Source organism: Haemaphysalis longicornis, unplaced genomic scaffold (assembly GCF_048455015.1).
Source record: "Haemaphysalis longicornis isolate Haplotype H1 unplaced genomic scaffold, Haemaphysalis longicornis Haplotype H1 scaffold_52, whole genome shotgun sequence".
In the NCBI taxonomy this organism is placed as follows: domain Eukaryota; kingdom Metazoa; phylum Arthropoda; class Arachnida; order Ixodida; family Ixodidae; genus Haemaphysalis; species Haemaphysalis longicornis.
In genome coordinates this window covers 1,052,051-1,124,139 of record NW_027526388.1, presented here as the reverse complement: position 1 = coordinate 1,124,139, position 72,089 = coordinate 1,052,051, and the positions used below count along the sequence as shown (strand labels likewise).

General features: G+C 46.0%; 2 protein-coding genes across 2 annotated transcripts; one reads left to right on the top strand and one right to left on the bottom strand.

Moving 5' to 3' along the window:
* The first annotated feature begins 31,145 nt into the window (after nucleotides 1-31,145).
* On the top strand, nucleotides 31,146-40,285 carry LOC144140854 (uncharacterized). The gene is made up of 3 exons (XM_077672363.1): nucleotides 31,146-31,449; nucleotides 35,261-35,452; nucleotides 40,220-40,285. Exons 1-3 carry the CDS (start codon nucleotides 31,338-31,340, stop codon nucleotides 40,228-40,230), a joined length of 315 nt encoding a protein of 104 aa, XP_077528489.1. The 5' UTR covers nucleotides 31,146-31,337; the 3' UTR covers nucleotides 40,231-40,285.
* Nucleotides 40,286-44,570: 4,285 nt separating this feature from the next.
* LOC144140848 (uncharacterized) lies at nucleotides 44,571-53,389 on the bottom strand. Its single transcript, XM_077672357.1, has 3 exons — nucleotides 50,738-53,389; nucleotides 49,589-50,488; nucleotides 44,571-44,693 (listed from the first exon to the last, which is right to left on the bottom strand). Exons 1-3 carry the CDS (start codon nucleotides 53,387-53,389, stop codon nucleotides 44,571-44,573), a joined length of 3,675 nt encoding a protein of 1,224 aa, XP_077528483.1.
* Nucleotides 53,390-72,089: the final 18,700 nt, after the last annotated feature.

Here is a 72,089-nt window from a genome sequence, read left to right as displayed (position 1 = left end):
CCCTGTTGCGAATTATACCTGGCCTCTTCCTGAAGGGATTTTTAGAAAAAGATTAGCGCGTTTATTGTCCCCCGCCGCTTTGGTTGCCTCGCGCTCAGCACGTCTTTCCTCTCTTATCCGATCCGGTTCAGAACTCATAAATTCCAGTAATTCGGCATCCAATTATGAGCTGGCTAACTTCCGACAGTCATTAGCTTATCTATCTCCAGGTATCAAACCTGCTGCGCTTATACCGAACCCTACCTTTTTTCTCTCTTCTAGATCTATAGAGAAGCGGCACATCGTTGAGGCCAGTTGGGATAGTATTTGTGGCTAGTCGAAGAAATTCGGCTTTCAAAAATGAGGCAGGCGCTTCAGTAGTACGTAGGAAACGAAGACGGCCGTTTATCGGGGTGGGAACAGTTAATGAGACAGCCGTTGTGGTGACAAAAATAAAACGATAATAATCTGTATCATGCAAGTACTATATCCTATAGACACCCAAATTCGGCGAGGTTGCAAGAACTTTCAAGTGCAGTTTATAAACATCCTGTTGCGAGGAAAAAAACGTTGCACCTGGTTCAACGCACTCGACGAAACTGCGTTGGAGAGTAGTGGCTGTCGGAGCGCTGTCGGTAGCTCGCTTCGGGTGACCCCAGGTCAAGGAGTCGAAGACGAAAATTCAAGGCGCGGCGTACCAGCAGCTGGCAGACATGAGTAGCACTGCAGCCTGGCGGTGTTTTCTGGGGTCCTCACAACGGCCTCAGGAGGCTACGGCTACCGCATAGAAACAGTCTTGCAGAAAGCATTCAGAACTCTCTCTAATTGAATTCGACCCTGCTTCATAACCAACACTCTTCCTTTTTCGCCCTCTTCTTCCGTCTCTTCGATGCTTCGGGCTATATTACTGGTTCACTTGTGGTGGGGTCTTGAATTGCACGAACCGAACATGGGCACCTAAGTATGCCTGGTATGCTGTGGTTAGGTTTACCTAACAAAATACCAGATCCCAGTTAGTGGTTTCACACTTATGGTTAATGGTCTCGCAGTGCTGACATATTGGCCTAGACATTCTGCGTAATTTCAAAGTTCAAAATAAAATATAAATATCACGCAAATTTTACATACTGCAAGGTGACAAATACAACGCCCAAAGAGTGTTTGTTTTTAAACACCGCTTGAGAGCCCCCACGACGAAAACAAATATGTTTCCTGACACACTACAACTGATTCTTAAAGTATCAGCATGTTGGGGCTGACAGCAGTGCAGAGAATATATTTTTTATTCGGTGAAGCCCTTGAAAGTCATAAATGGCTCCGTTAATCGAAACAACGCCATCGTGCGCCATACACTGAGTTTGCTAACATAATCTGAGTTTTACAGATGTTTGGCGCATTTACTGAGAAGGCAATTAGCAACCAGCTGCAAGAAAAACTGTGCTCCACAACTAACAAAAGCAAGCCGCGTGATGTGCCAATGGGTACACGAAAGCACAAGAGCTTTAATCTTCTATTAACTGTCCATAAAAGTCTCGTATTACATGGGCACAACACATGATAGATCTTGTAACGAGCGTGCTGCTGTTGTAACCGCCCGGAAGATGTGATAGAGCTATGATTCGCTGCTTCTGAATCGGCTCCACACTCTTGTAAACGTTGAACTACTGTTCGGAGAATGCCATTCAAAACTTACACTGACCGTTAATTATACTTACCCAGCATCATGCTTAACCAATACAAAAAGAACGCCCCGATAAGCAGCTTCGGTCAAAAATCAGGGCGAATTCGAAGCTGATTATCTGTAGCACCTGTATGCATTCCTGGCATGCTATTGCAGAGAGGGCGGTACCTGGGGCCGAAATGTTGCCAACCCAAATCGCAGAAGAGAGATGGTGTGTAGCCAGAAGGCTTATTTGCCTGAGACGTTCCTTATTACGAAGATTTGGAAAGAGCGATCTTATTCTCAGAAGTAGCAATACGTGAACTTCGATGTCTGTACAACGTAGACAAAGGGATTGAAAGAAGGCAACCGAACAAGCGAAGGAGCAGCAAACTTAATCATCGTCAGAAACTCTCTCATCGCCAGGGGCCAGTAACTTTCAACGGCACAACGGGTATGACACAAAGCGAAACAATGAAAAAGCGGTTAGGTAGACAGCAAAGGAACGCTGTGAAGTGGCGATATCACAAAACCCTTTAATAACGTAATGCGGATGGAAGGTGTCTCAGATGATCAACGGGACAGTTATGCTTTCTCGTTACACAGCCGTAATGGGCGCTTAGGTGTTTTGCGAATTTTTATTTCGGGAACACGTGCAATCCAAAGATATATCATAGAGATAGCATATAAATAGCAGATAGCGATATCATATAGCATAGCGCTAGCATAGAAATAGTTTGTCCTTAAGTTTCATAACAAGTCAAGCGATCCTTGCGTATTTGACGGTGTGTTATAACTGCGTTGACGTCTAGTTGTTTGTTTTTGTATTTCCTACAGACACAACATCTTATTTGCTGTTCTGTGCATTTCAACAAAAAGTCGTGCTTTAAAATGAGTCCCTTCTCCCTACCGAAGATCGAAAAATAATTTTCATAAAGTTTAAAAACAATGTACTAACACAATTAATTTTTTTGAGAAAGTTGAACACACCGATAACATTTTAAAAATAACATGAAGCAATGCAAGCGCATACGCAACCCTTAATAACTTTTGCACCTTAGATGTACCTAGGCTATGGGCTCCTAAAGTGTTTCTCGCCACTTCAGTCCTAACTTTGAGTTTTGGAGTTTGCCCATCACCGTAAAATTGGCTTGTGCACAAAATAAATATTACCTATAAATATTACAAACGATCACTTACCAGAGTTATTTACAATACATCGGCATCTCGCTCATCAGCATTCATTGAACGGGTATGGCCGGGGTACGAAACTGACCCAAGCTCTGCCTGCTCCGCTACGCTTAGGGCATTCCGTCATACGTATTTTTTGCCTGAAATGGTGAACCACCTCAATCTGACAAGGACATATGAGTAAGATAAAGTTTTGAAGTTACTTCTAATACTCACAGGTCTTTTGTTGTGATGATATTGAAAGGTTGACTTCGAGGTGCTTTCTTCCAGTCTAACGCAACAAAAAGAAATTCCTCGACAATGTGGCTAAGTGTTCGAGAAGTTGTCGGGTGGAAATCTAAAATTAGTGTACGCGACGTTTCCCAGTCCACACTTTAGGTGGCAACAACCCTAATGTTCTGACTATTGAAATTACCTGCCTATTGTATTGCCTAGGACTGCATTTGACATCTCCATAGACAATAAAACTTTTATGACAATGCTAAAGACTCCCATTGGAGTGGTCATTGCTATTCGGGGTCAACGAAATTTCACTATAGATTCAAGTATGAATACAGGCAGCGATTTATTTTTGGCCGCTGTAAGGAGATTATCCCATTAAGTACCTTGCTGCAGGAACTCAAGCTATCTAAGGTTAAAAATAGAACGCTTTAGAAAAAAGTCTACAGATCAGTGTAGGTTGGTTGTGCATTTTACGCATACAGAGAATACGTTGGGGTCTCAATTGTGTTCTAGTTTTTTTAGGAACAAAAAATTAGGTTATTGCGTAAGCAGTAAAAGTTTACAAGAAATGGCCGAAAAAATCTAAACTCCACAATTTTGGTGGTTTCCGCTTCTCAAGCCTCCATTCTACTATCATATTTTGGTTGTAGAAATAAAGAGTGTGTCATGGTGGTAAATAAATGGGAAAGACCCGTATTTCAAATCAAGTACCACCAAAAAATACAAATAATGAACACCGAGAACTTAAGTGTACAGACGACTGTTTTTTTGTCAAAGGGTTAATGGTAGTGTTGCAACAGTTCCGTGTTTGTAATTTTATACTCGGCAAGAAAACTTGTTCCTAAAGGCTACGTCACATTTAAGGCCTCACAGGAGATTTTTTAGCTTTGCAAATCGAAAATATTGCGTCAATACACCAATTTGCTGTGTTGTGAATGACCCCATAGCAAAAAATAACAAATTTTATGCGGTAAATAATAATGACTTGTATATAGAATTCGGAACACAGACAGCTCGGCCTAAGATGGGGTGAAATGTTAGACGGTATTTTTTTGGAGGCTGCGCAAAATGTTACCTGAGAAATAAAAGTTTTTTCTGAGTAGATATTCATGCCACCTCAACAAATGCAAAGTATCCTCACACATGCAAAACTTCTTGTTTCTACACAAAATAAATGGCCCAGTCATTGATATGATTCCGAATAAACTTCGAAACAGTTTGGGTGTCATTTGGTTGCTCACATTCACAAAACGTCTAGTCCAAAGGCGCCCACCCATTACTTATGAGTTTTTATTTGTGAACGTTGAACGTCTGAGATGGGTTGTTTGCGGGGCGCGCTGTAGATTGTTGGTGTGACCAGTCAGTTGGTATCATTTGCTTTGCATTCCGCCTGCAAATATTGAAGGGGCTTCGGTAGGTCTTTTGTGCGTTACGTCCTGCTTGTTACTATCAGCGTGTAATGGAAGAGCCGACGACGGGAGTGAAGTTAACTTGTGGCCTCTCACTGTTTTGGTTGCATTCTTCGACTTCCGCCATGTGCATTGAACATGCGTCGACATCCTCCTCCCACTACTGCTCAGTTCAAGTTCACACTAGGGCACTCCTCTTGCTGTAGAGGGCCTCGTGTTATGAAGGCTCCTTTCCCTGGCCTTTTTCTCCGCCACTATTTCTTTTCTGGGGCAATTGCGGTTTCGGGGAAGGCATTTCCGGCATGCTTACAGCGGTGAGTTTTAAAGAGCTTGCCTATGAAATTTAGGGCAGCAATATTTACCTAGGAAGAATTCCTTAAAATACGGACTGTTAAAGTTGCTGTTATAAGGCCGAATATCGAGCATTACAATCCCTTCTACACAGGCGTGGCCAAAATAGCTGTATGAATATTCAACAAATAGTTAAAATACACAGAAAAGCAAAATTTCACAAATGCCCTACTGTGTATTTTTAAATTTCGTAATTTTCACTCGTAATAATGGAGCAATGAGCTGGCCTGCTGTTATACTAAAAGGTGGCAACTTAAAAATTTCGTTTTGTTGTTTTCGAAACATAAAATACTTTGTAAAACAATATGTCTTACGTTTGTGCTCGCTGTGTTGCACAATTATGATTTTTCAAATTCTAAAAAGGAAGACCGTCACCAATGAGTACTCATGAAGTTTTACTGCCCTAGTTGGGATATAGTTAAATATTGTGTTGCATGTGAACATCCTAGCGTTTTGTTAGGTTTCGTCATCGGCAATATAATTGCAGTACCTCAGTATTTTTCGCAAGGATTAGCAATGTGTGCACCTAAACGCCTCCAAAACAAACAAGCGTTTGATGGCCTCAATATATACAAAAGCTTTTGTTTCAGCTTGTATTAATAGGGATTGTGTCATATTTACAGCTCCAGGATAGAAATCGTCTGGTACAATTGCTTATGTTTTCGGCAGCGGGGAAAATAAGGGTGTTGAAAACGTGATCTCTTCTAAGTCGTGCTACATGCTTCGCCTTACCTCTTCGGCAAGTTGAGTATTTTTTAGTTAAATTTCCTGTCATGAAAAATACTGAAGAGGCAACAGATAATGATAGCCCTGTAGGCTGCGTAGAGAAGCAAATATTGCTGCTACAATATTGATTCCGCGGTGAAATTTTCCGGCGAGGGGCTTGTCGCTTGGATGTATTATAATACAGTCTGTTCTCATGAAACACACTGGTAAGAATCCCGCAAATTGTTCTTGTTTATATTAGAGGAGGAGGGCTATAGGAATCGCAATTATAAAATAAAGCCACCGTAAGCGCCTCATCTAAAGGCATATTCTATGAAAGATCGAACATGCATGAACACGGACATTTCTTTTCTTAGTATTTTCGTCCGTTATAAGCAAGCGTGGTAGTAGCCCGAAAGGGAAACTCACATTTTCCTGATATGTGTACTTTGCCAGAAAAAATAGTATAGGCTCCCCGGATGACGTGCTGCTTCAGCTGGCAGCCGTTTTTCCCCCAAGATTGTGTGCGCCCGCACCGCTGTAATCGTTCTGTCTAAACTTGCGCAAAACAGCAAAACCTAAAACTAATAACAAGAACAAGCATTGTCCAGTGATCCAGACATATAGAGGGAAAGTCACAAAATACGCCCATTGCAAGCTTGTAGCCTGTTTTGCCGCCTCCCACCTTTGTATCTCTAGTAGGGTCCAAGTTGAAGTGGCAGGGAATTTCCGTACGGTACACGTAAATACATCGGTATCAGATGATTTGAGTAGATAAAATAAAAATATAGGAAACAAAATTACAAATTGTGCGTTTTCCACCATTTCGATTATTTAAAAATAAAGCGAAGGAAGGCCGGCCTCAAGTTTCTGGAAAAGTTTAGAAATGAGACTCCTAAAGCAGTACAATCACACTGCAGAAAAACGAGCTGCGTTATGTTTTTATATTTTAACTTTTAAAGTGCCGTGCCATGTGGCACATACTGCCGTTGCTTCTAGGACCCTGTTTTCTACAGAACAGGGTCCAAAACAGGGCGCATTTTCCTACCACATCAGACAAGGTTGAACTTTTTCAATTTTTTTGTACATTTGAGGTGTTCGACGGGAGATGCGAAATCTGGCTACGATCATGACTAAGCGAGAGCGAAAAACACGTATTTTCAGGAATCACTTTTTTTATGCAGAACAAGGAGCAGGTTGAGAAAACATTTGTGGGGGCATGTCGAATACCATGCGGATGTGTCCCGTTCCACATCCAGAGCTATATTGAAACTAAAGCACCACCAAATGAAAACTGCAGACCAGCACAAACCTTCTCACACCCTTTCCCACCCCACGTTCCCCGCGCAATTCACGGCTACATTTAAACACTGCCCAAAATTAGGCCCACTGTTTCACGCGTACGTGCACCAACGCGCCACTTACCCCCTATCATTGCAACACAGCAGTGAGCGAAGCTGCTGAAGAGCTCGGCCCTAGCCATCCAGAGCACGCTGGTGAAGAGGGCCCATTTCGTTAGAACGTACCAGGGTGCCATGGACTGAGGGCTGGGCCCATCCGAAGAGCGCGTGAAGGAGGCACTTTTTCTGGCATAAAGTTTAATCCGTCACTCACTCGGTGTGTCGGTTGAGGGATGGACTCCGTGGCGGGTGGGTACCAGAGAGCACATGAAAACGCCTTCAAATATCTACCACAGATGACTAACAGCGACGAACCGGAACTGGGTATTTTAAGGAATTCGGACCTAGCGGCAATCCACCAGCGTGGTATTATTTTGGATCGATTTGTATTGACGAATATGCCAAGGCAAATGTTAATGGCCCCAAAAGTTGGAAGACGCAAGAGAACAAAACACATTTCAGTTATTTTAAATATTGTAGTTGTTTAAAACCAAATTCTAGAAAAATGCACTGCTTTTATGTGCCGAAAGAACAGCCACTTCTATCACGACAGCCCAGCACGCGGAAGCCTCTTCGGAAATTTTTTATCCTGTCCTGATCGGAGCATGAGTGAGTAGCTAAAGTTTTCGTAACGTTTTGTGAAGAGCATTTATTTTTGTGAAGCGCATTTAGAGGGTGTCTTGTTGTTTACTAGATTAGGTTGATGACAACTGTTGCAGAACAAAATCGCTTCAATCATGTTTGAGTGCCTTTGAGGGTAGTACGTATACATAAAACTGAATTGAAGTTCTTGTAGCATTCGCTATAGGACCGCACTTGGAAGTTGACACCGTCCAACAGAGCACAACAAACTTGGCAGGCGCGAATGATCGTTAACCTTTCTCCTGGTACGTAAATCTGAAGGATACACAAAACTGAAGATAGAACACCAAAAGTGGAGAACATTACACAGCGTAAACAGCCAAGTGTCATAAGGCACCGGATTCTTCTTCTAACAAGATATGCTCACGAGCTGGAGGCATCTTACATGATGTGCCCGTCGCTGTCGCCGGTGATTTTTGTGTTGCGTTGTGCAAGCACGCTGCCTTATTGGATATGACTATGGTTCAGAAATTACGTACTCTCAGCGAAGACACAGGACAACGCGTCGGTGAATAGGTCGTAGTGTGCACTTCAAAAGAAAATGCGGCCGTCTGGCAGGAGAAGTAGCTTTTTAACGAACGCATTCTTTCCGTTGTACAATCTGGACACATTTTTTAGCCGACAAAAGTTTTGTTGAACTGCCTCTGTTTTTGCTTAAGGAAAAGAGCGCACATACAAAAATTTAAAGCAGTTTTAGGTAATGCGAAACCTGCAAAAAGCGGGGGAGTGATTCATCAAACTGGTGTGGCGCCCCTTTTGTCTAGTTTCCGTATTATTCTGGCATTGATACTGAAAGAAGTCAAGAGAAGGTACCGAACCCCAAGAAGAGAGCCACAAAGATACGCCGGATTTAGTTTTCATTACGTTGAGAATATAATGCATGAATTCCTAAATTTTCTTTATTTTTTGTTATTGTGCACCTTTTTGCTGCATAGAACGGCAGCCTTAGTGGCAACTTTTAATCCCAAAAATCATCCACAACACTTAGTTAATGAGTAACGGGCGCGTGTGTAACGCAGTGGGACTGACATCGGCTTCGAAGCCTCTGTTTGGGTGCGTGACACTTCGTGGTGGCGGTGACTAGATACCGTGACGCCGGACAGGCTACGACGGCAAGCCGAACCCTTAAACTGCTTCGCACCTTAAAAAATGTTAGAAGTCAATCCTTTGTCTTCTTAACGCCAAAATAGCTAAACCTTTCTTGGTGTAGCCATAAAATTCGTACCGATTCTCCATCATAAACTCGCCAAATAACAGAAGCGGCAGTTACACAAAACATAAATGGAGACGCGTCTGGAATGCAAAAGTTGAGCCGTTTAGACTTACACTCTTAAAACATATTGCGACATGTAATTAGATGTTATGTTGTCGTGGTGGTGTAGTCTCGTTTTCCCAATTTTTAAGAAACTTGAAAAGGGATTTTTTACTTTTATTTTCATTTCGGGCTGGTTGCATAAAAAAGGGGTAAGTATTTCTTCCTTTTTTGTTTTGTTTCTAAATTCACCTTTCCACGTGTGTTTATGATGATGATGGTTAGAGTTTTTTGGCGCAAGGCCAGCTGGGGCAAAGAGCGCCAAACAAAAGTATCTAAAATAAAATAGTGGCTACTAAAGCCAAAACAACAATAAAATCAATTAACGGCAATGGTGATGGCTGGTGTATAGGGCCAGATTTGATTATGCATGATAGGAAATGAGGTTTAAAAAATTCACATCTGACAAGTACTCACACACACGTTTAACGGAAAACATGGCATCGTCACCCAGAAACTGAGATGGATGTAGGGGAATATGTTGTCTGTAGAGTTCTCTGAAGTGTTTGTGTCGTGTTGTGTGAAGTGCCTTGCATGTTATTAGTATGTGCACTACGGATAGGGCCTCTCCGCACCTGCCGCACTTGGGTCTAGGAGATCCCGTCAGCAGATACGAGTGCGTCGCATGGGTGTGCCCTATCCGTAGCCTACCCAAGGCGACTTCTGTGTGTCTGTTGTGTGAGTCAGTTGTGTACCGTCCAAAGTGTGGCTTTATTACGTGTAGTTTGTTGTCTGTCTGTTCGTCCCAGTGTGTTTGCCATGTTCTGCGCAGGTGTTGTCTTATGTGTGGCTTGAGGTCTGTGTAGGGTACCGTTGTAATGTCCACAGTGTTCCTGAGTGCAGCAGCACCGGCCCTCTCGTCTGCCAACTCGTTCCCAGCGATCCCTGCGTGTCCTGGGACCCAGCAGAGGACCAGCTCATGCTTTTGTGCATACACGGACATGATAGTGCTGAATACAAGATTAACTATGTGGTTTTTGGGGGGCTTGTGCGATGACAGTGCGCGAACAACACTCAAAGAATCTGTATAGATGATGGAATTGGGAATTTGAGTTTCAAGAATGTGTCGTACAATCAGTAAAATCCCATACGCTTCTGCTGAAAAAATTGATGTGTGCACGCTCATGGTTCTGGCTGCATTGAAATTAGGACCATGAGCAGCGCACGACACCATACTGGAGGATTTAGAAGCGTCACTATAAAATTCTGCAAGTGGGTATTTAAACTGCAGAGACAGAAAGTGCTGCAGTATTGCAGCTCGCGGTACCCGATTTTTGTCAAGTTTCATAAAAGAAAGGTCGCACGACACCGGGCGAACTTGCCAAGGCGGTAAACTGTTAGAAAAGGATGACCTGTACACATCTAAAAACGAAGCACTTAGATCCGAGGCTCGCTCTCTCACTCTAAGTGAAAAGGGCAGAGGAACGGATGGGCGATTTGCAAAGAGCAGAGGTGTTGATGTATCGTTAAAGACAGGATAAAAAGGATGATTATTCAGTGATGAAATTTTAAAAGCATATAGCAAGTCCATGTACGTTCGTTGGTTCTCAAGGCTCCACTTATCACACTCGACATACAGACTCTCGACAGGGCTACTGCGAAAAGCACCCGAGGCGAGACGAAGCCCCAAGTGTAGCACTGGGTCAAGCATTCGCAACGCTGTTTTAGTAGCCGACCCATATACCACACTGCCATAGTCTAAACGAGACCCAACCAATGCAGTATACAAGCGAAGCAGGAGTTCTTTGTCGGAACCGTAGGATTGGTGGGAGAGAACCTTAAGTATATTCATTGTTTTGAGACATTTATTTTTAAGTTCCTTGATGTGGGGAATGAATGTGAGTTTGTGATCAAACACAACACCTAAGAACTTGTGCTCCTTGTTCACAGGAAGCGACACGCCATTAAGATGAATGTCTGGGTCCGGATGGACACCGCGCTTCCTGGAGAACACAACGCAGGAGCTTTTTACCGGATTCAATTTAAAACCATTCTTGTCTGCCCAGCCGGCAAGTTTCTTTACACCAAGCTGGACTTGACGTTCGCAGATTGACATATTGCATGATTTATAGGATATCTGGACGTCATCTACATACATGGAATAAGAGATTGTAGGTGGCAGTGCCTTACCAAGAGAGTTCATTTTTACTATGAAGAGAGTGCAGCTCAACACGCCACCCTGTGGCACGCCATTTTCTTGCACGTGAACCTTTGAGAGTGCACCACCAACTCTTACTCGGAACGTCCTGTCCGACAAGTAACTGACAAGAGCGTTCAACATGTTTCCCGAAACACCGAATGATTTGAGGTCCCTAAGGATCCCATAACGCCAAGCGGTGTCGTATGCCTTCTCAAGGTCGAAAAACACAGTTAAACAATACTGCTTGTGCGCGAAGGCATCCTTGATGTACGAGTCAAGAGCTAACAGTTGATCGTTCGTCGATCGCCCCACCCTGAAGCCTGCCTGGCAGCTCTCAAGAAGACCGTTGTACTCAAGGAAGTACACGAGCCTGCGATTTATCATCTTCTCGAAGAGCTTGCACAGGCAGCTCGTCAGGGCAATAGGACGGTAACTTGAGGGGGATGACGGGTCCTTTCCCTCCTTCAGGAAAGCTACAACTATAGCCTCCTTCCAAGAGTTTGGAATGTGCCCCGAAAGCCATATCTTGTTATATAGGTGTAAGAGTGTTAGAAGCGTGTCTGCGTGCAGGTGTTGTATCATTGTATATGTAATGTTGTCTGGGCCTGGAGCTGAGGGTTTACACGTGCTCAGGGCAGCCCTCAGCTCATGTAGTGAAAACAGGGAGTTGTAAGAAGTCTGTGATTTGTTGTTGTCGTGTAGTGACTTCTTTTCACTAGAGTCTTTATACCTCAGGAAAGTGTTCGTGTAGTGTGCTGAACTGGACACGTGTTGGAAGTGTTGTGCGAGTGTGTCAGCCTGGTCTTCGAGTGTGTCCCCTGTAGTGCTGACCAGAGGCAGGCTGTGAGTTTGTTGTCCTTTGAGTTTGCGTATTCTCGTCCATACTTTCCGTGTGTCTGTGTAGGAGTTTATGGATGTTATGAAGGAACGCCAACTCTCTCGTTTTGACTCACGGCGCACACGTTTTCCTAACGCCTTGGCCCGTTTGAACAAAATGAGGTTACCCGACGTGGGGTACCGACGAAGGACACCCCACGCCTTGTTCTGGGCCTCTCGCGCCCGCCTGCAGTCCTCATTCCACCACGGCCTCCGCTGGTTGCGCGGGGCACCAGAGGCGTGGGGAATGGACTTTTCGGCGGCGTCGAGGATGTGCGCCGTGAGCAGTTGGGTAGCTTCTTCAACGTGTAGGTGTCCTATGGATGTGTGGTGTAGTTGGGATGTGTCTGTAAATGTATTCCAGTTAGCTCTTGCTTCATTAAACCTTTTATGGGAAGATGGACTGCTCGGGCCTGTACCTATGTACGTTAATGAAGTGGGGAAATGGTCACTACCATATGGGTCCGTGCCCACACCCAACTCAAGACATGGAAAGAGAACTGCGGATCCAATAGCCAAGTCAAGATGCGAGTATGTGTTGTGACCTGTGTTATGGTATGTAGGCTGTTTATTGTTGAAAAGGCATGCTCCTGAAGATGTAAGGAATTTTTCTATCAGGCGACCTCGGGCATCCGTGCGAGAAGAGCCCCAAAGAGAATTGTGTGCATTGAAGTCGCCTGTTAAGATGTACGGTTCAGGAAGCTGGTCGACCAGCGCCTCAAAGTCAGAGCTCAGAAGTGCAAGATCAGGAGGAATGTAAATGGAGCATACCGTTATCAACCTATTAAAAATTATTGTGCGGACGGCTACAGCCTCAAGGACGGTGTTCAAGGTGACAGGGTGGCATGCTAAGGATTTGCGGGCGATTATGGCCACACCGCCAGAAGAGTGTGTGCAGCCATCCCTGTCTTTCCTGTATACCATGTAACTATTCAAGAAATTTGTGTGTTTGGCATTCAGATGTGTTTCCTGGACGCACATTAAACTTGGCTGGTTGGCATGCAGAATCTCATGCACGTCATCAAGATTATTCAGAAGGCCTCTGCAGTTCCATTGAACTATGTTTTCTCTTCCCATTAGGATGTGTTAAAGCTACTGGAGTGTGATTATTTATGTAGGGTCTTTCGGGGCTTGGACTCTTGGGAGGGGCTTTCTGGCCTTCTCTACTGACCTGGACGTCGCAGCCCGTTCCTTCCGTTGCGATGAAAGCCGGAAGGGCTCGACGTCCATGTCGTCATCTGATGGCAAGGGGGTGCCCAGCGGACTGGGCCCCCTTGACGTGGTACCCTTTCGGGTGTTCTTTGCCTGCGGTGCCAGTGCCGAAGGCGTGGAGAGCACCACAGGTGGCACAGGCAGTGAGGCGGAGGAGGTCGCTGCGACTGCCTCCGTCTCCATCTCGTCCGGGCCCTCGCGTGTGCTTCGGGCCGGTGGAGAGGGGGAAACGGTGGGTGCAGCAGCATCCCCACCGGACGTGGATGCCACCACAGCCGCTGCTGGCTCAGCGAGCGGTGCGGAGGCGGGTTGGGCTGCAAGAAGCAACCCAGGGGGGGGCGGGGGCGGGACCAAGTCCGACTCTCGGTACTGGGTCCCCGCCGAAACAAGACGCCGCTCCGCCCCCCGGCGAGCTGCGTCGGCGTACCTGCCCAGGGGGAAAGAGGCGAACCTCTTCCGAGCCTCTGGGAAGGTGATGTTTTCAGTGATTTTGAGATTTATTATTTTCTTTTCCATCTGGAACCTTTCACACGTGCGGGAGTACGCAGCATGAGGTCCACGACAGTTGCTGCACATTAATTGTTGAGCCTGGCAGTTATCTGTATCATGATCTTGGGATGAACATTTTGCACACGTTGTTTTGCCGCGACAGGAGGTGGTGCCATGCCCGAACCGTTGGCACTTGAAACAGCGCCGCGGGTTCGGGATGTAAGGCCGGACAGAACAATGAATGAAACCTGCTTTGATGGATTCGGGGAGTGTGGAACGGTCAAATGTCAAGATTATATGTTTTGTCATGATTTGCTTATCATCTCGCCGGATGGTGATGCGCCTCACTGCCGTCACGCCCTCGCCTTTCAGACCTTCGAGCAGATCGGCTTCCGTTTCATTTATCAGATCTGGCTCAGAAATCACACCCTGAGAGCTATTGAGGCTACGGTGGGGTGTGACTCTGATGTCCAGATCTGCCATGCGATTCTGGGTAAGGAGGCTTGTGGCTTGCTGGTGAGTGTTCACCTCGACCAGAACTTCGCCGGTTCTCAGTTTCTTGGCTTGGAAAGTCTTGCCAAGGATGCCTTCAAGGAATTTGGTGATAAGGAACACTGACTGGGAGGAGATGGGATTTGACTTGTCAAGAGATTCAACAATCAAGAAGCGCGGATAGTTATCTGGCTTTTGGGATGCAATTGTTGGTAAGGGTGGGAATGAAGCTTCGGTGCGGCCCCTTTTCGGGGGCCGATCACGTTTGGGGGGGGGGTTTGGAAAATGCCATATGATACATTGGAAAGCAGGGAGACGGGGGTACTTTCTTCTTTGACCTTACCCTGGTAGCCAAAGAGGTCCCGGAGCTCCCTGCCTGGTGAACAGATAGGGAGCCCATCCGCCGGAGCTTGACATGGGCTCCGACGGCCACCGTTCGTGGTTTCTAACCCTCCACCTATAAACACATCGCCACGGTTGGATCCAGCTTATGTTTGGGGGCTCGGGGTCCGCGGTATCGCCAGTACCGTCACCGAGATTGCTCAAGGTGCCCCGTGCGGGGTCCACGTGTGTTTATAGGTGCCTGGCGGGCATTACTTACCTTTTACAGGTTTGTCACTCCTGCAGATGCAGATACCGCAGGCGTCGAAGTCAGCAACAATGTAACGTGTAATCGGGATTCACAAATTTTCGAAATTTTTGTGTACTGCACAAGCCAAAGATTGCGTGGTATGTTGTGTCATGCCGGTCTAGTACTTTGTTTCGAATAACGTATAAACTCAGCTCTTTCACCATTCCATGCCCGAAAGCACGGATTTGAAAAGAAATACTGCAGCCGCAGTAAACAGCGGAATTACCAAGATTTCATTGATAAGTGGACACCTTAAAAAAAAATGCACTTCACTTTCCAGGTAACACTTTGCTGGTGCATATCTCCTAAAAATCCCGTGAAAAAGGTTGCCAAGATTCACTGACTTGAACTCTCGACAGCTGATATTGAGAGAGAAGATTTCTGGCATTCCCTAATGACGATATTAAGCCTCATAGAACTTCTCACAGCCAGCACAAACATTTGCACAAGATAACATTGCCTGAGCGGCTATTTATCGGTGCCAAGCGTCCGCCGTATTCCGGCGTATGGATTTACCGGACAACCTCCTGTCTATTCGCGTTTAAAATGTCCTTTCCGCTCATGACGGGCGGCTTGTCCTTTCGGAGGGCGCACGACTTAACCGTTTTCAGAGCATTCCAGAAAGGACGCCGAATACATAGGGTGCAATTGTGCCATGGCTAGAGAGGGTGATTGGGCGTTTTCTGCGACGAGGAACGTTGGACGCAAGGCTGCTCAGAGCAACAAACTTCGAAATACCACTATCTCGATTATCATAACTAGAATTTTGCAAGAGTTATCTGGGCAAAGTTCAGTGTCTCTGACAAGAGGGTCCCAGACATGGTGACTTGCGTTCAAGCAGAATGGTCCAAGACGAGCCCATTTTAAATTTGAGCGCAAAACACGGATGTTTTGGCCACTCTTGCCTGTTCTTCCAGGCTCCTAGGCTCTATTTCTCTGCGCGCGTATCTAATCCGACACGCGAGGCGGTTTGATAGCATTTGTCCATTTTTGCTGGGGACACTTGCGTAGCTTCGACTGTGCTGCGGAGCATGGCGCTTGCTCCCAACCTTTCTCTGCCATGCCCTCGCCACATCATTGCGCCCGCCTCACCACGCCTAGTCCTAGGAAATCTCGATTAAGAAAAGGTTTGTTGTTAAACGAAGATGCAGGTGTACACGCATATTTGGATCTCCCGCTTAAAATGCGACATATTTGCTCACTTCGCGGTAAATGCATTCGAAAGATACCCTTCTTTCGTCTCTGCCATTTAAATACATCTCTCCTCTCACCTGCCTACCCATTACGCTCTTCCTCCCCCGTCTCGTCCTCCCTCTCGTGATAAACACTTTGGAGGTTCCCTAAAGTCGGTTCCCATTTCCCGCGTTGCCCTGCTCACAGCATCTATTCCAAAAATGTGTTACTTGGAATGCAGCTACGAGGACTATGCACTGGGGCGAGCACTTTTTATATTTCTGGCTCGAAATAGTGTATTTCAGGCATTTTTTAAACTTACAATGCCAAAAGAAAAAAACCACAGGTGCATTTTCAATAAAAGAAAACTACTTGTAATAGTTATGTTTTTATGTTTCGCCTCAAATGGGGATTATATTTTTTTTTGCTCGAAATTATGGACGAGTATTGATCATGGTTGCAGATTTAATAGACTGTAATGGTATTGCCTTTACGAACTTGTCCTCTAAAAAGTTGAGCCCTACTTCACACCTACTTTTACCAGTAAATCGCTTTCTCATTATAAAAACATGCTACCGTCGAGGTCTAATGCTGCATGTCATGAAACAAAAACAACTATTTTACCTGAGAGCGCTTTGACCAATTTTCGCTGTCGCAAGTCTCGGAAGTTTAGGACCACTGAGAATGTGTAAGCTAGGGTACAAAACAGGTAATAACGGACACCATATTCCCTTTCAGAAAAATTATGTCAGGATATGATAGAAGCCTTGCCATGTTTTATTCAGGGTTCTAAAAAACACGCCGTGAAGGGTATAGATACTGCTCATTGGTTGCAGTGTTTTTTTAAAATATATCAGTATGCAGGAAACCAGGTATCACGGAGTAGCGTATCAATAAACCGAACGTGAAACCGAAACCCTAAATAAAATTTGATACTCGCCCATATAAAACGCTTCACTTTGACTTTCCTAATGGCGGGTTACAGGCGGCGAGAAAGCTGCACAGCATAATCGCTATTTCTGCAACTACATTTCATGACAAAGTGCCATAAACTCATGTTTTCTGGAAGTACGCACAAATACGAACCTCACCTAGAAAACCAGCGACGATAGAGGGTGGACAAGTCTGCCGTCACAAAATCGGTAACAACTGTGGATATTTAACAGTCATTGTCTGGCTTTTCTTTTTTGAAAAGAAGAATAATATAACTTTATTATTAATTTTTTTTGCAAACAAGCATTGATAAGGGCATCTTAAAATGTATAATGGAACACATGAGCACAGAAAATGTCCGTTTGAAGCATGCGAGCAAAGTGGAATTGTATTCTGATGGCTCAGCACCTGCCTTTCAACAACCGAGTTACCTTGGTTACAAAGACTGCGGAAAAAGCAGCCTCGGAGGTCTTTCAACACACAGCTGCAGTACCGCACTCTTCTTTATTTTAATTGAATCAATAAATGTCCAAAAAACAAAATGGCGGCACCTTTTGTTTTCAATTTTTGATAGAGCTGTCTTATGATACTTTGCTATTGTGGGAAATACAATATAAGTCCACGCGGAGGCAAACTCCAAGGTCATTTCCCTTAAGGGAAACGACCTTGCAGGTGACCACTACGTTATGCTGAGCAGGTGTGTGTTAAAAATAAAACAACCCAGAGAATAAGCATAGACTGAAACGAGTTGAGCCGCCGTATAGTCGAGTATAGCGTCATCCAGCTGCAGGTGCGACGTGTTTCCGGTGTTGCACATGGAATTAACACATTTGCCGCCCCTTATGGTAAAGAAGAAGAACTCCAGTTAACCAGAGTTAGGCTTAGCCTTAAAAGAGCGATCATTTCCGATTCGGTAGCGTACAGAGTCATTCGTGTAATAGCGATTCCACGCCGGGTGATTTTGAAGGACTTCGGTTCATCAAAGGCACATTTACGCAGGCTACTCTAAACATCTCTACCGTTGAGCAGATTTTGACAACCATGGGCTCTCGTCTGGTGGCAATCATGCTCTTCTGTGTGCAAGCAGTACAAGGTCAAAATGCAACTGGTAAGTAAAAAACTGTTGCTACTTTTTCATCAATGATCTACACTGCGATTCCTTTCTTTTTATGCATACCGACTAGAGCAGATTGAGAAATCTTGTTTTGAATGTGTTTCGACCGCACATACCCTATAATCAAAATATATGCTGTGATCAACCGCGAAGATAGGTCCTAGCGGAGGATTGCAAACCACGACTGGTGGGCGTCAGAGCACTGGTAAATCCCTACCATATGGGCGTCTTGTTCTCAACCCGGCCGGAAGATCCTGTACATGTTTTGTATAGGGGTAATCTTGGTGGACAAATATTTTATATCCGGCTTTTATTATGCCTGAAGGTATATTCCAAAGCACATACCGAATAATCGGGCCGTTGAAGTGGCCGCGGCGACGCAGTTTTGGAGCCCTTTTCAATTAATTAATTAATTTTAATTTAACCTCAATTTAAAGACCAATCATACCTGTTCATGCTGCCTAATCATGCAATGTTCGTAATAAAAGTCATCCGTCTCCGAAAAATGAGTATTCATTATTTCGATTAAGAGTGTGGATGGTAAAAACACAAAAGTAAATAAATACGTAACAGCAAGTCACTATAGAACCACATTACGTAACTGATTAAGCAAAGTTAATTATGTATAAAGCTTATACACCTCTGAACCAACCTAGCAGAATCAGTCTCCCCGGGCTTCCGCCGCTGTTTGACGCGAGGTTAGGTTACAAAGGCCGTGATTCAATTGTGTGTGGTGTGAGGGTCGGCGCCAGTGCTCGTCGAAGATAAAAAAACGTGGGAAATGCAGTGAACTAGATTATCTAAACTTAAGCTGCAGCCGTTACCAGTTCCCAAGTCCTTGCTGCCATGACATGAACCACACGCAGCGTACGCACAATCAGGCAATAAATACCAAGAGAAAAAAGAAGTCAGTTGTAGAGAACGCGGAGACGTCACCTTTCCGGCCCCGAAAAAAAGGTCCGCCCTCTGCTCTACGTGACGTTTTATTGAGGCAGCTTCCCGTAGGAAAGATCGACGTCAGTAGCCCAGCGCAGCAAGAGTGACTTGGTCCTTTGATTTTCTTCGGTAGCCCAATATGTCACCGCGTGGCATGCGGTACCTGGCGGGGTTTGCGTGGGAAGAAAACTGTTATGACCAGCGCTGTTCCATTTTGTTCAGCTCCACCGACCCGGGCACACAGGAGGGCACGAAGGACATGGACGCGGTAACATTCACAGCAGGTTGCATCCTCACTGCACCTCCTGCAAATAGTGATGTGTCATGTTGCGAAACCGGGTAGCGGGGTCGAAGTGCACCCTGGTTGGTGTCGTGCCGGGGCAGTCACGATGACGAAGTTGAAGAAGAAAACTATGTAAAAGTATTTACACCTTGGTATCAGAGAACGGGCAGTGCGCTCCTGCGCACGAGAGATAGAAATAGGCGCATTGGGTCCGTTCCCCTTCACCCTATTCTCGGCTGACGTCAAAACGCGCCAACGACAAAATTCATGGCACTGATAGTAGCGCCCCCACGCACAAACACGCACGCACACACGAGAGACCCGCTCCTCTCCTGCGCAGGTGAGCGTTAGGTTGCCCCCGCCGTAGGAAACTGCCTGGGGTCGGAGCCTTCTTTGTCCTGGTGATGTTGCACCACCATGAAGATGTCTTGCATCCCTCTGTCATAATATTCGTCGGGTGGCTTGCTGAACACATCTCTAGCGTCGTCAAACCCGCTACAAAAAGGGCATGACAATGAAGCACGGGCAAGCCGCTGAAGCTTGCAGTGCGGGGTGCAAAGCAATGCTGTTGTTAGCAACGCTGCTGGTCGGTTGGCGATTGAGGGGCCACGAGGTCGATAAAGGCTATTGTCCAGTAGCCACATAGTTCGCTACTGTCAACACGCCGGGTAGTGGAAAGTCGATGAGGAACGACAGGCAGCAGGTTTTTGGGTGGTTAACCCGAGCGCTGAAGCTGGGTTGCGTAACAGCATCGCCACAGCCAAGCTTCATGCGTCATAGAAAATATTTTTTTACTGGCCTGCTACGAAAAAAGTTCTCACATGCTCACAACGCTGTTGCTTTTGTTAGAGGCACACTGAAGGGATTTTTAAGCATTATGAGATTACTTAGGCAAATTCTAGACTCAGTTCATAGGCCATGTTTCGACCACTCTCGGTGCGTTTACACCATTTCAAGTAGTACAAACATCAATTTCGGGGTGCTGCCCTCCCTTCTGCGTGATACTTGCGAAATATGACGTTTCGTGTGACGCTTACGCGAGCACGATTGGCTACACTGGGCTACTGCGCGGCTCACCGAACCTGCGACAGATTGAGTCGGGAGGTCGCCGGCGCGTCGTCGCTCTTTGTTCAGTCAGCTTAAAGTAAGAGCAAATTTCAGGTCTTCTCCGTACCCAGGAATGCACCACGGTGTCTCGTGTCGCCGTGAGGGACGAGGCAGACTCGGATGTCCAAGCTATGTACAATTTATGCACAGGAATTATTTACAAGGCATATACAAGGGGAGCAGAACTAGCCCGCAGTGGGGCTTAGAAGCTTGCCGGTGTCTAGCCGGCACAGGCGGGACTGTCCCCGTGACCTGCGGCAAGTTCAGAGCAAAAAAGAACAAGAAACGGCAAGGCCGGGCACAATACTCACAGACCGAGCAAGGTGCGTTGCGAGAACCTCCACGCATAGTCGTCGCCACCCAACTTGTCGAAGGGAGCGGCGCCTTTTTGTCCCGGGCCGGACACGACCCTGCTCGTTTCCGTAGGCGCCGTGCGTCGAGACGGCCTAATTGTCAGCGGCCCTCCGAAGGGTGACGGCCGTCTCCGCGTCTCCGTCGCTGGGGGCGCCCGCAGTGCGATGACCTCCATAGTCAAACCTTGCAGTAAGCCACGACACGATTGTTTCTGAAAGAATATGGCATTATTTTTGTTAGTTTGCAAGGTGTACCAAGCGTAGTAAAGTCTATAAATTTTTAGTAGCTCCACACAAGCCCAGATTTGCCCTGCCCCCCTAATGCAAGCGGCGCCATTTTCCTTGTTATGCTTTGGGATTAACACAGCGGTCATCTGCACAACCACACATTTGCGATTGCTTTTCCTACCTCAGACCCGCCGCGGTGGCTCAGTGGCTAAGGCGTTGCGCTGCTGAGCACGAGGTCGCGGATTTGATTCCCGGCCGCGGCGGTCGCTTTTCTGATGGAGGCGAAAAGCAAAAACGCCCGTGTGTACGAGATTTCGGCGCACGTTAAAGATCCCCAGGTGGTCAAAATTAATCCGGAGCCCTCCACTACGGCGCGCCTCATCGCCTGCGTTGCGTCGGCGCGTTAAACCCTACAATCGATCGATCGATTTTCCTACCTCAGGATTGCAGTTGGTATATATAAGGTATCTGTGCAAATGTAGGAACGCTCACTGCACAAGCTTTAATCAACGAATAGTTTTTTGAGCTAAGTGGAATGTCGGAACTAAAAACTTTACCAGGATATATGGTAAATGAGTTATATTTCGATCCGGGACCACCCTAGGGCTATGTCCGAGTGGTTGGAAGCGCAGGGTGCAGTGTGCTGCTGTTAGTTGAAATGCTCTATAGGACTTGTTTTGTTTTGAATCGAAGATTTAGTGTTGCCAATTCGGCGTCTGCAACACGAATGCGCCGAAGTGTAAGAAAAAACGCTTCCCCTGGCCAGAATCAAACCAGAGTACCTCGCGTTACCAAGTCGGCGTCTATCCGATTGCTCCATTTCGAAATGGTCGAAGCGGTTGGGAAATCTTAGACGGAAACTAAATAATTCGTCCCATAGAACTTTGCGTTTAACCACTGTGGTCGTTTAACAGAGCGGTGCATGGTTTTAGTTTATTCTTTGTAGTGAATGTAATGTTTTGTATACTGAACTCACAATTTTGCCCTGCAACCGTCCTTTCTCCACTATAGAGTTGACAGACTGCGTTCATACTGACACAGACGCGCTGGCAAGTTCTCGTTGGCGTGGTGTTGACATACGCACCGGCTGCTTGCGGGCGCTGTGCCGAATCAGCTGACTCATGGACTGGTGCTAACACGCCTTTTACTACACAGAGACAAGTCAAGCAAGCTCCACAGTTGGGGCTGAAACGCCTCACAGCGGAGTGTTTCTGATGACGAGGAGGTCGCTAAGTAAATTCGCGCGCGTCAGCTAGTAAACGTTGGGATTATATTAGGTTCTGGTATGCCTATATATGACGCATTATACACGCAACAAAACATTGCAGAATACCGATATGCTGAGTCCCAAAGTTTTGAGAATGCCAAACCAACAATAACTTCGGATGCCAATCATGTTGTTGCACAAAACGGAAACCAAAGCTGGTTTGAATTACAACCTCGGACATCCTCCGATCACATCGCAAATCAAATACGCTTCGCTGAAGTTGTTGCCGCCGCTGAAAATGTCTCATGGTATTTTTTTCTTCTTTCCAGCTTTATACATGGAATGCTGCTCTATCGACTCGATAAGCGATGAAACGTGTGTCACTTTGAGCGAGTTTATGCAGTGCAAACAAAACCATAATTTTGACAAGTGCACTTCAGTGTCATAAGTCGGTTCCCTAAGTTCGTTTCCTGTGTGCAAGATTTTATGTCATTCGCAATTATACTGTTGAGGGGACACGGTATATTTAGAGTAAAGCACAGTATTAACAGTCGTTGATCAAGCTCAGCAGCAGACCAGTACCAGATCTTCAAAGACCAAACTATTTCTCGTCATTTCTTCGGCTACCCACCAACCATCCCCATATTGCAACGAATCGTCTTTGCTTTTAAGTGCGAATGCACTTTATAAGCGACCCCAAACCTTCCACCGCCGGCGGCGGCGGCGGCGGCGGCGTCCGCAGTCCTCCTCTCCCTAGCAACGGCGTGGAGCGGAGAGGAGCGTCGGTAGCAACGGCGCGGTGACGTCACTTCACCACGTGACCGCGCTCGCTCCGCCTCCTCGCCGTGGCTGCGCAGGTGCGCGCCGCTCCCCGCACCGCTCCTCGCGCCGTGACGTCATGGTATGACGTCACAGCGCGCCTCCTCTCCCCAGCAGCTGCCGCGCGCCTCTCTCTCCACCGTGACGTCACACTCTCTCCTCTCCCCCTCGCTCGGCTGCAGCTGCCGTGCGCCGCTGTCCCTCTCCCCTTGCGCTCGCCTCCTCTCTCAGCCACCCGGCTCGGCGCGCTCGGCGCGGCGTACCCCCCTATATATGCAGCGATAAACTGCCAGACCTCCGTGGGTCGGCTCGCGCGCGCTCACGGGCGAATGCCAACGGATTTTAACTTTACTCCCCCTCATAGCATCACCCCGTGCATTCGCACTTAACCATGTTCACCCTCGGGGAAATGCTTGGGAGTTTTTTTTTTTAGAAGTGCCGGTCACCCCTAACAATTTAAATTTGGACCTTGAGTGAGTGCGCTTTCCCTATATCATTGTAGCCCATACATATTCTCTAAAAGGGTGTTTACGAGTGTTCACGTGTAAGAACTTCCGGATACATTTGCGTGAATGTGTATTGGTATCAGGTAATATACACGTCAGGTAAACCAAATGTGTACACATTAGAAGACAAGATTGGGAGTGACCTTTTGTTCGGACACTCGGGCCATTAAACAACGCCAGAGAATTGTGTTTATTATGGGTAAGCGATCATGGTGGTGATGGAGATAATTGTGAGTACCACTGATAAATTCGGCGAGCACTAATGATAGTGTACCTGCTGATGCTACCGCCGATGACAGTATACAGATGAAGCACGGGTAGCAACACCAAGAGTGCTGGCTCCGTAAAAAAAAAGAGCTCCCATAATATGTATACATCTGCTAGCGTATAGGATATGTATATAGACGCGGCGATTAATTTTTCATCTTGTCAAATTGATGATCAGTTTGTGGTCCGCCAGGGGAGGTTTCAATGGTTTCCCATAGCTTCTTCGCTTGCAGCCTCACCGACGAATGATAATTGTTACAGAGCTGTATCTATATCATTCTTAAACTACAAGTTAGAAGATTTCTAGAAAGACACTGCATTCAGCATACCTAAACCTTGCGTTATTACCACAAACATACGGCACATAATTTTACGCCACAGAATTTTGCAAGGGTAATAGAATAATAAGCACGTATGAAAATTGCCAATATTCGTTGCGAAGGATTGTCTATAGCACTTATACGAGAACACTTTTTTCAAACCTCGTTAAACAGAACCAAGAAATTCCACCTGCCAACTGACCCCTACAGTAGAGGACTGCACTATTATAAGGATGAAATGGAGCTTCAAAGCAGACAGTGGTGCGTGTGAGAGAAACTACGTTTGCAACGACCACACCAACAGCTTTGAATCAAAAGAAGAGTGTGATGACGTTTGCCGCGAACCATACATTGGGTTTGCTTATTTGTGTTTTGCTTTTACCGCCCGGCTGCGCCGGTCTGCGTTATCTCTGCGCCAAGGGAAGCGCGTGTTCCATTCTTTCTTTCTGTGCCGCATGCGTTATCTGTTGTGATGGGGAGAGCGTTCCGATCTAACGTGAACGGCCCAGAATGATCTTCCTGGATCTACTATGTTCTCGATGCGAATCGACGTTTCGAGAACCACGCGCGCCGAAAGATAAAAGGCCTGCAGTGCGGACGCCGGGGCATTCGATTCGACGACACTCGCCGACGCAAGTCACTTTGTTGACCGCTGCTTCGCCGCCTCTGTATTCTTTTGAGTTGTTAGGGGAGCACAAGTTCGCTCCAATAAACGTGTTTCTCATTCAAGACAACTGCATCGTCCTTGTCTTCGCGACAACTGGTGAAGGTGCTGGGTACTAAGCCTTTATGCCCTCTACGACATCTCGAAGCCGCCAAGCCAGTCCAACCAGAGAAAGCCCCCGACTGCAAGGATTGCTACCCGAGTTTGGTCTTCTGCCAGAAGGGCCCAAGAGAAGGAACGCTGCAACCAACACCATGGTGCAAGAAACAACGTCGCCAATCATCCTGCAGCAGCCCCGAGAACCGCCATCGTTCCGGGGAGCCCCCGCTGAAGACCCCGAAGAATGGTTGGAGAAGTTGGAGCGCGTCCGCATCTTCAACAGGTGGGACGACGAAGAAACTTTCCGGCATGTCTTTTTTTACTTAGAAGATGCTGCTCGAACTTGGTTCGAGAACCATGAGAGCTCTTTGACCGACTGGACTCAATTCAAGAGGGAGTTCCTTAAGACCTTCACTACCGTGGTGAGAAAAGAGCTAGCTGCGCTTTTGCTTGAAACTCGAACGCAGCACCCCAACGAAGGAGTCGTGATTTTCGTTGAGGAGATGAAGCGACTTTTTCGTCGTGCAGACCCTGAAATGACCAAGGAAAAGAAGCTCAGGTTTCTAATGCGAGGAGGGAAGCAAGAGCTTTTTGCTTGTCTAGTCCGTAACCCTCCGAAGACAGTGGCCGAATTCGCGTCTGAGGCGGCCGCGATGGAGAAGACGCTAGAAATTCGAACGAGGCAGTACGACCGCCCTGTCAACGCGCTGTTCTCGGAGACCATCGGTGCTGCAAATGGAAGCTCCGATACATTGCGAGAGACCATCCGAGCAGTGGTCAGGGAGGAGCTTCGGAAGCTTTTTCCAACGACGCCGCAACCTCAAGTGGCTTCCCTGACCGACGTAATCCGAGAAGAAGTCCAAAACGCACTGGGAACTTCTACGCCGTCGGAAGCACCCCGCGAACCACAAGCCATGACCTACTCCTCGGCTGTTCGTCAACCCCGCCCTGCTCCAACCCGTCGTCAAGAGGCCGAGCCATACTACCGTCCAACGCCGCCCGCCCGACGCCCTGTAGACCAATACCAGACGCCAAGGAAGACCGACGTGTGGCGAACGCCCGATAATCGCCCGGTGTGCTACCACTGCGGAGAGGCCGACCACATCTACCGTCGCTGTCCCTACAAGAGGCTCGGTTTGCGAGGGTTCTCCGTCGACGCCCCACGCCCCCGATACGGCCAGCGCCCTGCTGAGATCGAAGAATACCTCTCCAACACCAACCGAGGACCAGCCCGCTTCAACCGTTCACCGTCGCCCTACCCGTCTCAGTCACGGAACCACCGCAGCACTGCTGACTTCTCACGTGGAAGGTCCCCCAGCCCACGCGGGGGAAACTAAAAGCAGCAAATTCGGGAGGTAAAGTTGCACAACGGCGGAAAAATGAAAACACTCCAACGACGCAGCGACTCGCTGAAGACCATCATTCACGACATGCCCTCATCCCGACGACCCGACCTAGCCCTAACGAGACTCCTGAACACGACGACAGCTACACGGCGCGACGCGTACCCGACCTGACTGAGACGTCCGTTGAGAAGACGGCGACAACGACGATGCACACTGCCCGACCGTCAACACGTACAAGCAGAGATACGACGCCCCAACGAACCCGGAACTCGAGGAAGACTGCATCTGACGTCAAGGTGTCCATCGACGGCTTTGACGTAGTCGCCCTCGTAGACACGGGAGCTGACTATTCGGTAATGAGCGGACCATTTGCGTCTAAACTGAAGAAAGTTATGACCAGATGGGACGGTCCGCACATACGCACAGCAGGAGGCCACCTCGTGACGCCAAGTGGAACGTGCACATCGCGCGTCACCATAGACGGCACAACGTACCCTGCGGCGTTCGTCATTCTGCCTAACTGCTCCCGCGACGTATATCTTGGAATGGACTTTTTGATAGACAACGGTGCAATAATCGATCTGCAGACCAAGTCAATAACTTTTTCCCCCAATCACTCCATGACGCCGGAACCGAACCCCGAACGACGGGCTGCTGTAAGGATTGCCGATGATCATGTAACCCTGCCACCCCGCGCAATCTTGATGGTCGCAGTCTACTGTGAAGATGCTGCTCGTGACGTCTACGCTATCGTAGACACTGATGAAAGGGTGCTTCTCGACCATGGTGTGTCGGTCGCAAGGGGCATTGCGCGCTTCAAGGAACACCAATCCCACATTCTGGTTACTAATTTCACCGAGGAGTACCAGCATTTAAACAAGGGCGCGGCAATTGCATTCCTCGAAGAAGCGCAAGAAGCAAGTGACGTGATCGCGGTCGCCGACTTTGAACGCACACCCGTAGAAACCTTCAAGCTCCCGCAGCCCTTCGACGTGAATCCGGCGCTACCGCAAGAACAACGGAACAAATTATTGGCTTTGCTGCGTCGCTATAGCGAATGTTTTTTGTCGAGCGCAAAACTACGTCAGACCCCTCTAGCGAAGCACCGAATAATAACCGAAGATGGAGCCCGACCTACCCGACAGTCACCGTACCACGTCTCTTCACACGAACGGGAAGCCATCCGGACTCAAGTCGACGACATGCTCAGCGACGACATTATACAGCCATCGAAAAGCCCCTGGGCTGCGCCCGTCGTACTCGTAAAGAAAAAAGACGGCACATTAAGGTTTTGTGTTGACTACCGGCGACTGAACAAAATCACAAAAAGGACGTGTACCCCCTCCCCCGAATCGACGACGCCCTCGACCACCTCTGCCACGCGAAGTACTTCTCATCGATGGACCTGAAGACCGGCTACTGGCAAATTGAAGTGGACGAGAGAGACCGAGAGAAGACTGCATTTATAACCCCAGACGCCCTATACGAGTTCAAGGTGATGCCGTTTGGGCTGTGCACAGCACCAGCGACGTTTCAAAGAGTCATGGACACTGTGCTAGCTGGCCTCAAGTGGCACACCTGCCTCGTATACCTCGACGACGTAGTGGTATTCGCCCGGACTTTCGACGAACACCTTGCAAGGTTGGAGTCCGTACTCGAGGTCATTCGTACGTCGGGGTTGACGCTGAAGCCTGAAAAGTGCCGTTTCGCATACGAGGAACTCAAGTTCTTGGGCCACGTCGTCAACGCCGCGGGAGTCCTACCTGACCCGGCAAAAACTTCAGCTATCGCGAACTTCCCTAGGCCGAAAGACAAGAAGGGCGTGCGAAGATTTCTCGGGCTGTGCGCATACTACCGGCGCTTCGTCGCAAACTTCGCACGCATTGCAGAGCCACTCACGCGCTTGACGAAAGACAGCACCCCTTTCAGCTGGGAAAACGACCAAGAAAAAGCATTCTCCGAGCTGCAAAAACGCCTGCAAAGCCCGCCCGTGCTCGCTCATTTCGACGAAAATGCCGAAACGGAAATGCACACGGACGCCAGTGATATAGGCTTGGGTGCCGTCCTTGTCCAAAAGCAAAGCGGCTGCGAAAGGGTAATCGCCTATGCCAGCCGTGGTCTGTCGAAGGAGGAGAAAAACTATTCTGCCTCTGAGAAAGAGTGCCTGGCTATTATATGGACGATTTCAAAATTTCGCCCATACGTGTATGGAAGGCCATTCAAGGTTGTAACAGACCACCATGCGCTGTGTTGGCTCGCCAATTTGAAGGACCCCTCTGGCCGTCTTGGGCGGTGGAGCTTGCGCCTGCAGGAGTTCGACGTTACAGTCGTTTATAAATCCGGCAGGAAACACTCCGACGCCGACTGCCTGTCCCGCGCCCCCGTCGACCCACCACCAGAAGACTCTGATGAAGACAGCGCGTTCTTCGGGATCGTGACGGAGAGTGACCTAGCCGCCCAGCAGCGTGCCGACCCCGACTTACGCGTCATAATCGAGTACCTCGAGGGATGCAACGTTGCCGTTCCTAGGACCTTCAAACGCAGCTTACCAGCATTCAGCCTGAGAAACTCCGTCCTCGTGAAGAAGAATTTCAGCCCCGGAACAAGAGCGAATTACCTTCTCGTCATCCCCGCGGACCTTCGTGACGAAATTTTGGAAGCGTGCCACGACGACCCGTCTTCCGGACATCTCGGCACAGCCCGCACTATTGGAAAAATCAAGGCGAGGTACTACTGGCCCGGCCTTACCTCTGACGTCACCCACTACGTCCGGAGCTGCCGTGACTGCCAGCGACGAAAAACGCCGCCGACAAGACCCACCGGACTTCTGCAACCGATCGCCGTCCCATCGAGACCATTTCAACAGATTGGAATGGACCTTTTAGGCCCGTTCCCTACGTCACGATCACAGAACAAGTGGATTGTCGTAGCGACAGACTACATGACGCGCTACGCAGAGACCGCCGCTCTTCCGAGGGGGACTGCACAAGAAGTGGCAAAGTTCTTTATAAGCCAAGTTGTGCTGCGACATGGAGCCCCGGAAGTCCTAATCATAGACCGCGGAACGGCATTTACTGCGGAGCTGATGCAAGGAGTATTGCGCTACAGCAACACGGATCACCGAAGAACGACGGCGTACCACCCCCAAACGAACGGACTAACAGAACGTCTGAACAAGACAATCGCAGATATGCTGTCAATGTACGTTGACGTTGAACATAAGACTTGGGACGAAGTGCTCCCGTATGTCACGTTTGCGTACAACACGGCTATCCAGGAGACGACGCAGCTGACGCCGTTCGAGCTTGTCTACGGTAGAAGGCCGACTACGATGCTCGACGCCATGCTTCCGCACGTAGAAGACGACGACCTCAACGCCGACGTCCACGGATATCTTCAACGTGCGGAGGAGGCCCGCCAGCTCGCTCGAGTTCGTATAACGGACCAGCAACTGGTGGATACGGGCCGCTACAACCTCCGACGCCGAGACGCCGAGTACCAACCAGGGGATCGTGTGTGGGTTTGGACTCCCATTCGACGACGCGGACTCAGTGAGAAGCTCCTGCGACGCTATTTCGGACCCTACCAGATTCTACGACGTGTTGGCCAACTTACCTACGAAGTGATCCCTGATGGTGACTCCGGCACATCACGACAACGCAGGCGGCCTGAAGTCGTCCACGTGGTTCGCCTAAAACCTTTCTACGGACGATGAAGAACTTTTATTTTCATTTGTTCGGACTGTCGCTTATATTAGCATCGGGTCGATGCACTCTTAGAGGGGGGGTAATGCCGCGAACCATACATTGGGTTTGCTTATTTGTGTTTTGCTTTTACCGCCCGGCTGCGCCGGTCTGCGTTATCTCTGCGCCAAGGGAAGCGCGTGTTCCATTCTTTCTTTCTGTGCCGCATGCGTTATCTGTTGTGATGGGGAGAGCGTTCCGATCTAACGTGAACGGCCCAGAATGATCTTCCTGGATCTACTATGTTCTCGATGCGAATCGACGTTTCGAGAACCACGCGCGCCGAAAGATAAAAGGCCTGCAGTGCGGACGCCGGGGCATTCGATTCGACGACACTCGCCGACGCAAGTCACTTTGTTGACCGCTGCTTCGCCGCCTCTGTATTCTTTTGAGTTGTTAGGGGAGCACAAGTTCGCTCCAATAAACGTGTTTCTCATTCAAGACAACTGCATCGTCCTTGTCTTCGCGACAATATGCAGCGATAAACTGCCAGACCTCCGTGGGTCGGCTCGCGCGCGCTCACGGGCGAATGCCAACGGATTTTAACTTTACTCCCCCTCATAGCATCACCCCGTGCATTCGCACTTAACCATGTTCACCCTCGGGGAAATGCTTGGGAGTTGTTTTTTTTTTGGAAGTGCCGGTCACCCCTAACAATTTAAATTTGGACCTTGAGTTAGTGCGCTTTCCCTATATCATTGTAGCCCATACATATTCTCTAAAAGGGTGTTTACGAGTGTTCACGTGTAAGAACTTACGGATACATTTGCGTGAATGTGTATTGGTATCAGGTAATATACACGTCAGGTAAACCAAATGTGTACACATTAGAAGACAAGATTGGGAGTGACCTTTTGTTCGGACACTCGGGCCATTAAACAACGCCAGAGAATTGTGTTTATTATGGGTAAGCGATGATGGTGGTGATGGAGATAATTGTGAGTACCACTGATAAATTCGGCGAGCACTAATGATAGTGTACCTGCTGATGCTACCGCCGATTACAGTATACAGATGAAGCACGGGTAGCAACACCAAGAGTGCTGGCTCCGTAAAAAAAAAGAGCTCCCATAATATGTATACATCTGCTAGCGTATAGGATATGTATATAGACGCGGCGATTAATTTTTCATCTTGTCAGATTGATGATCAGTTTGTGGTCCGCCAGGGGAGGTTTCAATGGTTTCCCATAGCTTCTTCGCTTGCAGCCTCACCGACGAATGATAATTGTTACAGAGCTGTATCTATATCATTCTTAAACTACAAGTTAGAAAATTTCTAGAAAGACACTGCATTCAGCATACCTAAACCTTGCGGTATTACCACAAACATACGGCACATAATTTTACGGCACAGAATTTTGCAAGGGTAATAGAATAATAAGCACGTATGAAAATTGCCAATATTCGTTGCGAAGGATTGTCTATAGCACTTATACGAGAACACTTTTTTCAAACCTCGTTAAACAGAACCAAGAAATTCCACCTGCCAACTGACCCCTACAGTAGAGGACTGCACTATTATAAGGATGAAATGGAGCTTCAAAGCAGACAGTGGTGCGTGTGAGAGAAACTACGTTTGCAACGACCACACCAACAGCTTTGAATCAAAAGAAGAGTGTGATGACGTTTGCCCATCAAGTAAGTAAATACTTGTGTAGTACGGTGACAACTTCAAGTAGCGTGCAATAACATTGCTTTGTTTCGTGGCAAAAAAGTAGAAAAAACGTCCTACCATACATGCAATATTTGAAAGAAGGAAACAGGTAGGTTCCCTTTTCTACTGTTATCTGTTATGTAATTTTTTTTATGTCGTACGCACAGTTATAAAAAACACTGTAAATATTTTAGCTCAATTCAAACAAAAAAATTATAGAACGTGAACTGAACGAAATAGGAGTAGCATTTTTGTTTTTTTTTCAGAGAAAAGCTTGAACAGCGGAATTTTCACGATACGTCCCTGGTTAGTGCCATGAAAGTTGAAAAATAAATGTCAAGGGCGCGTTCCAGTTACATGCTTCGAAATGCAGATTTTATAATAGAACGCGATATTTGTATGCATGTAAACATTTTCAATGCGCTCTACATAAATACACAACATCAGTACACAGTGTAAGCTCTGCAATCAGAATGTCAGTTGCAATTACGCTTGTGCTTCAGTTTATGTGTACGCATTCTCTTCTGACGGTGTGAACACAAACACAGATACGGCGCATTTAAACAGTAGTAACGAGGACTGGAAAATCAATATTTTTAATGTAAGAAGTCGGAACCGTGAAGGAGAAAGAATAAGGTGGTTGCAAATGCTTTGTAGAAAATAAAAAAATATATCAACGCAGGAAACAAGGAAAGTCTTACAGATGTGTTGCTCCTAGAATTGTTGAGGATAGAAAAGCGTTTTGGATAGGCGTAAACGACAAAGAAAAGCATTTTGGATAGGCGTAAAGGACAAAGTAAGAAATGATTGTTGAAGACATAAACGGGAATTTACATAAAAAGGATAAGAGATTGTGAAGGAATATTGAAGAGCTTTTAAAATAATATTTTTTCAGTACTACGAGTGGTAGATAAAATTGTTTATTTTGACGATTTTTTTTCGCGTGTTACGGAAAGTTACAAAGGCGGTACTGAAAGTTTAAATTCATGTTGAGCGGTAAAGCTACAACATTTTCTATCGGTGTTGTTCTAACGATTACGCTTGATGCAAAAGTATATTCAATGCTATATACCACTAACACTCCTAGAGTAGATTTCTGTTCTTCGTACGTGGCGTGAATGCACGATCAGGGCAGAATGAATATTAAATTATTCGACACACACATAATTTGAATAGCGGTATAAGGGTGTACTGTGATGTCGTGGGAAAATTTTCGTTAGATACATTTTAATTAAAATTCAGAAAAAAAATTAGCAGTGGGTTTGCTCGGCTATGCCACGATATACGCAGCGTCCGCTAAGGCTCAGCTGGTTGTTCTTAGCTTTCCTGGTTGTCTTTATTATCATGCTTACGGCTCCTTCAAGGGCACACTTATGGTATACGCATCATGTGACACACGTATATTTATCAAGCGGCTCCGACGCAGCGTCACCAATCGCCCCAGAGCTAAGAGGGTTCCACAGGCGCACGCCGGTGCTGCTGCGATGCACGAGCCATCGGTTCCACACCCGGCCACAGCTCACATGATCATCAAATGGACCGGGCCGCCACGTGCGGAACGGAGGTCGGCGAAGACGCTGGTTGCGTGGGGTATGGGCCAGAAGACGGGCAGCGACCAACGTTCTGCGCCCCGTGTGAAGTAACTGCTCCTCGCGCATGCGCAGCACAGCTGTCCAGGAGCTACGAGAAACTGCTCAACCTCGGCCAGTGTAACTTACGCTACAAAATAGGCGAGTTTACTCGGGAAACTGCAGACAAACGCGAAAGCTATGTGCTGCCCCGGTGTGAGTGGTGGTAGATATGCCCTTGTTTGCTACCACCTAATCCTGGATAAAAAGGCCGTGTTCACTCTAAGAAAAACAAGGGCAGGAAAGCAGATCAATTTTAATTCTGCGTCTCTCTTCTCCCTTGCGCCAACCGGTACCACCCTCAGCGGTACCGGAAAAGGGCCTAGCGAAAGATTGGTCTTCCACGAACCGCTTAATTTTCCTTTCCTGTTGTTCAACATGGCGTGCTCAGCGGTACCAAACGAACTCCAGTCAGTGGCATCAACCACTCGCCACCACTAACAACAGTGATTTAGTTCACGAAAACTGAGTGCCACATGCTTGAAACCCTCGAACCACGTTTGTAAATATTTCACTACAGACTGTTGTAGGCACAACTAAAGAAAGCGGTCACCGAAAATTGCCCCCAAAAGTAGACGTAATCCGGCCCTCGCAGATGGTTCAGCAAATTGCAGTAATTAAAAAATTAAGGCTGTTCCACTCAAGGTGAAAGCTGTCGGAAGTGCAGAGCAGTGATTCATGATATTAGGCTGTAGCGCCCTTATGCGCTCACTGCTACCACCCAATGAATTTCAACTTTCTCACCTTCAGAGTGCTCGCGCGCCCCATTCCTGAATCTGCGCAAGCTGGAGTTATGACCTTTTTGAGCTTTATTTTCCTCCCGCACGTGCCGGCGTTTCACTGCAACTTTTGGTCGCTGAATATCGTAAAAACCAACCCAACGAGCATTCCCAACTAAAGGAACTCGGGCGCTGCTGGTTAATTGCGTGTGTTTTGAGTCAAACGTACCTACAGTTTTCTTTTCGCGAAACAACGGGGCGATGTATGACAAGCGCCAGCGTTTAAAGAGTATGGAACGCTTATGACTATAAAAACCGCTTGGCTTTCGAAGCCTCTAGGTGACGCCGCGACGATGAAACGGCATGTGACTCGGCTTGAGTCCAGCGATCGAGCTACGACGTAAAGGCCAGCCCAAAAAGTGCTCTGCACTACGGCTCTGAACCTAAAAAGAACCGCCACCGACTTCACTCCGCCCTCCCTCTATGCTTTGATGTACCACCGCACTATAATGATAAATTGAAATACGAACAAAGGAGCCCGCGGCTTTCAGTACATGCCAAGCATCCTGGCGACGAAGCCTACTTTTGTATATATATATATATATATATAGTCTGAAAACAAAAACTCACATAGAGCACGAAAAAATAAGGTTTGTAGAGACAGAGACACACGAGAATGACATTAAAAATAAAAATAAAAGTTTACTGACGTTTCAGGGAGAGGACTCCCTTTCTTCAGGTACACTGAAGAAAGGGATTCCTCTCCCTGAAACGTCAGTGAACTTTTTTTATTTTTAATGTCCTTCTCGTGCGTCTCTGTCTCTGCTAACCTTATATATATATATATATATATATATATATATATATATATATATATATATATATATAGTCTAGAAACAAAAACTCACACAAAGCACGAAAAAATAAGGTAAATAGAGACCGAGAGAAACGAGAAAGACGGTAAATTAAAAATAAAAGTTTACTGACGTATCAGGAAGTCTTAAGAAAGCAAGTCCTCCTCCTGAAACGTAGATAAACTTTTATTTTTATTTTAATGTCTTTCTCGTGGGTCTGTGTCTCTACTTACCTTATATATATCTATATATATATATATATGTGTATATATATATATATATATATATATATATATATTTATATATATATATATATTGTTACGAGGATGGCACAAGGAATACTGGTGTATTAGCAGGTATTTACACAAAATCAGTCCGAGTGGAAATCCTCGTCTTCCTCTTCGTTCCCTGTCAGCGCTAGGCGCATAGCCGGCATGGCGCGGGCACATAGCCAGATGGTCTCTGAGGCGGCAGCCATGAGGTTTCACCACATCATCCTCGGAACAATATATATATATATATATATATATAATCTTCTAGCTTGAGTACTTAGTTTGCCGCACGACATGATGCGTGATCTCTTTTCTTGCTCAGCTCCAGGTACAGAGCCGGGAGTGCCGTCCCGAGACTGCTACTACTGGTTCATCCACGGAAGTTACTGCGGAAGGTCGCGGACCTTTTCTTACTGGCGGGGAGGAGATTCATGCACTGTTATTTATTACACAGGCTGTTTTGACTCCAGCAGCAACGTGTATGCCTACGATTCTTGCTACAGGAAATGCATCCGTGAGTAACGCTTTCAGTTTCATTACATTGTTATAGATTGTGTTATAGACAAACAGTAAATTCAGCGCTCCTACAACAATAAACTTGAAGACGTCTCTGAACGCCTACGAATTGAACTATATGTAGAAAATGCACTTGCCTACATGACAATAATTGAGTTTATAGATTTTTCTATCAGTTGAACGCGGAGCACGAGCTTAAGACTTCTGTTTGACAAATCTCTTGTTCCTCGCATAGATCCAGGCACTCAGTGCACTAAGGAACCTCAAGAATAGCCTTCAGGGCATTCCAATTACGCCGTGTGTGGATCCTACACATAAAAAATATACTCATAGCTTGGAAGTAGGTGGGAGGGTGGTTGACGAGTACATATGGTCGCAGGCTCTCCTCCATGACTTCCGGTTCCGACCATTACGGCATATTTAAATACCAGTTGAAGGGTTAGCTTGAAGCTCAGAAACACACAACAAATGAAGTGGACATACCTATTGTAAAGATATATCACGCAGAATATATAGAATATAGCATTTACAGACGTGATACAGTCCTAACGGTTATATAATAAGTATTTCAATCAAAGCTTTATTAACACTAATTAACAAATTTATTAGACGGCCTTTTATCATAGATATGATGCACTCGAATTATACTTAGGAACCGGGAAACCTGGAAAAGCAGTTTATTGCATAACGTAGTAAGGAACCTTTGTGCCCACTGTGCACCTCCTACACAATGCAGGTATTACCGACTGTCTGCATTGTGTATGAAGTATATGGTGGTTGTAAAGGTTAATATTTCAAGCATTTTGTTTTTTTTTCTGTAATAGTATAGATGCGTAACTTTGATCAAACCCGCTTTCATAACAAACTGTTTTCTAAAATTTATTTCTCTTCATCAGAAATTTTCGAAACTTCCTAGTACCCTTTTTTCAACTATAATCAGTCTTGCATAAATACAAGACCCCTAAGTGCCCAATCGCAACGAAAATTAGAATACTATTGAATAAAAGGTACTCGAGGCATTTAAGCCGGCTTTCGCGTTTGATGCGAAGTCATGGAGTTAGTACAACTTTTTTGCTGCTATCCCATTTGCGCCTGTTATTCTTATGTTCGTTCGTTAAGGTGGGGTGTACAGCCACGATCAAAACTTTACGGACCAGAAAAATGGCAGTTTTAGGTTATTTCTTTTCCGGTAGAAGGCCGACAAACTGGCGTGTGCATCTGAGACGTGGTATAGTTACTGAAGCAATGAAAAATACGGCAAATAGTACCTCGGGCTGCCTCCGGGCAGAGAAATCACCCAAAATTGCTGCTTTCGTGGTCCGTAAACTTTTCGTTTTGGGTGTACGTAGCAAGCAGACTTACACACGCTATTGTTTTCCTAGAATGCGGGTTCTGCGTGGCTACTGTGCATTTGCTCTGCTCTCGTTCCATCACCGCCAGGTGCCACGCCGCACGTACCATACAACAACTTTGACATTCAACTTCTTACATCATGGGGAACAGCGCGACAAAACGGGGATGCAAAGAAAAGAACTAGACAGCACATAAGTGCATCTCCGTTATTTCGGGGCGTTACCAATGACGCCAGGAAATGAACTATCCAAGTAGCCACGGCGCTCAAATTCTACTGTTGTGACATTTGTAAATTGGGGCAGTAGTCTCTCAAAGCTCCTGATACCTGGCAAATCCACCAAATAGATATGTGTTAGAAAGAAAGAAAGAAATAACGGCCTTTTTTGCACTGCGGCCAATGTGCCGAAATAGCTGAACGGTGGTGCTTTATTTGCTACTCTGAACACCCGGAGTGAAATCCCATTAGACGACACTTGGTTCCTATTTACTCCTTAAAGCGTCGACCATTTTCTTTACCGACAACCGTAAACACAACAATGCTTTTTCTAAAATGGAAGCATTTGAGTCTCTTGCCTTTAAGTACCGGTTATTACCGCAGTTGTGGTAAGGAAAGAGGGACCGACAATTATTTTAAGCATGCAATGTAAACTTTCATTACTCAGAACACACCTTTTGGGTGTTTCTATTCCAGGAAAGTTTGCTTGTGAACCAAACACCTATAGTCTTCTGGGTTTTAACTCTCTCTATTATAGAGTTTTCGAGCTAATATTTGCGGGTTTGCTCACTTGCCAAATTAATAATATTTCGGTTTACGGAGGTTTCGTTAGATATCCTTTATTTGTATTCAATTTTACAGAACATCAAGGTCAGGTGTTGACCATGTAACATAAACGTGTCAAATGCGGGTGCTCTGCAGCGAAGTGTAAGGAAAAGCGCTTTCAGGTCAAAGTTATTTTGAGGAGACGGACATATATAATACCCATCATACGGAGTGAGGTATTAATACAAGTCATTATAATGAACTTTGAGGAACACAGTATTCCCGTTTGGGGAACTTCTTTTCCTCTCAGATATTTCGGGTGTATTGTAGTACATATTAAGACATACTGGCATCTCGAACATAAATTCCCCCCCCCCTAGTGTTTATGCTACAACACTTGTTGTATAGTGGTGAGGAAGTGTTTGTAAATGTATGTCATGATTCGCTAATTCATATGCTTTCTGCAGGTTTCTACAGCGACTACTTGTGTATAGTTGTTGCCTAATTGTGCCAATTATTTTCTGTCTTTCTGCCAATAACGCCTGCTCGGTAGATCTTTTCCGGAAACCGTACTGTGCATCATTCAGTATTTTCTATTTGTTTAGAAATTCAGACAGTCTAAATCTTCTAACACTCCCAAAAAGTTCAGACAACAGAGACAATGGAGAAATCAGTAAAATATATTTATACATGGTCGTCCTACCTATATGAACTGTCCGCTCTCTCGCTGTTTCGAGGTTTCCAGAGAATACCGTACCAGTTCTTGGCACATTGCTGTTACCATAAACGAAGGGACACAGATCATATATTATAGGATTGTATAGGCGGAGGAGCGAGAGAATGATAAGAGAACACTTATCTGGGTCGAAGGTGTTGCTTCTGTGGGCGTTGGTAAAATATTGGGGGAAACGCCTATTGTACGTTGCGACTAAAGCGTTAGTTCCAGCCGCTCTGCTATGCTTCAACAGCTTGTGACGTCAGATATTTTAATAAACAGCACTGCATTCCAGAAAAAAAAAACATTTTTATCAACCAAATATAGGCATTCTGATACTATAGTATGAATGGGTTTTTATGTGTTATATATATCTGCATGAGACTGGGTCATGACTTCATTTTTAATCTACTAGCAGACACTCCAAAATCGGATATACGGACTATAAAAGTGCCGTGCTGGCGACAAAATTTTGCTAGCTGAAAATAGGCTGTTTTTATTTAAACATTTTATTCATGAAAGTGTAGTGCTGAGTCTTAATGAACCGAAATTTGCTCGTCGCTTGACCAGAGGACGATAATGAAAAAAACTGTGGGCCAAACTTATGTATTCAGCTCACGGCACAAAATTTCTGAAATACCGCGTAATAGCATGCCTGAGCAAAAGCGGATGGCGGAAGTAGACGCTAGAGGAAGTATCTTTTTTTAAAAAAACTCAAAATTTATAGCAAGGCCACCAAGAAGGTGATCATATACATAAAATTGCATATACTCAAAACGTTCGTTAATAAAGGGTCTGTGAAGGTTTTCTTCAATCTCCTTACAATTTTTACATATCATGTGATGTTTAAGAAAAGCTCAGCCATTGTTTGATAGAACTAGAACCCTATTCTTGCTGTATTTATTGAGAGTGCAAATATACTTTATAAAAAAATTTGAATATTATTCGATCAATCGAACTAGCAGTGAGAACTGCTGCTTTCCACAGTACATTCATTAAAACATTGCTTCTTTCAAACACCTCTCAAACAGAATACTTGACACTGTGCAGTTTAGCCTGGAACATGTACGCGGTTTTAAGCCAAAGTAACGGCAGTAGAACTTGTCAGTAACTTGCACTGAGTATCCGCTACAAACTCGGCACGCAGAAAAAATTTGCTGAGTGCAGGTGCAATTTTATGTAACGGCTCAAAGCTACGATTGTGGCCGCTGTAGGTTTTAGATGCAGAAAGGGAAACAATTTAACAGAAACAATTGTTGCTTGCCAATGCGGACACTCCGTGTCTGGGCCACCCGCTTAGACTATGTTTTGGTGCGCATTGTTAAACTAGGGCAAGAAACAAAACCCAAATGTGTTCCAATGTTACGGCAGTCGAGAAAATATTCTGGGCAAAATTATTAGCCAGTAGCAAAGAGTTAGGTGTCTCAGCGCAGTTTCAATCATGGCGCTCAATACTGTGATCCTCTCCTGCACCTCGGTATCTGCTTCTTTCCTTTGCGCTGTTTTGTAGGTAACTAAATAGTATGTCTTCCGTGTATGTGTTAGACGCTTGAATCACGGTAAACTGACTGGGTACGTAACAACAAATATATATATATATATATATATATATATATATATATATATATATATATATATATATATATATATATATATATATATTGTACCTTATACTCCACCTTATTTACCACCATCCAAAATTGTCCTCTGCTATAGGTTTCTCTGTTTTTCTTTTAGGGGGCCGCGCACTATTTCTATGCTATCATAAACAGTATGAGCTTAAGCAATTTGTTTCTCAAATAAAAACCCCCGAAGGGACGGTCAGTAAAATTAAGTTGGCGATTTTTTCCCTGTAGGTGTTACCGACGTGATTGAAAATTTTCAGCTCATGTCCCGGAATCAAATTTCTGTTTAACGGTGTGGTTTTCTTATTGCAGAAGTTCAATGATGACGTCTCAAGCCTTGGCAACGAAGCAGTGCGAAATAAATCTTCATCATTTCAATGAGTTTTGTATGTGTGGTCATTTATAACTATATTTATTGTGCGTACCAAGTTTTTTAAAGTTGTGGTGTTAATGGTGAACTTGTTTTATTCAGCACCTGTATACCGTGACACACCGCCTTGCCACGTTGGTACTGCCGTCAGCCGGGTTTTCAACATGATCTTGGTGGTATGAGTGCACTGCAAAGCTAAATACAAGATATAATAGCGCACCTGACTTATGGTCAACACTGCTTACGTACATTCACATAGAAAATGCATCTAGCGGTTTCCAGATCTGATAGAAGTCGGGATTACGAAAGCTCAAAACTTGGGTAAAAACTCTGCAAAATTGCGGGATACCTCTAGCAGACAATATCACAAAAGGAACTTGGGGTCACAAAAGTCACCCCAAGTATACCGACTCGAACGAGCACCACAAGCGCAATATGCGGCACTGCATTAGGCGAAATGAGACGGTAAAGTTAAAGACAACCGCCCAAACTTTAGATTTTACCAGACTACAATCCCAGTGAGTCTGGCCAAAAGCAACTGGGTATTCGTCGTTCCCAAGGCAAGTTTTGCCAAGAAAGAGGCAGTCGAGGCCAAACAAAACCTAGTCACACAGATCTAGGGAAGCTCCTCGACTGGCATGGCGTTTTATATCTTCTTCGGAAAATATTTCTGTAAAGCCTTAGTTGCCTCACTTAGGAGACATCACTTAGGAGCCGATACATATCCTCGAAGCCCCGTTGGGGAGGAAAACGTCTGACGATCTGCGAGTGGCCTGCTTAAAGGATTTGCACGAGACTGAGGATAGAATTATTTCATTTTTTTAACTTTCTCCGAGATAATTCTCTGCTTCTTTGCGTTAGCATCATTCGCGCGGGCGGGAGGATGTTGCGGAATTATTACCATCATGAGCTAGTACTAGAGAAATATGATTGCATGACCGTCCTTAGCAGAGCCATGTCCTTGGGTGAGAACAGCACGTGCGTAAAGCAATATAGGGCTCTTCCGTGAAATTCAACTTGTCATCTTCATAGTATGACGGCTTTACGGTATTACAATCAAAGCTATGTCCAATGCCGTTCTCAGGCTTCACTGTAATTAGAGCAAGAGCGTTAGTTTGTCGAATAAAAAAGTATCCAACAATGATCAAGCGAGCACTCGTTGTGCCCATGTGAAACAGTTGAGCGACCTCCAGAAGTCTGTAGGCGCTGACATTTTGCTATTTTCAATATGTTCTATTCCGAATGTACCTAAGTCTGCAAAAAATAAGTTTCATATGTAAAAAAGTAGCATTTATGGTTGTTTCATTTTATTTTTGCCACGCGTTATTAGCCGAGCGGTATTAGTACGTAGATAGAAAATGAATTATTGATTAAATGAATGAATTATTTAACTAATAAATAATTAATTAATTATTTGTTGTTCGTTTTGTTTCGTCTGTGGAGCTAGCCAGTTTTCTAGAATAAATATGCGCAGAAGCATGTCATCTCTCACGTTACCGTACAATATCAAGTAGGGGCCCAACTCCCTTTTTCAGAACGACAATGTTGAGGAAGAAAAGTTGTCTCGGTATTAGCTGTACTTTCCTTTTCAAAGCGCCCGCCTACTGTGCCGCGTTGAGGCTCCACCCGCGATCTGCCCAGGTAGCGCGTAACACCAAATGATAATGCGACAGGTTGCGAGAGGTTATCACTCAACGTGCTGAAATATAACGCCAACATGCTTCGTGTTAAATATTCAATACTCTCTACAACTCCGGTAATAACCCTGATTTGCATAAAAGGGCCAAATTAGACAAGTTTACAAGGGTTGCGACCAGAATCTGTTACGGAAGGTTTGATTAGTCTCAGTACTTTATACAGTTACTTGTGTTTTGAATAACTATTAGAAAAGCCAACTACTCATGTTTAATATAGTATGATCTGTTAACCAAAAGCCGACATGATTTTCGCCCAAACAATTAGGCCAGCACAGCGGTGACTAGCGTTACAAATAATGGAACAACTGTTTGAATGAACAGGTACTTGTTATCGGTGGTTTCTTATACATGAGGAAAGCTTTTGCTTCCTTGGATTGTGAAACACTAATAAGCAAATTGGAACGCTACGGTTCCTGCGACAATACACTAAGGTGCTTTCGACGCTATCTGCAATGCCGTCAGCAGTGTCACAGGTTGACGCAGAGTGTTTTGACTTTCCTTGCCATGATCCACGGTGTGCCAAAGGGCTCCGTACTGGTGGTGCCTATTCCATTTTCATTGCGCATAAATGACCTTACACATTGTACTAGTACCGCGAAACAATATTCCACGCTAACGACACACTGTCAAAAATTTCAGAGGAGGAAATTAGGCCATTTGTGCTGTTACTGACAACCGTTAGTTCCGAAATTTGAAGGGCATGGTACATCCTTTCTTTAATTTTTATATTTTTATTTTCCTCCGTGTGTGAACGAATGTATCTTAAAAGGGGCTCGCGGCCTCTGAAACATTTTTGATTTTTGTTGTGTATGTGACTAGTTGATGTATTTCTTTTTTGTTATTCCCCCCCACTGTAATGCCAAAAAGGCGCTGTGGGTACCAAATAAAGAAAGAAAGAAAGAAAGAAATAGAATCAACTGCAACTCAGATACGTAGTTACGTGGTAGAATGGTTATGTGAAAACAGATTGCCCTTAAACGTACCCAAAACTAAATGTATAATATCTTTGATCCAAACAAGCACATTACGAAAATTAACCCAAAATTATCAACATCTACAGTTCGAGAAGTTGAATGCTGCTGTTTTCGTGGCGTATCATTGGATAAAAAAATGCATTATAACGACAGAATAAAAAAAACCCGTGTAAAGCTGACCATAGCCTGTTTTACCTTACATCAAGCATGACAGCACTTCCCCTTAGAAATGTTGAGAATGGTGTATTGCAGCAAATTTCACTGTCATTTATCGTACCGTACAGAGTGGGCGAAAAGGGGGGGGGGGGTTAAACCTATCCATCGTAGCTAGACAGCATCATACCATTAGAAAAAAGAGCTGCGAGAACTATCCCTTTTTTCATTCGCACAGAGCACTCTGCCCCAATATTAAAAAGCCAAATATTGTGTCGTTTTTTGTCGCCTAAAACTACAAAACCACGTGTATTACCCATGAAATATAAAAATAATAACCTTCTCTCAAATGAGTCGTGGCCCCCCTAAGAGAAACCTGTCAACAATTGATGTGGTAAACGCACAATAAACTACATTAGAACAAAAGTGTGGAGCATCCTCCCCATCATTGTAAAGTAGATTACTATTTTGCGTCTTGTACTAAAAAAGCTTGTCGGAGATATTGAATCCCTTCCTTTTGTTGAGTGTGTAATTCATCACCTGTACATAAATCAGCCTGAACATTTCAATGCGTTTTTCGTAATTGCCATACATTCTGTAGATTTAGCGGGGAACAAATTCGTTTAAACCTTTTGTTGGTCACGTATATTACGGTCAATGCTACACCATTAGTTTTTGTCCTGTAACCGGTGTCGGTAATTGCGGAGAAACGTAATGCATGGCCCAACTACTAGCTGCCTTGGTAAGGGTCCAAATGTTTTTACACCAATGATTTCTTTGTAAAGTACGCAAAATAAATTCTTTGAATTGAATTGAAAACTCCAGAGATAAGAGCATTGTGCCTGCCCTGCGACGCCACTACTTCTCTCTTCCTCTTTTGAGGAAGCGTCACAGCGTACGCCTACCTTGGCTGCTTCCGTCATGTTTGTGCACCGCCATTGCAATTGTCAGTTCTTGCGTGGCGTGGCTGCTAGCTTGTTGCTTGTTCATCGCCTCGTCTTGTTGGTGAGGCCTACTTCATGGGACTGCGTGCGTGAGTGCGTATGCGTGCGTCCCTGCTTGCGTGAATGCGAATGCGTGAGGGCGGGCGTGTGTGTGCGTGTGTGTGTGGGTGTGGGAGTGTGTGTGCCTGTGTGTTTGTATGCGTCTGGGTGTGCGTGTGCGTTTGTGTGTGTGCGTGTCTGTGTATCTGTGTATGTGCATGTGTGTGTGTTTGTGCGCGCGCGTATGTCTGTACGCGCGTGTGTGTGTCTGTGTATGTGTGCGTGTGTGTGTTGGTGTGTGCGTGTGTGTGTGTGTGCGTGTGCGCGCGCATGTATGGGTGTGCGTGTGCGTGTGCTCGTGTGTGTGTGTGTTCGTGTGCTCGTGTGCTCGTGTGCTCGTGTGCGTGTGCGTGTGTATGTGTGCGTGTGTGTGTGTTCACGGCTTTCCGCCTTCAAGCTGAAAGTCGTGCAACATAGACACATGCCCTAGAACATGCCAAGCACGTAGCAGGCCGCGCCTTCTATGTCGGCAAGTGTGTGCTGAGTCGGTTCAACCAGAAGAAGCTCTTGGCAAGCGAAGCAGCACTTGAGGCGCTTTTCGTGGCAAGCCTTGAAATAACCAGAGCTCTAGAATTAGCTTCTGACCTACGTAAAGCAGGTGTGGGTTAATTATATGGCTTGGATGGCAAGTGCGACCCAGGATAAAAAGCCACCAGGAAGTCTGAAGAGGGTACTCCTGGTTACTTAACAGCTTCCCAATGAAGTGCACGTGCATGGAACTCGGTATCTTTCGACAGCGTATTGAAAAGCTTCACGGTGACCGCGATTAATAAATTGGATGGCGCTGAGGACGACCTCCGGTTTGTTGAGGGTGCTCCAGAGTAACGGAGCGACGCACAGTGATGATGACGATGAGTAAGATGCGACCGAAATAAACACCGTGAATACAATATTCGTGAATGGTCCCCAAACCGGCAAGTTACTACCGGGAATTTAAAAAAAACAGCGCGCCCTTACACGAGTTAATGCAGTATTCCGGCGCTGTAAAACTACACCAACAGATAGATTACATTTATACCAGCTCCCTTTATTTCGGCTGCAGATTCCGTTTTTTGATATTGACTTTTCATCAGTGAGGGCAACAAAAACACTTAATAACATAAGTTTAATCTTGAAGTAGCTTGTTTGTACAATGCGCTTACAGTAATGTTCTCCTTCTGTCGGTGCGGGATACTAGAATATCTAGGAGGAGAATTACTCACACGGTTACCAGTGCTGACTTATAAGGAATTCTTTTTGAACGTTGGCTGAAGGGTCTTCGAAATTGTAGCGTTTCGAGCATTGCATTTTTCCAGCTTTTGGATATTTGTTATGCCTGGAACCACGGGAAGTCCGGTCTTTAATGTTTAATAGGATATAGCATGTTCTTTCCTGAGAAGCATTACGATTGTATAAGTTATTAACAACAAACAAAACGATCGTTATTTTGGAAGAAGTGAACCTCAATGTGCGATATGGGGCGTGAAAATATTAAAGCCTTCGTGTTTCACCTGCGGTGTATACATCTTTTAATGAACAGCTTTTTTACCCTGCCACTGTGTTTCGGAAATGTGTTAATTAAAGGACATTGGATCTTTCATTAAAAAAAACTTCAAACTTATTTTTGCTCTCTGTGTCAGCCGTTGTTGTAAGGACAACATAGATTCTCATGTCCCGTTTAGTGTTAATATGTTACATTTTGCATACCGACACCACCATCTTTAGCAGCAAAGTAGCTGAGAATAGCAGAACGCTCGTTGGAGCGCTTTCCGCCAGAGAATCTGTGGTGCAGCTAATAAACTGTGGGCATAAATATTGAACCTCCTTTTTAGCACGCGGGTTTCGCAATCCCAAGTGGCATTCATGACATATTTTGGTGGAAGAGTCCGGTACATTTCACTCATACCCAGTACCCTATTGCAGACATGAATGACATTAACTATGAAATCACCACTGACGCAGTGCTATCTCCTAACGATCGCACCCAAATGTTAAAAAATGCGCAAATAGTTTGCCTTACACGTTACTGCGAACGGCAATATCCGAGGTAGTGTTTGAGTTGTCCAACCTGGCCTTTCAACAAAGTGAGCAATGCGACTCCCCTTATTAGCAGCAAACAAGCGAACATCATGAGCATTCTCTCGTGAGCGCAAAGCTTCACGTAAACTGGGCTGCAGGTATCAGTTCTTGACTGTAATACCCCCATTTTTCTTTGTATCTTTTGAGAACCCAAGCACTGAAGAGAGTAACAATAACATTTTTTCAGTCACCTATTTTACAATTTTTTTAGAACACCCTACCACCGTCGAAGTGTTTTCGGGGATATCTATCGTTATTTGTGGCTCTAATGCCGGCAGTGTGTCACTCATTACCCTGTTATTCAGTACTTCCCACTTCGTGACATTGATCGCATAATTAAGCCGGCCTTCAAAAAGCCTAATTGCTGCTAACGAGATGCGGCTGATCTCCTGGCAGCCCAGGATTAACGAAAAGAGAAAACTGCAACCCGGCTTGGATGACGACATTCACCGAGACATGGCGGCCCGCAGCAGAAACGAATATTTTTATTTTGTGCCCTCCAGTATGGGGGACTCCGCAATCTTCAGTGCCTCTTATCACCAGGACAGTCCGGAATTGTCAACGTCCTACGTGAAAGTGAGTCTCCACAGCATAAAGGACATTAACATGACTCGACCAAGCATCTGTTCGCATTGCACAGCCGTTACTTACTTCTGGTACGTAACCGGTAGGCGTACGTTTCATGATATAACACTCTCTGAAGAATCATCATGAAGGGTCCACACATTGCCAAGTGCGTCAAGGTCTGGATTGAGGAATGCTAGGATGACCAAGAGTACCCAGCAGCAAAGAAGTTCTCAAGTTTAATTAGAGACAATGTATGTCTGCGCAATCTCGTAAAAGCCTGATAACATAAAACATAACATTAGCCACATGCCCAGAGCAACGCATGACGACGACTTTTATAGCTGGTGACCAAGAATCAATAGTATCCGATACCTTCCACCTTGTGCGAGCGGATCGCCGAGCATTGAAGGATTTGTGTCCACTGCACATCTTAAACGTGACGCGACAGCATCGCTATGAGCCTTAGCAGTCATAACGAATCAGTAATGAAGTGAACTATGGTGCTTGGCTTGATAGTATTTCCCTATCATGATCAGTTTCCCGTTAAGCCACTGTACAGGAGTCTTCGTCTTAGTTTCGTCCGCAGCGTTGTACGGTTATACCGGCGGAAATTTTCGACGTCACGATAACATTCTTCCTCAACAGACTATCCCACCAATCACCTGCGCTTACATTCTCGTCTCAGCTGTCTTTCTTCCCACTCCGGCAGAGAGATATTCTTTTTGAGCTTGGGCCAGAATCTGCAGCTGTTGGACCGACTATGTAGTATTAGAAGCCTACGCTCGTGCGACATGCCAAACATCTCACATGTACACGCTTGCACGTGCACTAAGTCCCCTGATAATCCGTGAATCCTTATTTTTGTTCTCAATGACTATAGATGAAGAGCAGATTTCTTTAGCGCTTGGACTCCCTGGTGATGTGGTTTGCGTCTGCCGCCAGCGCATCTACAGTTTCTTCGCGCATCTTGCGTTTTACATGCATATGCTCACAGTTCACACGAGACGCAACGTTCTTCACATACGTGTCAGCTGGACTTCAGCAGTATCTGTACGACAGGACCGTATGATGCATACGATACCGATGAACTATGATACATTCTCCTCGGCCCCACTTTATCTCTAAATGCTACTGTCCCACCAGCATTCAAAAGGTAAACTGGTTGGCGCACGACGTTCCATGCTAGAATTTCGCTGTCTTCAAAGCCTCCAAGTCATCGTTTTCACACGCTAGTGCCTTTCAGTTTATACTAAAAAAATTCATTACGCACGAGCTTGTGCCACCGCGGGGACTTACAGAATGGGTTGGAATTCCGCACAAAAATTTGTTATGGTGATGGACTCGTTTGGCCTTGTGGGTGTACGACGTGTAATAGCGGTACTCGAGAGGGTAAGAGAAAAGAAAGTATATTAACAGCGCCATCAGAAAACGAGACAGCGGAAAAGCGGTACAATTGCGAAGCACAACAGCAACAAGACACTAGTCCGATACCCCTAACCAGCGTTCAATAGAGCGGGAAAAAAAATGTTCTCACAGCCGCCGCGACGGTGGATGTTCGGCGACGTCGATGGCGGGTCGTCGCCGGTCCGAGACACGGTCGAGCGCTGGCCGTCTGTCCCCAGCTCTGCCCGAGCGAGACGGAAGAAGATGCACCACGTCCTACGTGGCGGGTGCAGCGCTGGTTCCGCACTGGGCCGTGATCCCGAGCCTCGGCCAGTCGCACGTTCACGCCCCGGTCGTCTGCGGGTCCCACACGGGTTGGCGGGCCCCGACTCACACGCCTCGAACTACTCGAACGGGATCACAGGAACTGCGAGTCCGCCCCGGTCCTTGCCCGCTCGTCAGCTCCGAGTCTCCGCTGCCGCCCGAACCGCGTTCCAGCTCCAGCCCTCTTCTTCCTTCTTCACGTCTTCGTGCGCCAGCGCGTGGTCCACTTTTTCCAGCAATGATGGCCAATCCTCACAATCACCCCCCACTTCAAGAGGTTGTTGCGCTCAAACAACCTGCTCAGGCTTTTCGGAGGTTGTCCGTGGGCCTTGATGCGGAGCGTTCAATGTCTTTGACAGCGCGCACACACACAAGCGCGAGGATAGTTCAAATTAACGGGTATAAAAAAAACACACACCCGTTGATAAAGCGAAGGCAGAGATAAATATTAAACAACCACACATCACTAGCCAAAACAAGTGAAAAATTCATTGCAGCGGTGGGGAAAAAAAACAAGGAAAGGTAAATGAATACAGTTAGGGTGCGGACAGTCGACTCATATATTCGGCTCCAATGTTCTCCCTACCCTTGATGTATTCCACCACAAAATCGTATTCCATAAGAGCCAGGCTCCACCGTAACACACGAGTGTTGATGTGCTTTGCCGAGTTTATATAAGCTAGGGGCGGGTGGTCACTTTGCAGTATGAAAGGTTTCCCAAATAAATAGACGTGAAACTTCTTCACGGCCCATTTGAGGGCAAGTCCTTCTCTTTCTATCGTGGAGTAGGCAGCCTCACGAGGTAGGAGACGTCGGCTGGCATACGCAACAGGATGCGCAATTCCGTCATGCTTCTGCAGGAGTACGGCGACAATGCTGGTCGAGGAAGCGTCGGTCCGAAGGATGAATGGTTCGGAAAAATCAGGAGCTTTGAGAATGGGCTCCTTTGAAAGCATTTGCTTCAGGGGGTTGAATGCCGCTTCCTCGGCGTCACTCCAAGCGACTTGATTCGGTGCTCTCTTTTTTGTAAGCTGCGTCAATGGATGACACACTTCGGCATATCGAGGTACAAAATCTCTGTAGTACCCAGTCAGGCCTAGGAAAGAGCGCACCTGTTTCTTCGTCTTGGGGCGTTGGGCAGCCTGAATTTTTTCAAGCGTCTCTACCTGGGGCCGTAGGAGACCATGACCAACCATGTGACCCAGGAACTTGACCGAAGAGTACCCGATCTCGCTTTTTTTCGGTCGAATGGTCAGGCCGGCTTGTCCGACACGTCGGAAGAATGCCTGAAGAATGTCTAGATGCTCCAGCCACGTTTCTGTCGCGATGAGCACGTCATCAAAGTAATGGTAGACGTTTGGGAGGCCGTCGACTAGTTTTCGCATTAGCCGTGTGAATACTGCAGGTGCCGTCTTAATGCCAAAGGGCATAAACCGAAATTGGTACAGGCCAGAGGCGCAAGAAAACGCTGTCATTGGTTTTGACTCCTCGTCCATAGGCACCTGCCAATAACCTTTCGTAAAATCAAATTTAGAAAAGTATCTGCATTTGCCTAGTTTTGCGAACATCATGTCAACTCTTGGGATGGGCTCATTGTCATAGACGAGGATCGAATTCAGCTGACGGAAGTCGACACAAAGCCTTATGGTGCCATCCCTTTTTTTCACCGCCAAGATGGGGGACTGATAAGGGGACTCCGAAGGCTCGATGACACCTAGCTGTAGCATCTGCTGCACCTCTTTGTTCACCGGTTCCTGAATGGCGAAAGGGATTGGGTACTGGCGCCCCTGGATCGGTGTGTCCGACATGAGACGCAACTTGCACTGGACCAGATCGGTCCTGCCTGGGACATCAGAGAAAATCATTTTGTGCGTCTCTAGGAGGCCAGTAACTTGTTCTCCTTGTTCTTTGCTTAAGTCCGGAGAAACCGCAACGTCGTGAAACGTTTCTTGCTGGTCTACATGCAGACACGGCGGTTCTTCCGCGTCCTCAGCCTCGAGTGCGACAGAAGCCTGTTGGCGTGTTTGTGCAGCTGCAATCCGGGGTTCATACTTCTTCAACATGTTTATGTGGAACAAGGTGGTTCGCGTTCCCAAGTCGATGACGTAGTCGACATCATTTTTTCTTTCAAGCACAGTGAAGGGCCCCTTCCATGTCAGGATGAGCTTGTTCGTGTCGGACGGGAGAAGAAGCAATACTTGGTCTCCAGGGCTGAGTTGGCGCCTTTTCGCCCTTCTGTCGTAGTAGCGTTTCTGCACTACCTTGGCTTTGCTAAGCTGTTCGTGTGCAATGCGACAGGTGTCTTCCAGGCGCCTTCTCAGATCGACAACGTAACCGTACGATGTCTTCGTGTCCTGGTCGATTCCTTCTCCTGTCCATAACTCCTTCAAGATGGCCATAGGACCCCTGACGTAGCGGCCATAGATCAGGTCGAAGGGCGAGAAACCCAGGCTGGCTTGAGGCACTTCGCGGTAAGCGAATAGTAGCGGCGCCAGGTACCTATCCCAGTTTTTAGGGCTCTCCTGGCACATGCGGCGAACCATTTGCTTCAACGTGCCGTTGAACCGCTCGACAAGCCCGTTGGCCATGGGATGATATGGTGTCGTGGGCAACTGTGCAAACGAGAGGAGCCTGCTCAGCTCCTTCATCAGGCCTGATGTAAATGACTTTCCACGGTCGCTAACAATTTCTCGTGGAAAACCAACGCGGGAAAACATTTCCATCAACCCTTCGGCAACCTTCTCCGTCTCGATACTCGGTAGGGCAACTGCGTCTGGATAACGTGTTGCAAAGTTTACCATTGTGAGGACGTACCGATTCCCCTTCTGGGAGGTTGGGGAGAGAGGACCGATAATATCGATCGCCACTCGCTGAAACGGGGTCTCGATGACTGGCATACTTCCAAGAGGTACGCGCCCCGCCAGATGTTTCGGTACCGTTCTCTGGCACACATCACATGATCTTACAAAGCGCGTGGTATCGGATCGCACGCCTGGCCAATAAAACTCCTCCAGCACCCTATCCGTTGTCCTTTTGATGCCTTGGTGGCCGGAGAGAACCCCTTCATGGGCCATTTTTAGAACAAAGTCCCGGAGACCGCTAGGAACGACTAGTTGTTCCATCTCCTTCTTCGATGGGAGCCGACATCGGCGGAAAAGAATTCCGTGCACGAGGACGAAGACCGTTTCTGCTGTCTTCACGGTAATTTTCCTGCCAACCGAGTCGAAGCAGGACTGAAGCGTGCGGTCTTCTTTCTGCATCGAAGCGAGCTCCGTTGGGCTTATGTTGAGTGGGCTGATGGAAGCTACAGGTAGCTGGTGCACGCGTTTCGCCGCACTTGCGCATTCCTCCTTCTCCTTGACGGATGGTGGTGGCGCAAATTGGCTTGGCCTAAGTGAACTGTCGTTCACCTTGTTGGACTTCGACTTCCGCTTGGAAGAGGGATGTCTTTTCGGAGAGACGGAAGTGTGTTGCTGCCCCTTCCAGTTGACGTCCGGCGCAGCGGCATCACGAACGCCAGCGACATTTCCCAATATCACCTCGTAAAGAGGGTTGTCCATACAGGTCGCTGTCACGTGGCCTGTGAAGAATGGGCAGTCAACATACACTTCGGCTTCAGGTAGGCACAGAGCAGTGCGGTCAAGAAGGTGCACAGTGCTCATTCCTCCTGTAAGTTTCGAATCGGGAACCAAAGAACGGTTCACGATTACAGTGTTACAGCCGGAGTCGCGTAACACGGTTACTCGCCTTCCTTCCAGCCAACCGTTAGCGGTAGGCATCCGATCCTTGGAAGCCTGGGAGGTTTTGTGGCTGAGGGCCAAGTTCCTTTGTTCATAAAGGGTTGCCAGCTTGTCCTCATTACCATAGCGACACTCCGTTGGACGGCTCAGCGAACATGACGCTTTGTTCGCAGAGTCTACGTTAGGGCACGTTTCCGCTTTGTGTCCGGTCTTGCGGCACTTAAAACAGGAAACAGTTTTTTGGCTGGTGGAAGCCCTGGTCTTCGACCAACAGTCGGCTGGCTTGTGCCCTCGCTTGTTACAAAGGAAGCAGTGTGGCTTTCCTTCGACATCCTGGAGGTCAAGCATTCTTGGAGGCAATGGTGGCTTGCCAGACTCTTTCTCCTCTCGGTGTTTCCCTAGGTTTGTAAGACCTTGGGCCTCGAGGTAGTTGTCAGCATTCTCGGCTAACTGGTCTAACGTTTGACAGCCCCTTTCCTTCAAGAAAATGACCAGCTTATCATGACACTTGCTTAGAAACTGCTCCGAGACTATTTTGTCACGGAGAGCTTCGTAGGTTCTGGTGGTCTTAGCCAGTTCCTGCCAGTTATCAAAATCGCCTAACAAGCGACCAGCGAATTGGCGGCCTGTCTCAGAGTTCTCTGGTTTGGCTCCACGAAACTTGGTGCGGTACCCCTCTTCAGTGTAGCGAAATCGCTGAAGCAGGGTCTGCTTCAGCTTAGCATAATTCAGCGCATCATCTGCAGCCATGCGTCCGACGACACTCAAAGCTTCACCAGTGAGGCACAGGTTCAATGAAAACGCCCACTTGTCCTGCGGCCCATTCTGGCTCGTCGCGATGCGTTCGAAACGCTGGATGTAAGCGTCAAGTTCATCGCGCTCTTCATTGGATGTCGGGATCAGCTTGTGGGGGCTGTCGTAACCACGGGCGACGCTTGTAGCTGCAGACGTGCCTGACTCTGCGCTAGCGTTGGGCTGCTGCTGTCGTACTTGTAACTGGAGTTCAAGAACCGACCGCTCCATTTCTAAGCGAGCTGCCGCTTCGCGATTCGCTTCCCGTTCCGCTGCGCGTTCTTCCCTGAGTCTGGCACTCTCTCTGTCAACAAATTCTTTTAACTCAGTACCGGAGAGGCCAAATTTCTCCCCTAGGCTCACCAACTTCTCGAGCTCCATTTTTGTCCGTCACACACACGGTAACAAGGCAAGGCTCTTTAAGGTGGAATTAAGAGCAAAGTCCTGTCGCGGACGCCAGATTGTGATGGACTCGTTTGGCCTTGTGGGTGTACGACGCGTAAGAACGGTACTCGAGAGGGTAAGAGAAAAGAAATTATAATAACAGCGCCACCAGAAAACGAGACAGCGGAAAAGCGGTATAATTGCGAAGCACAACAGCAACAAGACACTAGTCCGATACCCCTAACCAGCGTTCAATAGAGCGGGAAAAAAAATGTTCTCACAGCCGCCGCGACGGTGGATGTTCGGCGACATCGATGGCGGGTCGTCGCCGGTCCGAGACACGGTCGAGCGCTGGCCGTCTCTCGCCAGCTCTGCCCGAGCGAGACGGAAGAAGATGCACCACGTCCTACGTGGCGGGTGCAGCGCTGGTTCCGCACTGGGCCGTGATCCCGAGCCTCGGCCAGTCGCACGTTCACGCCCCGGTCGTCTGCGGGTCCCACACGGGTTGGCGGGCCCCGACTCACACGCCTCGAACTACTCGAACGGGATCACAGGAACTGCGGGTCCGCCCCGGTCCTTGCCCGCTCGTCAGCTCCGAGTCTCCGCTGCCGCCCGAACCGCGTTCCACCTCCAGCCCTCTTCTTCCTTCTTCACGTCTTCGTGCGCCAGCGCGTGGTCCACTTTTTTCCAGCAAGGATGGCCAATCCTCACAGTTATCCAACTTTGTGGCTTTAGTTTATGCACCCTAACGTGCAGCACCTCAGAGCTCTCGCGTGAGCACTGTGCTCATTTGCATAAGAGTATCTGCAAGCAGGCAGAGTTAAAGGGGGATAGATAAAGTGTAGTCCAGTATTTATCAGAATAACATCGCTGTATGTCTGACGGGATATTGTCAGAACTTTTGGAAGCTCGGTAAATACACTTAAAAAGTCATGTACAAACGCCCCAAATCATGAGAAACGTCACTGTTGTGACAAATTGCGAAAACGCATTCGCTACATGTACACAGAGCTGCGTACATGTATATGTAAAAACGCAAAGTTGTTACTTAACAAAACGGAATTAGGTCTAGTTGTAAGAAACTGAAATTGAGGAGACTCTAGTCTTTAAAAAACAATATCAGCATTTTTGTGAACTGTAAGCAAATGTAAATGGCGTGCCGCATGTTTCAGGATTTTAAGCGAAATCGTTGATTCCTTGGAACTTTCGGAACAATGCTGCATTTTTCGTGATTGCAGGCCGAATCTACAAATAGCTGTACAGAACACCCCCTGGAACATAAAAAAAATCTAAAGGAGGCCCTTTGTCGCTGTAGAGTAATGTAAAAGTTTTGAGGAATGCCACAGCTTTATAGTATAAGTAAAATTGAGCCAAGAACACATTTTTTTAAAGGGTTGTTTGCCGAAAACAGCCCACGAAATAGGTCATACACGAAAGTGACATTGAATAAAGTTTATTGGAAGGGTACGTATTTGCTAATATTACAAGGGTTGCTAATTATTATTGCTAATTATTATTGCTATTGCTAATATTATTGCTAATAGTACGCCAAGCTGTATTTTTAAGTAGAATATACGGCAGGCAGTTGTTCAACGAAGAACCTCCTGAAGAAATTAGCCAGGTTACGCAGTGAACTATTATTCAACTTGATTATCGGGGACATAATAAAGCCTGATCGCCTAAAACAAAGTGTAGTAAAAACACGGACATTTCAAAGAAAATGCATATTTTTTGCCCCCTGCGAGAACGATGACCAACATGAGGTCTCAAAAAAAACCAGTTCTCTCTAAGTGGGTTGTAATTCTGAAGACGGGTGGTTCAGATAAAAGTATCCTAGTTAGTGGAGCTATAAGGAATATAAATAGATATATTACAGCCATTTGGGAGTAAGTGAGAGGTTTATCTGACTTGGACAAACAGCCTGCAGTAAAAAAGCATTGCGGCGATAATTCAGAAGAGTTCACAAATACACCACTTTGAATTGTTGGCGCTTTCTGCCTTACCGATTAATAAATAATGGATGCGTGTGTTGCATGTTTGCTTTATGACGTTGGGGTAGAAAAGTGGAATACAGGAACCCGTAACGGATCAAAAGTCAAAACGCGTACGTGCAAATGGGTGTGGCGGATTTCCTTAGACATACTTCTTTTTCTCTGGCATCTTTCGCGCTATTTCAATACGTTGCGGGGAATCGTGCCAACTTGGTTGACAAGCTGGATCGCATTTGTGTGTGCGCCGCAATAAAGAACCTAAAGCGAAATGTCAAAACGAAGGCAAAGCACATTAAAACAATCAAAATAATTGCAAGTGGTTTCTTGCACTTAGGACCTTTGATAAGCCACCTAAAAGTTGTTGGGTTTGCAAATTTTAGTTTGTGAGAACTGGAAAAAATACCTTACCAAATAATTTCACTTCCACATTACGTCAAGTACTCCAAACACGTGGGTTGTCAGGCGTCAGAAACTGCTTACAGCAGTCCACCATTTTCTATAAAATTTTAGCTACGATAATTGCGCAGTGCAATGTCGTCGGCAGAATAATTGGGAGTATCTAATTCAGCAAAACTTGAAGGACTTAGATTCAAACCCTCTTGTTGGAACTATAGATAGAGAGGCATGCACTGATGGAGACTCGTGACGTCAATTGTATGTTTGTACCGACAGTGTCAATTTTTTAGAGTTTCCTTACGCCCTTCCTTTTTATGTATACCACTGTTGTAACTACAGCTACCTACTTTTTCCTTAAGGTTGCTTTTCTGGGGCGAAACACGGTTTGGTTTTCAATTACGTTCTGTAAATTGTTACATCTTTCTTTTCTGGTTTAACGGGAGCATATAATGAAACTAACTGCGTCGACCACTACGCATACGATACCACTGTTCATGAATTTCTTCGCATCTTTGTGGCTACAAAGGAGCACCTTTTGTGACTGCTTGAGGGTGAGTATCAACATATTTTTCAAATAATGTAGCTTGGTTAGCATCAAGCTGTGCATTTGCGCAAACATGTGCATAAATATTGGCTCAGATTTGCCATAAAATTAGGATTGTCACTGCCACTATACTCTTCAGTCTTCTTTTATGGACAACTTTACCTCAGCGTTGCCGTGGGGTCTTGTCGTCGGATGTGGTAGGAAGATGACGTGGCTCGGCAAAACACATCTCGTGACATTAGGAAAAGAAAGCTTAGGAGAGGCACCGCTTTTAAACGGCGGAATAAGGGAAGTGTGAAAGAATTCACATTGTTTTTCCCTCTAGTAGGATGTCACTACCAAACACGCCGAAGCAGCGTCGGCAAAGGCCAGGTCTCCAGCTCTCTACGCCATGATGCGGCCCAGCCACATCCTGGTAATGGTCGGGAAGTGCAGACGAAGCAGACAGCAGAGTGGCCAGCGAAAGCGGAGGACGTGGCGCATGTGCACAACATGTAATAAAAAAAGAGTGCCAATTTCTCCTCCCACCGGATCAAGTGTCCAGAAAGGGGAAGTGCGAACGCCACACCACTTGCTCTGAATAATCTACGTGGTGTGCCATACTGAGACAGCCAGCTGGCGCTTATATCCGATTACACGTCATCGTCATCATAATCGTCATCCACCTCATCATCATCATCCCCATGTCCACGCCCACTGCCAGGCAAAGACCTCTCCCATCGATATCCATGTAAGGTTTCTAAAATAAATAAGGTTTGATCACACAGTTTTTTGCCATCCCCCGCCCTCCTTCCCAACTCTGTTGTTTGCCTTTTTCTTTTTCGCCAGTCATCCCCGCCCTCCACAGGTCAACGGAAAAGTTCCGTGGTAGAGAGGCCGTTGTTTGACTCCTTTGCGGCGGGGTGATACTTTAAATGGCGCCATCTTTAGACCAGCAGCCTCAGAGCCAGCCTTATAGGAGCCGCCTGCGCATAGCAAACAGACAGTTGGATGTTCGTTTTTAACAAGAGTCGCGTCGGCATCGCTTTATGTAGGTACGCGATTGCGATGTGTTGTGCCTTCGCTCATCGAATAGGCTTCGAGATGGTAAAAAGGCCTTTTGTAATTCCGTCCAAGAAACCAGACGTAAGAAGGATAAACGCTTGTTTGCATAGAATTGGACAGCCAAACGTTAAGTCCATGCTGTCATCACTCCTTTGCGAGGCAAGTATTAGCACTTCTTTCCTCGCTTTTTTAAAGTCTCCGCACTTTTGAGTGGCCACTTGCAAAGAATTGCGTATTCGCTACACAACACTCATCGACCTTTTCTTCTTTTTCACGTCGGACAGATTTTTCCGTCGTCAGCTTTGCTCTGCACCTAAGACCGTGTATTTGTTCTGTGCGCGCTGTGCGCACTTACTTCAACGTGTAATTCTCAGTGGCATAGCATGTCCAGTGGGTTGTCGCAGGTTGCCCTGTTGCAAGGAATACGTTTACCTGAATTCATGCTTATTCTGGTTGACGGCAGCTTGCGTCCGATTCTCGAAGGGTGAGTGGAAAAGTACTCTTCTGATGTTTGAAAATTTATCATGCCACTTCGTTCATGCGATCATTAAATACCCCACCCCGAAGTTCTTTCGACCCAGGGTGACTGCGAAAATACAGCCCTTAGACCTAGGGAGTATTGGCGCACTTCAAGCACACTAGAGATGCAAACTTGTACGGCACAACATCGCTTGTGCGGACACAACAAACAGCAGAATGTTGACTTAGGGTGGTGCCTTCAAATGCTGAAGAGGAAATGGAGGGCATGGAACAATTGGAGGGCATGGAACAATTTTGAACTGCTAAGCTCATCTGTACAATAGCATAATCCCACAAATGACATCCCACTCGCGGCGCGTCTTTTAGCTCTTCGACAGTTGGTTCAAAAAAACCAAGATGAAGTAGCATTTGCGTCTTGAAAATAAAGGAAAAGAGCAACGCCTGGGAGACTGTGAGAGATGAGCAGATCCTGGAGCTTTTCGGCGGATCCGCTCAACAGTCACAGCAATTTGAAGAAGGCTCTGCGCCGGCAGAAGCGACCGATGAAAAAGACACGCCTACCGTTAATCTATGTGAAGATCCTTGTGGCTTGGGGATGGCTATTGCATGCCTTCCATATAAGGCACACTCAGTATGCGCACTTCAAGTTGCTGACGTGGTGTGCTTTCTGGACACTACAGCAAGATTGCAGGCATCAGTGCAAACCTGCATCTCCTCGCTTTTTGGCGCAATAAACTTTATTCTTTTCTGCAAAGGTTACTCCTCAATTTTATGTATTGATGACCTTTATTTCTTATATGAATAACTCACACTATGGAAGTATTTGCTGTAAAACGCAGGGGTTCACATTAACGAGACTTGGCTGCAATGGTCTTGAAGAAATGCTTCACGTGTACGCCGATCTAGATACGATGGTTGCGCAGCAGCGACTGCATGCGAGGCCGTCTCCCGGTAGGTTGCGTGCTTGAACCAGGACCGGCGTTACAGATAGCTACCGACCTATGCACGCCGATTCCACGCGTGGAGTTTATATTGCTTGTTTGGTTCTCTTTAGTTCTTTCCTACGCCTGTGCACCGGCTGGCGGTGCGTTTAATCCGAATTTCCGCTCTTGATTTACCTGCCATTTATGTTACTACCTCTTTCTGTCGGTGCGTTGGGATCAGTGGTTGCCGATTTACACTGGGGAAACGGTATGTGGGATCAATAGTGCTCAAATAAAATAAATTAACCCGAAATTGTTATTTGGCTAGGTTGGCGAAAGCGCGCACCCGGCCGGCGTCCACGTAATGCGCACCCACCCAGATATTGTCCACAAAAAACGGTCCACAGCTGCTTAGCCTTTCCCAAACCATTCCATAGCATCCCACACGTATGATAGCGTGCATACAACCGGAAGATTACACCAAAAAATTCCCCCGCATTTCCCCGAGGGGGAGAATGTGAAAGTGCGAATGCACGGTTGTCGGCCCGCTTGCGGCGCTTGCGCTCGGCCCCCGCAGCCCACCGCCTCGCCGCCTTCTCTTCCATCTCTTCCATCGGGTTTGTAGTATCACGTGTACACCACGCAGTTATCAAGCCGCTATAACGCCGCTGAGTCGCCAACGCACGCCGCTGACGACGTAGTTTGAATGCGTTAAAGATATAAGGCGCGTCACTAACACTGATATCACCGTTGCGTCCGTGGCTTGGTCGGTAGAGCGTCGCGCTGCGGACGCAAAGTCCTCGGATCGAAACCTGGCGCCGGATGCTGTTTCTTTTTTAAATATAGAGGAGCACTGCGGACGCCGCCGCCGCCGCCGCCGCCGGCGGTGGATGGTTTGGGGTCGCTTATAAAGTGCATTCGCACTTAAAAAGAAATATTGAGCGGGTTTCCTTTTTTTTTCAACAGAAAATATGACCGGGAAGAAGCCCTTTGCCCGCACTGTTTCATGCAGTGCATCAAAACAGGAAAATCTGGAAGAAGCAATTGGAGCGTGGTTAATTCATATTGGCTTACGACGCATAGCACGAGTGAACAAACAACAAACACAACATCAAAAAACAATAACTTCTGTGCATCTCGAATTTCCAGCGCAGTCTCCGCATTCAGCTTCTGAGGCAGTTTAGCAACAGCATGAAATTAGTAATTCTTCAAAAAGTAGCTGCAGTCAGTGTGATGCAGAGGATCTCGGTTATAACAACGTCCAGAACTGAGATAGGTGGTATACATTCATTATGATAGGACAGCGGAAACTTAACGGGGCGAGAGAAGCACTCTACACGAGCGCTCGTGTTGTGTGCCATTTCGTCCCGTGAAGTTTGCGCTGTTCCATAGTAACGATTGTATGGTATATTCCACTTAGGCTAGGCTCGGTGAAAAAACTGGGCTGCAAGATCCTGCGATATTTTTGCATCGCACTTTCAGTGAACATACCACACGCGATGGTATTAGCTGCGTACATCTGAGCAAGCTCAGCAGGCGCACGGTAAAGGCAATTTGTACTCACTAGGTTATGATCGCTTAGGTGCGGAGGCAGTGGATCAAAAAAATATATCCCTCATATATCTGTCGTTATCACCACAAGCATTCACCTAAGACGACTGCCATAGTTAACTCTGCCACCTGTTGGGCTTGTAAGCCACCTCGCCGGAGCTTCTACAAACGTGACGTTCCAGTTATGGCGAAAACGCATCAGCGCCGTTGAAACTGTTGCCTTCAATTAGTGTTCCCTTCGCGTAAGATCATTATTCTTTGCCGCAAGAAAGACGGCACTTCCACGCACAGAATGGCGCCATTTGGGTGTTTATACAAATTCCAGACTCCCCTGGAAACTTTTGCCCATGCATAGGCGACCTTCGCATCGAAAGAAAGCTCCTCGACGTAAAGCTAAGTCAGCAAAGTTTCCGCATGTTTAAATGAACAAAAATGCTAGAGAATAATGAACACTACTCGAGCATGTGCATATGGTATCATTGTGTTTTATGTGTGCACGTTGGCGTTTGCATAGCTAAGAAACAGGGCTAGACGTAACCGTGAATTCTCGTTGCTGGCTGGTTTTGTAGGTCGGTATGGGTACAGTCGGCATGTACTGTTACAACTGCTACTTTTCATGTGACTACTCGCAAGCCCCACTGCAAGGGAAGCAAATCCTGCTTTTGGGATTAAACTGCTGGGATTAAGTCGCTCGAAGCGCTGGCGATCCGCAGGCGCCCTTTCAGCAAATCAGTGAAACTTGCTTTCCGGACGCGAAACTTCTCGGCAACAATATTTGGGTTGTCCTTGAACAGGTGAGAGGTTTGAACGGGCGATCGAGTTTTACTGGCATACATGAGCGACTTTGATCATCACAACGCAGTTGTAGTGTTGCGACGTTGTTACAGCTTTTTCAACCATGTCTGGCGGTAGGTATAACATAAGGTGCTGCACAAAACAGTATTTGGCATCGAGGTATTACTTTCCGCACGGCGGTGCAAAGTTTGTAACATCAAACATCGCTTTCTCTTTTCATGTGCTGTGGATTATCAGGAGCCAGCATGGACGTGTACCGCCATCGCACAGAGCCCTATGTAAAGTGACACGTGATTATGCGGCGTCGCCTAGCAACAAAGGCACTTGGCGGCGAACACAAATCGTTGCCCGCATGCGTGCCACGCCAGTGAATACAATCAACTATAGGGTCGCAAACTATGCGCAAGCCTCAGGATGTTAGGTCTCCGAATCGCACCACCACAACTGAACCACGCAAATGAAAGAACGGAAACACATATAACATAGAAATTTGCAATGCTCACGTGTCATTTTTTGTTGTTCGCAAACTACCTGAGATGTTGCAGCATGCCGCCATGAAAACAAACACGGCACTATGCGTATGCGGGAGCGGCATCCACCCCTCACACATAACTTTTTTTAGCCGAAAAAAAAAATTAAAATGGGCTTACTTTGTGCGCTTTGCTAAACCCGGCAGTAGAAATCATATAAATGCCACTAAACAGCAATAGCGGGCAAACATTAGGAGCAAACTGCAAGGAAAGATGTCCTCAGCGAGCAGCGTCGTAGCGTTTGAACGGCGTCTTCTCTGAAGGGTCCAGTCGGGAGGGAGGAACCGTCACGGTGTTAAAGAGCGCTTGGCGCAACGGGTGAGCAAACAGTAAAGAAGAAAACGACGGAGATGGAGTAAGCAATTGGCGCTGACTTAGCTATTTAGGAGCATTACATACGAGTCCGTTCGGAGTAGAATCGTCTACTCTTCGCGCAGTTTGGTGACGTGTATTTGAATTCATCAGCGCTCTTTCTGCAGCTGCACGTATATTTACAGCATCTTTGTTTGCCAACTTATCTGTGGTGCCAATGCTGATGAAGACTTTCATAAAGCTATCTGTCTCGCGCGAATTTAGTTCCAGATGCCTTACGGATCTCCTTCATGATTTCAATGCTTCGTCAGAATGCTCATACAGCCTCCATCCTGAGAGCCTCATTCGCTGGCGTAAATGAATTTTCAGGGCTTATGTAGGTCTTTTTTTTCTAATATTGAGCTGAAAAAGAAATGGTCTGACGCTACTAAACATGACACAATTCAGACGAGACGCACCGCACGAGAAGGTAAAGCTAGTCACAATTCGCACAGAGCGAGCTAATGCAATACGATTTGGTGACGAATGTATATTAGTGTAAGGCACGTTCACTCAGATATTCAAAATGTTTCACTGTTAATTCGAAGGGGAGACGCCTTCGGCTGAAGTCTTACAAAAATTCCGCTTTTACAAGCCTATTGGTCGGCGTAACATCTTTTGTGTGTTTAATGAAATATTGCATCCTGCTTTTTCTTTAAAGTTCCCTCTCAGTTGTGACTGAAGGCACTCTTGAAATTATGACAGAAATCAGTTTCTGCATCAAGTTGATCAACTGTCGGTTCTCTGTACCACAAGACTTCATAATGTGGTCTTTGTACAAAAAAATCCAAGCGCAGGACTTTGGTGGTAAAGAGGTGAAAGGCATAATTTGCCTTCAGGTTCTCAAAATTCTTTGGATTTAGGCGTACGAAGGCAATCTTGGGCACTGTTGTTGATGCACACCTGTCCAATTGATAGATAATTTTGATGGGTCGCACGTAAACGTGACCGTTTGCCGTTTTGTATGCTCGCTTTATCTCGTCTTTTCTCACGCATATAACCAAGTGTGGAGATTCTGATACAAACGAGAGCCCTTTTTTATCTCCAGTAGGGCATTTTACTAATGCCGTAACAGCTGCAGTCGTACCGCTTACGCCAAACTGATGCCACAACGCACAATTCCAGGAAGCCCGCCACATTTGACACATTTAACTCTAAGCCATACTTTTTCCCCCACAGCAATCTCTTTAAGGTACTTTGTTTCGCCGTAAAACCTGCGCGAAACGCCGGCACCACGCTCGTAGTCGATGATACACGCACGTGTTTTATATTGATGCCTGACTTGTAAACGGGACATAGCTTCGCCTGGTAGATGCATCACTAAGCGGCATCAGCGCTTTTCATAGGCACGGCTTCTCCGTAATAATATTTCAAGTATTGAAGACACTCTACCTGGAGTGCCGCCAGCTACCAGCAGAATCCACGTGTCACAGCATCAAGGATTTACGACGATCTGAGGCCCTCTATTGAGATTTTGAACCTCACCTGATGCTTAGGTATCTCTCTCAGACGAAATTTTTGAGTAGAAGGTTACTTTAGTAAAACGCCTGTTACCGGTGCCAACTTGGGAAGGGCCGCTGTGCATGATCAACCACGTCTCTTTCAGCCAATAGGATGGAACTGTCCTCCCTCGGGATACCGAGCAGTCGCAAGTGGGTTGACCTGAAAGGCCACCACACACCTGGTTCAACACGCCGCAAGGATGGCGTGCTGGGACGCTTACTCTTGAAACCTAGTTTATGGAGGGCTGATATTTACATTTCACATCATGCTTAGCAAACATCAAACGTAATAGCGCTGTTGGCCGTGACTTCAGTGAACTCGCGGCAGAACAAATCTGGTGGTTTACACTGAACAAACTGGCTATATCTTCCAGCTTGTTTCAGTGAAAATGCCAGTGTTGCAACAGCTTGATCCTGTCGTATGCCAACCATGCTGCTATCAGGGTAGATCTCGCAGCATAACCAAGGCCTGAAGGCTACCCTGAGTTGTATGGCAACAATGAATACTGCTGTCGGCCCTAGTATAACGGATAACTACGGGCCAGTTTCTGCGGATATCGGTATAAGCTCCGTCATTGCCTTCTTACCAGTTTCCAATATTTTCTTATTTGAAAGCCATTCCATCTAGTGGAGATTGGAGCGTTGGCTAACCTTCCGCCAACAACTGGATTGGGAACTGGCATAAACAGAAAGTAACTTGCTTCTCTACTCGTCATTACATGACCGTGGGCATATTTCGTGCTCGTGGTGTAGTTGTTCTGACCAACATGTGAACAGTTTTCCGCAGAGAGCGAAAGGAATGGTAGGATGGCAGAAGGGAGTTCAGGCCAAGCCAGCTGCTGCACAGGGATGTTGGTACATCGGAAATGCAGATGGCGCAGGTTGAACAGTCTGCAGCGCGTTACTGCGATAGCAGAAATGCCTACATCGACAGCGTAAGGGGTATATTAACGCGTGTTGCTGGAATCTCTTATCCGCATCCTCAGCTCTATTTACACGATAAAAAGCTTCATTGGACTTTCAGTACTGGAAAATAACCAAAATTATTTCTTCTGTGTTATTTTGATGCCCTTTCTGAACACAGAGGTGTCATTATAAAATTTTTAATAAATAAATATTGAGTTATCTGCTGAGGCCAGCACTCCTACGTTTGTATAGAGAGGTCATGTCAACTGCAGTGGCAATTTTCGTCTTGCTTTCAAAACAACGGTGAACTCAACCTGACTAGTTTGAACCGTATGCCGATCTTTATTGTTTATATTTTTATTACTCTAGCATGTTGCTGTCGTATCTAGCTTAAACATCCCCATTATTTCCCCATGACACAACCTCTTGTTTTGTGGGTAACTTATTATCAGACTCCTGCTCCTAACTAGAATGATGCGTGAGTATTCATGACGCCAAAAATTGCTCCTTTGGTAAACCAGTGTCGTCCGCATATTCCTACAACCCTAGAACGTCGCCAGAGCCTGTGATCATACTTCTGTTGACGCCTTGTGAACCAATTCCTCCCCTCGAAGTATCAGTTGGCTGCAATTATCTACCACCATAACAACTGAAAGAAACCAGACACTGACATTGACATCAACCGTAAGAAATACCGGCCCCTCGTGAGTCGTCGTGCCCATTTTACTTTATGTGATCAAGACGATTCCCTATAAAAATATCCCTCTAATACAGCAAGGTAACGCATTTTAGTATCATGGTTAGGACAGCGCAAATACAAGATACGAAAGAAAGGGACACAAGAGGAGCGCTGTCACGTTCTGCTACACCCTGAACCCGTACCAACTTGCCCAACTAGCCCCTTTACTGCATTTTGGTATATTTTGAAAGCCATTAAAAGAGGATATCTTGATTCTTTTTTCAAGCTTTCCTAAACTAGACTCAATGTTGATCTCCCTCACCTACATTAAAAACACGTGGCAGTATTTTTGTTGTTTTGCAACTAGAAACTGCAAAATACGGCGTTGTTAGCAGTACTGCGGCTACATACCGAAGTTGTTTGTAAGAAGATTATGATTGCAATGTAAGGCAAGAAATTGCCGTTACAACATGAGAATTACAAAATAAACATTGTGGAGAGCGTGCTTTGTTGATATTAACAATGAACAAAGTAGCAAGCGTTTTGACAAGTTGTAGAAAGGCAGCTTAAGTGGATCGCTCAAGCAAGCGCCCTCGCTCTTGTGCATGCTCCTGTTCATGCGCTGCTCAATGTTGTGCTTTGCGTGCTTTGTAGCCCCATTAGAATGCACAGAATGGAAAAGACGAGATTCGGACCTCTCGGGAGGGACCGGGGAGCACAGGCTATGCCGGAGCTGAATCTTACTTGCGTCGTCGGGGGAAGCGTTTCGGCATTAACAAATAAGTACCAAAGGACGGTGGGTAAACTTCCTGCTTAGTTTAAGAAATTTTTGCTCTCATGCTTCCCAGTAAAACTAGAAGTGTCAAACAAAACATGTAATTATCACTTTAGCTGTTATGGGCTATAACTGGATCAGGCGGCTTGAAGAAAACCGCGCTAGCTAGTAGTAGTTTCTGCCCGATCATCGCCTAAGGAGATTCACACACATCGCCAAGCCAGTAGAGGCTAATAGGAGAAGAGTAGTGAGGAGCGCTTGCTTTGGGCTGATTATTCAGGAGAGCATCAGAAAAAAGTTGTCTCAAGAAGGAATTTCCTTAGCAACAGAGATCTAGACACTGGAACAAAAGATCCCGTTCAGCCGACTAACCAGCATTTACCTCCTGCCTGGCCTGCATTGACGTTCTCTGGACCGCTGCCGCCCTCGGACTGTTAGCATATAAAACGCTGTGGTGGTCGCTAACGCGCTATGAAGCATTTGAATCAGCCTCAATGTGCTCCTGGTTCATGCTATGGTGAACGGCAGTAAAGACGTACAGACTAGTTCGTGCTAAGCGCTTATAGTGCTTATAGTGCCATATATATGCTGCCACAGAGATCCTTGGGAACCAGTTGATCTTTACGTTAATTTTCGGTGAACGGACAATGTCACAAAGGGGCTATTACTGAAGCTTGAAGACAGCGCGAGTACCAGATCACAGAACAGAAATGCGCATAGTTCGAACATAAGAATAATTTACAACCATGGTTCATTACCGAAATTTTTGTATCATTTCATGACTGCGCTGTTTTTCATTGAAAATATTGTGGCAATCGTTTAAAGCCCGCAACATAAAAAGGCCATCTCTGGAATTGCACGGTTAAGAATTGCACCAGTAGATAATTATAAACACGACCAAACATGGGCTCGGAAGCCGGAGCTTCCATATTCAACTTAGGTGCAATGTACTTTACACGCGTGCAATTTCAAGAAAGCATGCTCACCGCAATCTTTATTTTATGATTTTCGTTTTGCAATGGCAATTTCTCGCCTACATTGCGCTAAAAAGCTTGTTACAAAGAATTTGTGTATGCCACCGCGATACTGCTAAGAAGGCCACATTTGTCGCTTTGCACAGCCAAAACAACGAAAAAAGTGCAATATGTTTTGGGTGTAAGTGATCGAGAGTAACCTTGGGTTTAATTTGTGAAACTGAAAAAGAAAATCGAAGATGGCTGCTTTTTTTAATTGGCTTTCAAAACACACAAAAATGCATTACCTTGCTGCAGTACAGGGACTTTTTGATATTGAACCATCTTCACCGCTTGAACTAAAAATTAGCACTGAGGTTCAACAAGGAGAGGCAATTTCCACTAAACAATGTCAGCTACCTAGCTTCTTTATTTCCGAGAAACGAGCCCGCAAAATTGGGAAATTTTCAATTTTTTTTGTATATGATAAGTTTGACTAACAGAAGTTTGTACTGCAAGCCAAACCTGAATACGCTAAATTTTTGAGAGCATGCGAGGCTTTACATAAAAAGAACTTGGCCGTAGCTGCAATATTTTTTTTTGGTTTTACAGGGGTATAAGATTCCAATTTTCCGCTAGCCGATCAACGCACCAGTGCCCCAAGCCTGCTTTGGGAATTGCTTTAGACTGAAAAACAAATTTCGCACAAAAGAACATAACATATTGTTGCCCCTGCAGAAGATGCTATATATAAAATTTTCTTCAAACTTACAATAATCGACTGGCACACCTGTTCGATTTCTAGTGAAACCACCCTGCTGCATATCGTAAAAGCTGTCTTCCGGCCGTATTATTCCCCGAACTCTTTGCTCCGCGGTGGTTAAAGTTTGATTGATGGTTTGGGGCCTAAATTTGAACTTTGCATTACGCCATATTAAGATGATTGAACACTGGTGGCAGCCATAAGAGGCTTCGGCCTCCGATTCAGCTATTCCCATCAGCACGAGGTTACGAAACTGCACATCAACAGGTGGAGCGTTTGAGAAATATTGAAAAACCTGCTAGGCATGCGATTAAGGAAGCCAAACATCCAGGAAAAGAATGGGGCAAAAACGTTATGGTGCTCAGGTCCGCATAGATTGCAACCCTAACCTTTATTCGGCGTACCAAAGATTCGGGAACCTCAGAGAGCTGTAGTAGGGGCATTCCAACTTTTTTCTTGCGCTTACCTCGCACTCCGTCGGACCTCGATCCTTCATGCGTTCTTAAACACGACCGACGGACTCCCATACCTCCAGCTATCAGCAATGACACAGCAGAAAGCACAACAAAAACCTCCTACTGAATAAACTTGACGTGACACATGACATTTTGCACGAACCATAACGGACAAGAAACAACGAAGCTTTTTAAACAAATTTTAGGCAGGTGCATTGTTCTCTCCAGAACCTCTCCGCAAATGGTACTGTCGCCACATGAACCCAATATCCCCAGAGTTTCAAAAAACTAATAGGCTGATCTACGCCCCTTTGTCGGCATTGCATGCGGCTGAAATGTTTATGTGGCTCATATTTCAATTCCCCACATTAAATGCTTCGCGCGTATTGATAACTCCACAATAGACTATTACACTTTCCCTCTCCACGTATTTTGAAGAGATCGGCGGTCTACGTCGAGTCGGAAAGCGATGTTTATGCCAGCGACCAAGCATTTCAATGATAAGCATGCCAACTTTTTTCTTGCACTTAGCGCCCACTCCGTCGGACCTCAATCATTCATGAGTTCTTAAACACGACCGACGGACCCACCATACCTCCAGCTATCAGCAATGACACAACAGAGAGCACAACAAAAATCTCCTACTGAATAAACTTCAGGTGACACATGACATTTTGCACAAACCATAACGGACAACAAACAACCAAGCTTTTTAAACAAATTTTAGGCAGGTGCATTGTTCTCTCCAGAACTTCTCCACAAATGGTACTGTCGCCACATGAACCCAATATCCCCAGAGCTTCAGCAAACCATTAGGCTGATCTACGCCCCTTTGTCTGCAGTGCATGCGGCTCAAATGTTTATGTGGCTCATATTTAGCTTCCCCCATTAAATTCTTCGTGCGTATTGATAACTCCACAATAGACAAATACACCCTCCCTCTTCACGTATTTTGCAGAGATCAGTGGTCTACTTCGAGTCGGAAAGCGATGTTTTAGACCAGCGACCAAGCATTTCATTGATAAGCATTCCAAATGTGAAAGGAATGTGAAAGGAAAGGAAAGGAACGCCTTCTCACCTCATTATGGCCTTGGCCTTTCAATTCAAGATTGATCGACAGCCAAGACGATCAACGGTCTCACATTCAGAAATCGCATGATGCCGTCTTCGTGCTACAAGAATTTCGCTTGGGGCAAATGCATTTTAAATACCTGTCTGCTATATATAAAAATTTGGGAATTGATTCCCGCGGGTAACATTTTCTCCTCAATTGAAGCTCCGCTGATGATCTCAAGCCTTTTCTCGTGCCAGTTTATATTGAAAGGGAGTGTCTCGCGTGCCGTCCAACTGTGCTTCAGTTGAGCGACTGCAGCCATTTGCTAGAATGTCGTCCGACGACATTCAACTTTTAAACACTAGGCTGGCACGAATCAGAGCGTCTGCGTTGCGGTGCTTAGCGTCTCTAATACCAATAGCGGTTGTTCCCGTCCGGCATTGTCTATTTGATTTTTATATTTTAATTTTCTTTACAATTCTTACTGCTTAGGTTAGCCTTCGGTGTTTCAAAACGACTGCTTTTAGTTTTATAAGTTATGTTAGGTTAGGGCACTTCCCCTTGTGTTAGGAAGAGCAGAGTAGTTACTGACACGGGTATTTTATGGGGAATGCTGGTGGACGTCGCTTTAGCGGACTGCCTATAGTGGCGTGGGAGGGCACTCTGTACTAGACTAACAAAAATCAGCGAGTGTATTTTTGGTGCTTTCTATATAAATAAAACTGATTTATTTATGTTTTGTGCTGAAGCTGTAAATAATAGCACAAAGGTTATGCCACAGATGCGCGTATAGCTGTGTGTGATTTGTCAGAAGAATTCCAAATTCTAGATACGATGGTGTGAGCATTTTGAACATATGCCAAGAGCAGTTGCAATAACCTTTACAAATTGCTGCTGTATATCTAGAAAATACTTTTATAATAAAGCGGTTTATAATTGAAGATATCCCCTGTTGTTTAGATTTGTAAATGCGATAGGTAGTGTCCCCGCAGAGAGGTGTTTGAGTAACCTGATTCGGATTCAAACACGCCTTCACGGTTCTTGACAAGCAAAAAAGGTTGTATACGATTAAACAACTACTTATGCCTACTATATAACGGCTGGTGCCACGCAAAAAGCTTAAGGGGCTTGTACCGCGTTGCCCCGTGTAAGCGCAAGGCGTAACTTCAGAAACATAAGATCACAAGTCTTCAGGTACGCACTGCTCCTACTTTACCGCAATAAGTGAAAAATGATACGGCCCGCATTCTATAGCCATGACGTCTGGGGCACGTCGCAGCGGTAGGGAAAATGATTCTGCTTTGACGCAGTTGCACGGGAGAAAAACTAGAGAATTGTACGATTTGCCGCCGAAAGTTGTCTCAAACATGAATACAAAAGCTAGCCCTCTAACTGCGTTATAAATACAGCTTGCTGGGGTCGGAAATTGATTTATCCACATGTACTTTTAAAGCTTTCGCTTCTTGTGTACTGGAGGTAAGTAAGGAAGGCCACGCCATCCACGATAAGGAATACTTAGGCGAAATGTCGTATTTACTCGCATAAAGATTGCTCTCGCGCCATCATCGCACCCATAAAGTTTGTCATCGAAGATCGAGTTTTTTATTTTCCGCGCAATCAATGAACCGTGAACTAGACGCAGTAATATGTCGTATGTGTGCCAAGTCTATCTGATGATGGTCGTGTGCCTCTGCTTCCTTCCCTTTGAAAAAGAACATGGCTACGTTATTGTGGCAGACTTGCTGATATTACCGATATTGGTAGCATGCGTTTAATATTGATGAGAAAGAAACTCCCTAAATGCACATAATATACTCACAAGAGAAGTAAAAAAAGCCCTCAGGTTGCTGCATCGGCTGCCACTTCTGTTTTGAGGTGCCGCACTGTGGCAGTGGTAGCCACGTATTGGCCTAACTGTTGTTACCTCGCAGCAAACTCCTTTCGTTGCGTGAAAATTCATGAAAACTCTGCATTTTGCGAAAGTTCGCAAAGCAGCTTCTGGCGGTGTGGGGAATAGTTATTGTTTTTATTTATTATTTTTGTTGTTTTCATGAGACCTATCGCAAAACTTTTGACACACAACTTGCTTGCGTTTTCTGTGTTCAAGCATTTTTCGTAAGAGAAGAAAATTTACCCCGCGTAATAAATGCACCCTTAAATTTGCATCAAATTTTTTGAAAAAAATATGTGGTCATTACGCGAGTAAATACGGTAGATATAGAGGCAAAAGAATTTAATCGAATTTAATTTAAGATAGCGTGTTGAGCATATTCTTTTATATCAAGCTAGCGCAATACTAGTATTTGTTGATATGCGATTTTTGCGATAAGACACGTTTAGTACACAACTGCTACTCAGTAGTCTCCGCCTGCGTTAGCGCGGTAGCAGACAAAACTAGATGCAACAACTGGTCGCTCAAACAGAACCTAACGGCTTTACACCAGAAATCGCAATCACTAAGCCAGGAATTACTGCATCATAGCTACGTGCAACGGCGAAAAATACACATTAGCCGCTATGAACTGAAGTAGAGAATCCCATGGAAGCAATATCAGTTTTTTCTCTTACTTGCTTAGGTACTGCCTAAAAAGTGTTATTTTCCGCATTTTGCTATATATGTCTGTCGATTCTGACACAACCGAGATACTTCTGTTGTAAAGGAATCTCTATTGTTTTTCAGCTGTCTACAAGCTCACGTAAGATGAACCAAATGAATCTCCGTTGCTAGCCTTAAAAGCAAGAGGAGTTGGGTAATGGCAACCACGCGCCAACACTTCCAAAGCTGCCACAGTGGGACCTTGCATTACTGACCATGCTTTTACTGTTGCATGATGGTTTTCTGAATGCTGTTGTTGTTACTCGCAATTGTTGACTTTATTTTCCTTCACAATTGATTTCATAATTTCGCTTAGATTTATTCAGTCATGATCGTTGTTATTATGACACCCAAGAGCAACTAAAAGAGAAGCTGAAGAAATTTGCCGCCGATAGTTTAGGGATAATAA

Excerpts from the sequence above, each read along its gene's own strand:
- LOC144140848 (XM_077672357.1), bottom strand. The coding sequence starts at position 53,389 with ATGGAGCTCGAGAAGTTGGTGAGCCTAGGGGAGAAATTTGGCCTCTCC. Across the intron at positions 50,489-50,737 it reads AACAGCTTAGCAAAGCCAAG|GCTTCTGTCGCACTCGAGGC; the intron begins GTAGTGCAGAAA and ends ACACGCCAACAG. Across the intron at positions 44,694-49,588 it reads GCCCCAAGACGAAGAAACAG|GCTTGCCACGAAAAGCGCCT; the intron begins GTGCGCTCTTTC and ends GGTTATTTCAAG.
- LOC144140854 (XM_077672363.1), top strand. The coding sequence starts at position 31,338 with ATGAAATGGAGCTTCAAAGCAGACAGTGGTGCGTGTGAGAGAAACTAC. Across the intron at positions 31,450-35,260 it reads TGATGACGTTTGCCCATCAA|CTCCAGGTACAGAGCCGGGA; the intron begins GTAAGTAAATAC and ends TTTCTTGCTCAG.